Source organism: Mytilus californianus, unplaced genomic scaffold (assembly GCF_021869535.1).
Source record: "Mytilus californianus isolate M0D057914Y unplaced genomic scaffold, xbMytCali1.0.p SCAF_2, whole genome shotgun sequence".
Lineage (NCBI taxonomy): Eukaryota > Metazoa > Mollusca > Bivalvia > Mytilida > Mytilidae > Mytilus > Mytilus californianus.
The window spans coordinates 22,181,022-22,253,110 of NW_026262668.1; the positions used below are offsets into that span (position 1 = coordinate 22,181,022).

Here is a 72,089-nt window from a genome sequence, read left to right on the forward strand (position 1 = left end):
ATTATTTCTACAGCAAGAACAAAAAGTAGAGAAGATAACGGACAGCCTTGTTTAATTCCACGAAATGCTTTAAAACGACTTGAAACCCAGCCGTTATTAGATATACATCCTTTATTGTCTAATACATTAGTTAAATCCATTTTAGAAAACTTTCTTTAAAACCAAATGTTTTAAGTGTTTCAAACTTAAAGATCCACCCAAGAGAGTCAAAAGCTTTGCTAAAATCTAAAAATAAAACAGCTCCATCTATTTTTTAAATTTTCTGAGTAGTCAGTAGCATCCTGTATCTGTCTAATATTGAAACCAATGAACCTATTTTTTTATATATCCTTTTTAATCAGAGTGTACAAGTTTATGAAGTAAAGGTTTGAGTATTTGCGCCAGTGCATATGCCAGAGGTTTCACATCATAATTCAAAAGTGTTATAGGTCGATAGTGGTCAAGCGACAAAGGGTCATTTTTTTATAAATTAATGATATAACACCTATTTTTTGTGTGTTTGACACTTGTCTTCTAGTATAGCAATAATTAAATGTAGATACTATTAAAGTTTTTAATTCCTCCTAAAACTTTCTGTAAAATTCAACATTTAGTCCATCTAATCCTGGTGCACGGTCTATTTCATTTTAAAGATAGCTTCTGTGCATTCTTTTACAGTTATTTCTCCTTTGCAAGCGTCACTTTCACTTTCACTTAATTTTTTATGTTTTTTAATATCATTTGAATAATTTTGTGTTTCTTCTAAGTTTGGATTTCTTGACGTGTATAAATCTTTATAATATTTTACTTCAAGGTTTAATATTTTTTCTTGATCCCTAGTTATCATCCCTTTTTCATCATATAATTGTGTTATGGTTTTTTTGCTTTGCCTAGATTTCTCAATGCCTAGAAAATAAGCTGAATTTTTTCCACCCTCTTCCACCCATTTTGCTCTAGCTCTAATTTGGTTACCCTTTATTTTTTCAAAGTATAGCTTTCCTAATTCTTCTTCTGTATTTTCTATTGTTTGTAATAATGTTTTTTTAGTCATATTAATGTTTATAGTATCAGCTAGGATATTAAGTCTTTGTAAGTCTTTTTCTAAAATGTCTATTTAACCTCTTTTCTCTCTAGCTTTGGATTTGCAATAGTTAATTGAAATATCTCTTACCTCTGTTTCAAAATTATCCCATAGTATGTCGAGATCGGGATAGTTTGTACTTCTATTTTTATAATTGGTTATCAAATTAGAAATTGTTTTCACATAGTCGTCATTTTCTAATATACTGCTGATCAATTCCAGTACCCCCTGCCTTTGGGATCTCTATTTATATCTATTTTTTGATGAAACACAATTATGGTCAGTATATTGCAGAACTATAGGCCTTATATCGCATGAAGTGGAGTTTTTATAAACTTCAGGTCCTATTAGAAAATTGTCAATTCTTGCTGCTTCAGATCTATCTTTTCTACACCAAGTGAACTGTGTTCTATGGTTGTTTTTCTCTTTCCAATCATCTTTAACTTTTAATGCTTTTATCAATTTGTTAAGGTTGCAAACTGGTTTTTTATTTTTTTTTTTTTAGTTCTATTTTTTTGAATCTATTTGAGCTAATTTGTCGTTAAAATCACCTCCCATGATTAGTTGCCTAATGCTATGTTTATCGACTAATAATTAAATGTTTTTGAAAAAAGTTATTTCTAGTGTGTGGGTTAGTATGGCGCATATAAATTAACTATAGTTAATATGCTGTCATTTACTTCAATGTTTACAAGTAAAAATCTACCTTCTTCGTCTTTATAACTGTCAATTAATTTTAAATTTGATGGGTGTTTTAGCCAAATTGCAACACCTCGCGATTTACTTGTTCCATTACATAGTATAATTTGACCCTCAAATTCATCTTTTAATTGGATTGACATATTATTTACGAAGTGAGTTTCTTGCATTAAGATGATATCACATTTTTGTTGTTTTGACCATTCTATCAATCTTTTTCTTTTTTCAGTTTTTTGTAATCCTTTGCAGTTAATAGAACAGATGTGAAGATTCTTCCCGATAGTCATACAATAGGTAAGTTTGATTTAGTTTATTTTCTGAAAGTTGGGGAGTTTCAACTTTAAAATAAGTATGACCTGTTTCTGACCTAGACCGATATCGATCACGTGACATTTATATCTATAGTCTACAACGTGGATGTAACAACAGATGTCGGAAATATTCTTATTTATGTATATAAAAATGGTAAGCCTTTTAGAGATGAATTTTCTATTTAAACATCCGTTTAGTAAAAAAAAACATTTAAACAATTCATTTAGTAAAAAAGCATATAAACAATTCATTAATTGCACAACATACTCTAATGATACAATATAATGTATACATTTTTTCAAGGGTCAATATATGGGTCATCTGGGTGACTGTTTACAAACTTTGACATGCAATACAATGTACATTCAAAGTTTGAAAGATAAAATTTACAGTAATAAAAATTTATAGAGATGGAAATGTACAACGAACAAAAATTATATAGAATAAATATACAGGTATATACAATAACATAAGTCAACAGTTTAATTGAAAATAAAGCTGTATTTGAATTTGATTTTTTTGGGAGGCAGCTCAGGTCCAAATTTTGTACTGTATTACAAGTGTGAATAATATTTATTTTCCAATATATTATATTTATGAGCTGACAATGAATAACATAAATACTGTAGATTCTATATGAGTCAGAAGTATTATCATTTAAAATAGACTCAATTTGTTTTGCTTTTAAACTGTTTATGAAAAAGAATTTATTTCTCTCTTTTAGGTTTGGTGTTATTTGATGTTGAATGGTGTAACCATTCCAGTTACCAACATTTGAATTATTTGAAACATTTATATTTATGGACGAAAAAAAACAGTATGAGAAGATGCTTTTGAAATTTACACATAGACTTATGTGAAAACTAAAAATAGATATGTACAAATTCGTCAGTTTTTTTGTTTTTTTGTTTTGTTTTTTAAATTTTATAATAAAAAGAATAAGTTTGTTTAGTATTCATGGTCTTTATTCCCTGGTAAAACGCAATGTCTAGGAAGCAGTTTTGGATCTTTTGTTTGCATTATTACGTGTTCTTTCGTGTAGTTGCTTTGTTGGTGTCATTGGTGATTTTTCAATGTCACGTCCAGATGTTGATTTTGCTGGCGTATTGAATTGTGTATTTTCATGTTTCCTTGTTGGACGCGATTCCTGATTTGTGACATGCATAAACTGCGTCATTTGTGATTGGCCCGTATTCCTGGTTTGTTTAGCGGGAACAGGATAAGTTTATTTGTTTGTTGGGCCTGTTTTACGTGCTGGAAAAACTTTAGGTATAGCTGCTGGTGGATCAGTTTTTCTGTAACGCAACATTTGTTTCGTCTGCAGTGGTCAAAATTGACTGCGATTGGTCTGTAGTGCAGTTTGACAAGTCATCGAATTTATTATTATACTGCTTCCATTTGAGAACTAAGGGAAAAAATGGCCGGACCGAATGGTTTGGGGATATCCCGTTTATGTCCGAAATATTGTTATTTTTTTATTACTTTTTTTTCTTATCTTTGTCTTCCGTTCCCCTTTTTCATGGGAAAACTCCGAACAACAACTCGAACTTTAATTTGAACTTTATTTCGTTGGATAATGACACTCATCCGAAGCACATTAAACAAACGACATATGGAAATCGGTTAAAAATAGAACTATTTTTTTCCAAAATGGTCACGTGGTTTTACCTCATCAAGTAATGTGATAACAATGAGACCAACTATCCACCAGAGATCAAGTAAATGGTATATTAAATACTATAGGTCAACGAACGGCCTTCAACAATGAGACCAACGATCCACCAGAGACCAACTAAAGGAATATGAATGTTCCTCACCTTAGCAGCAATATACCAACTTTACCCGCGTATTGAATATACATTTCTCAACTCATACGATATTCAAGAGGTTGCAGCTGCTACTCAGACTTTGTAAAATGTTATTGGTGTCTGAGCATCCCGCTATCAGGTTTTTGTCTTTGGGCGTTCCTGGTGCAGTTAGGTCCTATGGTGCGATTCAGAGCAAGAGATTTATACGGTTTTGTTTCCTTTTTGTTTACCCTTGTATTTATATTTAACTATTCATAATTCCAAAATGGAAATCGTCTCATTTGTTATAGAGTCTGGTACTGAGATGAGAGCTGCCGTCAAATTTGAGGTAACTGTATATAAATGAGGCGTTTGAAGTTTGACCGTTTGTCTTTTTTGTTAGTACTAACTTAACCAAATTTCATTGCACAGATATGCATTTCTACAATAAATTAATCCCCAATGATGATTGAGTCCAAAATATTTGTAAGTCCAATACTTCAACAACTATATTGAAGAGCTTATAAACGAAAACGGACAAAAGATTATTCAAACCTGGGCAAGGAGTCAGAGATATGCATGTGGGAGATATATTTCTCAATTTAAAAAAAAAACTTACCAAAATTTAGTTACATGAAATTTTAATAACAGATATATCCGAATGTTCTTGTTAGTACCGAAGTACATGTTTAACTTGACGCCTTTTTACTTCGTCGTTTTCAAACAGTCTCAGTACACTTCCATTGTTGTTCTTTCACTATAAACATATTGTTTATCCAATATTGGTAAATTCATCTTATTCTCGTTAAAATCATTTGGGGCATTTATGTTTTTGTATTCGTGCGCAATTTTCTTTTTATAAAATATAGTTCGGGTGATGATTTATAACTACATTTGTAAAAAGTTAAATCACAAAAATTACTGAACTCCGAGGAAATTCTAAACGGAAAGTCCCTAATCAAATGGCAAAATCAAAAGCACAAACACATCAAACGAATGTAATTTATCTTGGGCTACAGGTTATTTATGACGGGCTCCTTTGTCCTTTCATCAATGTTTTCGGGCTTATGGCTTCACTAATACGTCTCCTTGCTGCACAAATAGGCTCAATGCTATAATGGTAGGAATGCCAGCTCCGTCGGCAGGGATCCGAGCAAAAGTAGCATGGACTCCTGGATCATGAGAAACTGTGGAGTGTGTTATTACCCCATAATATTGAAAAAAAAGCGCTTTCCCTTGTGATAGCCGTAGCATTAGTCCTAATGAAATATGTTGCGAAGTCATGTCATAACCGACAATAAGCATCATACAGAAACGGACTGGTAAGATGTCTCTGACCCAGAGAAATTACAAAACCGTCGGCTATATAGGTTGAATAAGCCTTATTCTTCACCGAATTTGAAATATTGAGATGAAATACATTTTTCCGGACAATAGACGAAGGAGCCATTAAATTAAAGCACCTCACACATTGAAAATGAACATCTAAAAACTTGAACCACATTAAAACACTAGGGGTGGACTTTGTGTTCTGGGAGGTTGAACAATTTCCGTTCCAGTGGTGGCAGCCGTCGTGTCTCTCCTGTCATGTCAAATTACGGTGATTAATCGTATTATGTGACGGTTACTTACTAGTAGAGGCCAACGGAATTAGGCAACATCTAATGACAAGTGTCCATCTGGGATACAGATATTTGAAAGTGTCAACCAAATAATGATTGAGTTCGTACAATTTTTGAAGAGAAGACTTCACTAATTTAATCCGGGATTCAAAGACTTCATTATAAGAAGCAACCTTCCATCACCGTAATCCACATACAAAACGCTGTCCCTAGAATATCGTCACAATTGGCAAATATAAAAATCAAGATGTAGATAATGTTGCAACAAGTGGAATGTCACTACATCAAATGAAATGGTCACAACCAGGAAATTGTTGTCATCTCTTTTCTTCTATACTTCTCAAATAATTTTCAAGTTCTAATGCAAGTAAAGATATGAATCATTAAATTTTTCGTTTCGGATTTCGCAGCTTTTAAGTTAAGGAATGTTCTGATATTTGGTCTGAAAATTTATTATGATGAGTTGTTCCACTGCTGGAAAAGGATCTGCATATCCTTCAAGATTTATTGATATTACCCGGTTTAAGTGGGTTTCGCATTGCTGAGTCTTTTAAACTCTTTGTAATGTTTTGCAATAATTCGTCTTTTTGGCGTTTTTTGCTATAATTTTGTCGGTTATTTTCGACCTATGATATTTAATGTCTCTACGGTATTTTTTGTGTTCATATTCATTTTCTAACATGTAGAAGATTTTCATATCTAAGGGGTAGTCACTTACTGTTTGATGATACTTTGATTTTGTTTCTGCCAACCATAGGATGGACTTGTTCGTCAATGTCTAATAACCAGTGCAAATAAATTTACACCACATCAAGTTTGATGGGATATATGCAACAAAAAAGTAATGAAAGTTTGAAACCTTAATTGTTAGGATACCTACAAGTACTTATTAAGTAAAAAACAATCATCTAATCAATATAGTTTAATGAACAGCTTTTTAAAAATTACAACAAGGAAAAACCATATCAAACAATAGTATTTGGTAATCGTTAAGAAAACACATTTAATGTTTACAAAGGGGTAAGGATTAGAAGTTTCACTATTCACTGAGGGTCACCAGAGGATGCAACGAATTCATTTTATATGGAAACATTTTCTAGTCAACTATTATTGGGGACAGTCGGTTTTTCAACGTTGTAAATTACAGTCTTACAGACGAAAATATTTGCTCTGACGGTACCGATGAAACGGAATGGCTAAGACATGTTTAGTTTAAAGTGTTAGCCTGGGTATAGCCCACGTATTTTCGGAGGCACTTTGAATGACAATTTAGCACAAGATTTCGAAACAAAATGTATTTAATTGACTAGTATGATTAATCAGTGATGCCTATTTAATTTTCATAAAGAGGTTCCCAAGAAGATCAAATTTATATAAAAAAGACACAATATTCTAACAGGAAACCGATTAATTGAGTATCGTTTTGACATTCGATACTCGGTACAACCGAGCGATACTCGAATACTCGAGTACTCGTTGACATCCCTATTTAAAATAAATGAAACTTTCTGAAGTAATTCATCAAGCTAATCGGGGGGCAAACGGAGAGTAATGTCAGAAGTGTCAATTTCTACACCTAAGAATGTAAGCCGTGTCGAGGGAGAAATTGTTTTCTCATCCGCTAATGAAACTCCCAGGTCATTGCAGATAACCTTGAAAGTACGAAGCACTGGTTCCAATCCTTTCCAAAAATCAGAAGTCGTCAAAGTAATGTACTGTACAATAGCACCCCCGCATTGTCCTACAGTAATAACCCAATGAAGAAAGGAGGCAAACTCGTTGAATAAAACACAGCTAATTGAAGCTCCAAATTGGGGAGATTTACCGAAAGAAAAATCTTAATTTTAAAATCGAGAAGATCAAAATCATTCGGAGAGATAGGGAGTAATTTTAAAGCTGATCAAATGTCGGACTTGCTAGCTATTGTTTTATTTACGTACAGTTTAATACCCTCAACCGAGTCATCAATATTCGAGTAAACGACTAAATATTTCTTTGTATCAATCAAATCATTTACGGATATATTTTCAGCATGAGATAAATGATGAATTACCCTAAATTGACAGTCCTCCTTCCCCTTTGGAACTAAACCCAATGGGGACACTCGTAAAGTTGGGATTCGCCTATACCGGTATTTAAAAGGAGCTCTCATTGACGCTTTTTAAGTTTTTGAAATCTGTAAGTAACCGAGGACCTGAGTAATGCACAAAAAAAATTAAAACCAGACAACAAATACGATGCACTTGTTAAAATTAAATATATTTCAAAATTTTCCACATTTACTGGAGAAAATCCAAGTGAAAATGTGTCACTATGTTTTGACATTTTAATGTCGCTTGCAAAAGTAAGCTGGGTGTTGACCTCCACATGCTGAGCATGCATGTTTGAATCTGCAAGGGTTAACATTGCTTCCCTTTTGTGTTGTACGCATTTCATGTCCTTGCTGGCTGAAAATTTTGCTGACTTAATGACTGACTGAGGAATGAAGAGTCTCACTTTGGGTTTTTAGACCCGCCCGCTTTATCATCATCATTTTGACCTTGAACTCGCATAGCTGTTGTAATGTGAAACGACCATGAGTCTTGTTTTATGACAGCCAAAGATGATTGGGATCTTTGTGCTTTGCAGAGACTGAATTTTCCAGCATAAGTTCCCCAACCATGGGATTTGTTTGCTTCAAAACGATATATATATCTAATGTACTGCAGCAGATCTCAAGCAACGGAACTCGGTTCTATTTTTCAATTAAAACGATCGTTTATATCATGAAACAGTAAAATAACAAAAATACCGAGGAAAATAAAAAACGGATAATCCCTTATCAAATAGCACAATCAAGAGCTCAAACACATCAAACGAATAGAAAACAACTGTCATATTCCTGACTTGGTACAGGTATTTCGTTATGTAGAAAATGGTGTATTAAACCTGGTTTCATAGCTAGCTAAACCTCTCACTTGTGTGGCAATGTCATAAAATTCCATTATATTGACAACAATGTGTGAACAAAACAAACAGACATAATAGGTAAAAATGTTAAAATAATTGAGGTACAGCAGTCAACGTTGTGTTATAATCTTAATCACTATGAAAACAAACAACTATGTCAACAAAGAAAAACAAAATGGCATATAGACACTCTATAGACGAAGCACATAAGCAAAAATGAAAGACAAGAAAACAAAAATTGACCATAGCAAAATAACACAAGGGTAGGATGTATAAATACCGAGCCACGCCAAAAGGACTTAACCATAAATGGACTGAACAGCAAAGGTTAATAATATACAAAAACAAATAAAAAGAACACTATAACTTGTTATTAAGATAATAAACTACGTCAGTACCAATAACATATACTTTCAGACCATCATGTATTATTTGTGAAGTTGATACGAAATATTTATCAACAAGGTCTTGGTATCTTCCGATGACAATTTTTTTTAGAAAAAGTACGAGACATTCTTTGACAAAACCCTGGTTCATCCATTTTCTGCTAAGACACTGGTGACGTTTTATAAAGTCTGAGTAGCAGCTGCAAGTTTCTATATATCGAATGAGTTGGGAAATGTATATCCTATATTCAGGTGAAGTTGGTAAATTGATGCTAAGTTTGGAGAAATTGATAATTTCAAAATCAAAATCGTCTCGTTTGTCATTGGTTCTGGTACTGAGATGACCACTTATGTCAAATTCGAGGTATAAGTCTGAAAATAAGGCGGAGGAAGCCGTGTCTGTTGTTTCTTTAACCTATCTCTGGAGGATATATTAGGTTTAGCTAGCTTTACAACCAGGTTTAATCCACCAGTTTTTACATAAGGAAATGCCTGTACCACATCAGGAATATGATAGTTGTTTTCCATTCATTTGATGTGTTTGAGCTTTTGATTTTGCCAATTGTTAAGGGATTTTCCGTTTTGAATTTTCCTTAGAGTCCGGTAGTTTGTTGTTTTACTTTTTAATGGAACCCAACTAGAAAGTTTGGATTGTTAATTGAAAGAACATCATCAATATACGGTATCTGAAAGATAATTTTTTTTTTTAACGATAACAAATATTTTTATTTAATCATTAACCATAAAATATAAATAGATAGATTATGACGATTTTTCTATGTCTATTTGACTTGATTTAAAAAAAAAGTAAATTATCGTTTTACCTATACATGAATGATTTTTTTTGTGGGACGAATTATCAAATGAAATGTTTTTTTTTCTGATGGCTCCTTTGTTTCACTTTTCAATGTTGACATTCTTTTCTAAATAGTAACTGAACACAGTTTCATCATACATAAGCCGGGGTCAAATTAAAGGTTGCATTAATATGGATTCAAATGAGTTGAATTATTGATTTGCAAGGCAATAAAACATTTACAATGTGGTTTTTTTTTAAACTTATTTTGACAAAATTGAATCAAACTGACTGCTAATAGAGAAATATTGTTTCGATATTCAGCGTTTATAAATATTTGAAGCAAACAAATTATTTATTTTTTTTTATTTTTTAGTCTAAGTCGGAGTTAATGCCCCTTCACATAACAATGTACAAAATGGGAAAAAGAGACGAAAATTTAAAAATTCCTTCTGTAAACTTTGTTTATTCCCGATTCTTATTTGCACGTCAAAGCTTTTATGCAGTAAATAAGAAATGTATCGTAAAACAAGCTGATATTCTAGTGAAAGTATATCTTACTTTTTAATAAGAAGTAGAACTAACAAGAATGTGTCTATAGTACACGGATGCCCTACTCGCACTATCATTTTCTATGTTCAGTGGACCGTGCAATTGGGGTCAAAACTCAAATTTGGCATTAAAATTAGAAAGATCATATCATAGAGAACATGTGTACTAAGTTTCAAGTTGATTGGACTTCAACTTCATCAAAAACTACCTTGACCAAAAACTTTAACCTGAAGCGGGACAGACGGACGGACGGACGGACGAACGAACGAACGGACGCACAGACCGAAAAACATTATGCCCCTAGGTGGGGCATAAAAATAACAATACAAGTGATTGATGGTTTTTGCTACAGAATTTAGGCGAAGATCACATAAAAAAAATCCTTTTAAAACTTTTCTCCTTGGTGTCTTTTCATATGAAAAGAAATTTTAAAATATGAGCCCTGTAAAACGTAAAAATAGTCGATAACTTTCATCAAGTTGTTAAATTCTTTAAATGATTATGATATTACATAAATGTTGTGGCTCCGAATGGCTTTTCTGGATTTATCTTAATCAGGAACGCTCAAATCCATATTGTTCTTTTTGAAATTGATCCCTATATTTCTATTGGAGATAGACCATGGATTTTTTTAACTGTGTAATGTCTCTAATTATTATGGACTGCTGGATTTACTAAGAATTGCTCATAGACGGAATCAAATCATGCAAACAAGTAAGGCATACAGTACTACTAAGTTAATTTTGATAACAATTATTTTACAGCAAATATACCTGAAAAATAGTTGAGATACAACGCTATAAAAATATTTTTCTCTGAACTAACCAGATGAATAAGCTAGTATAACCCAATGGGGGTGTGGAGATAGAACAGTGTTGTTTTGCAAAAACTCGTAGAGTGTAGACATCGCGTATTATAGTTGTATAGTGAGAAAAAACATTTCACTTGGATATAAAGTATATAGCTATCTCCATTTCTATCAAAAGTTGACATATAACTCTATAAGATTCACACGACGAAATGTCACAATTTGCCTAAATATTTTCGAAAAATGATTTAGTTTCTAAAGTCTGTTTATCCAATACACCACTATTGTCGCTTTGGGGGGAAAAACACAATAGCATTTTGCAATTTCAAATACAACCAATATCGCCCATTTAATATATGTTTATACATATGTCTTTAAAAAGGATAATATACGAAAGTAAAGTATAACTTTTACATTTTCTCCAGGAGTTGAATAAGAAATGACGTGAGGATATAATTTAACGTTAGGCAAATCGAGTTGTCGTTCTTTTGACAGATAATTGCTTGATTCACAACTAGACCTTTTCAACAACTCTCGACACCGACTATTGACACCTAAAGTTTACAGGAAAAATAGAGGGGTCGTATCAAAGATAAAAATCATTCAGGTATAACATACATGTAACATATACGTACACATTTGATTTGAACGGTATTATTTTGAAATAGGACGGATATTAAGCAAATATAGCAATTGCGGATTTTCTGTGTTTTTTTCCCTTTCTTTCATATAAAACTTCTAATATGTAAGCATTTATTTATAAACCCTTTCTCTTTCAATTCTATATTTGACTCTACATTTTATCATGCCCATAGTAACTAAGTTACGGAGAGGACATTGTAACGGGACTTTCTGTCTGTCCGTTACGCGTCCAAAACACACTTGTGGACATCGTAGAGGTTGTGTTTCTCAACAGATCTTCACTATACTCCTGTACATATTAAATATAATTGACTGTTATAAGTTGTCCCTTTGTTATTGATACATTTTCTCCGTTACCGGGCATAACATTTACGAGAAACACGTCTAGTGTCTTGTCAGAAGCTAGTACTACATAGCCTGTCGAAGCACTTGCGTTTAAGCGTCACGCCGTGTCAGTTTTTACTCATATAACTTTGGTTTTCTATGAGAAAATTTCCCTTTTCTCTTGTCCCAGGATTTGTTTTTGTTTCTTGATTTTCCCTTTTGTTGATCTACGCTTCGGTTTTCTACTCTTATCTTGTTTCACTATGCTTCCCAATTGTCTTTTTTATTTCACCTCTGACCAAACATAGGGGATCCAATTATATAAGTAAAACCCCCGCCGAATATGTTATGCGACGGTTCCAAGCCCGGAATATGTTGGTCAATGGTATATTCTTTTCTCGGAAGAATTTTTATTTCACAATATAATGCTGCGGCATTGGATTTGATCTCTTTTTTTGTCGGGGCCGATCAGATCTCGCTGCTTGGTAATGATTACCCAACAGTATTGAAGATCACGCGGTAACTCTAAATGTCTGTTTTAAGTGTTGCATTGTGAGGTTTTATGCTTTATTCGTGTCGTGTCCATAACCCGTGTCTGCCTTTTCCCATTATTGTCAAAGTCTGTTTTGTGCTTTTGGAATTGAAAACAAAATATAACCAAAATATGAAATAGGACATTCGCTTTATCTAAATGTTCTGTACAACTTGTCACTGAATACAAATTTAAATTGAGCATAGTATGAGTGAATCAAAAAAAAAACCTGCTAAGTATAATGTACATTACGAAGGAATCTTGAGTCCAAAAATAACGGACTTTGTATAGAAATGTGCCGCCCATGTCAATATACATAAAACAATTGTCTGTTTAAATATTTACACTACTTTTATTTTTTTTCATTTTCCTAGTTTAAAGTAGCTTTAATTGCATCTTCTAAAAATGTTGCATAGAATATTAAAGATCTCCCTTTTATTCATTCATGGGGTCTGGATGGGGTCCCTCAATTCTTACTTTTTAAGCCATTTTCTATTTTTATTTATTTTGCCCATTATTCTCTATTCTTTATAATTAAGCACCCCATTGTTCTCTATTCTTTATTTTTTTCGCCTATTTTTCTCTATTCTTTTATTTTGCCCCACGATTCTGTAGTATTGGTCCATTTATGTCTATTCTGTAAACCCCATCAAGACCCTCATTCATACTAAATTCAAAAATAAAATTAAAGAATTTAAATCAGTAAATGGTTTACAACCAAAAAAAAAAAAAAAAAGAAAAAATATCGTTGTGGTAAGTACATATAGGCAACAAATAAATCCTTTCAATTCAGTTACTGGTAACCATTATATACAACCATTACTACTTTGAGACGACCACTTACATCTTACCTGTCGTAGTCGTTGTCAACTCTAGGTGTAGACAATTGTTGAAAAGGTCTACTGTAACGTATAACATCACGAACATGATATATCAACAATTCTGTATTAAGTATGCGCCTTTAATGATAAATTCAAGATTTTATAATGTTTAATTAATTGTGTGAATTTTGGAGTACTTATATTGTAATTTTAATGTACGTTTTAATGTATACATTTTTTTGACGGAAAATGATTTGTTTTCATTAATTAGTTTATTTTATCTTTTTATGTGTAAAAGAGAAGCTATTCTAATAGCTCATCATTCATAATGATCTTTTACCTGCTATTTGCATGGTTAATTTGTTTCTTTTTGACGTTTCGATTTGAGAAAATGAAACATTACAAGGATAACAGTATGAAAGTGAAAGAATGAATTATGCTACTAAAAATACATTACAAATCTGGTATTTTAGAATTTTATGCAAACAATCCTTGATGTCCAACCTACACTACAACCGTTAAAAGCCAGACTACATTGGCAAAAGTTGGTGTTGAACTTGGATGAGTTATACCTCAACTTGAGAATATCCCAAATCAATTCGAAAACAAAACCTTTTGAGCAGACGCGGAAATTTAGACTCGATGGAACAAATCTTGCAACCTTTCTACTACAGTGAGATCATTAAGATATCATTGATAAAGCCGCTTATATTGACAAACATGAACTTTATACAAAATGGAAAGTTGTGATTTAAGACTTTTGTTGAACTGAATCATTTTGAACAGAGATGATCTTTTTCAAATATGATAAAATGCAAAACGGGAGAGTAAATGCAGTGATCACAAAGCAATATATAAACATATTGGTAATGAAACATTGAAACGTCAACAGATCTTTTATATATGCTAACACATTTAGGCATGGTTGTTGACACAGCTCTGGTAGCTTTTTTGAAGGTAGCTGTCATTAATTAGAATATTATGGCTAAAGTCCTTGTTTTTTTTTGGGCAGTGAAAGAAATAAAACAACTAACAAAATATATTGCTTGCTCACCATTAAAGTAATTCACAATGTATTAGTAAATAGAGATCGTCATATATGTTTTCCGTTTAATGTTTTCAACATAAATCCGGTTGTTGGTTTTTTTTTTTCCATTTAAACTGCTTTTACATTTGTTCATTTCCTGACTATTTATAGATTACATCTGTGATGACCTTTGAAATCTTCCTTAATTTAGACTCTGGTGGATAGTTGTTTCATTGGCAATCATACCAGATCTTCCCTATTTTTAATTTGTAAAACACAATTTCAATAGAAATCTGAAAAAACGATGATTTGGAATAAAAAGGCCTTTACAGTTATCGATTGGCGGTCAACGTGGTGACTGACAACGTCTGGATTATCATGCTTTCTCATCACTAGTTTGTTTATCATTATCGTTGATTTCAAATTGAATTCAAATTGTGACAACTTGAAGAATTAATTATAACAAGGAAACAGCCGGACAGCAAATCTCATAATTACGTCGATTTTATAATTCTGGTCACGTGATTTTTGACTCAAAAAATTAAAGAGTAATGTGTGCAGTCAAAGATAATGATAAATTCATATTACCCAAATTAATGCATTTGAGCGTTACGGATAAAAATCTACTTTGAAGTTGGCATGCATTTTGCAGAAATATTAAAATAAAATCTCGACTTTTATTCACACACGTTAATTACCTCCGGTTTTTGGTGGGGTTCGTGTTGCTCAGTCTTTCGTTATTTATGTTGTGTTTTGTATATTGTTGTTTGTCTTTTTGTCTTTTTCTTATTTTTCTGCCGTGGCGTTGTCAGTTTATTTTCGTCTTATGAGTTTGAAGGTCCCTTTGTTATCTTTCGCCTCTCTTTTAACATAGCTTAATTTTTCTGGAAAAATTGTGTGGAAACATTATTTTTTTCCTTGTTTGTGTTACCGTTGTAGTATTATTCTTTGTAAGCATTTTTGTCTTATGAGATTGATATCAATAGTAAACTCTCGTACACAATGGACTTGACTATTTCAACACCAAACATTCACTGAGAATGAACTTGAGTTGTTTCCTAATAGACATTTTCGAAAAGTCATCTACACGGACACTTATACCGACACCGATACCTACACTGACTAAAAAAATAGAGGGACCGTATCAAAATGTCAAAATACACTAAATGAATTTAATTTAACATTTATAACTATATTAACGAGGTAAATTATATTTAAGAATAAACGCATATATTTTTAATATGGCGACCCTGCAAATAGGATGGATATCCCATAGAAGAAAAAGACTCCCCTCGTAAAACTTTGTGTGACTCAGCAGAGGTAGAAAAAAAAATATAAATTCATTATTCGTTAGTTGGTTTTCTATAATTTTTAATTCAAAATCTGAGCTAGAAACAAAGTGCTTTCATCAGTTTTTGGAATTCTTTTAAGTGATGATTTGTGATATTCCAACTGTTTTCTTCTAATTGTCGAGTTATACTGATTGATCTTTTTCAAGCAGTAAATTACATTTCATGTAGTTTTTGGGGTAAAATAACTAAAATGGGTATTCATCTTATCAAAAATGAAAATCGGGTACACCTTTTTACGTTCAAGCGTGTTTGAGTTGACTGTTTTGTCCTGAATTCGTATAAAGCAAAAATATTGATACATCAGTCTCGCTTCAGATCCATTATTTTTTTTATATATTTAGGCACCATTTTGATATAATAACATTACACATTCACAGTACCAAAACAGGAAATATATGGGTCAAGTGAAATACCTTTCTAATGTGTCATAACAACAGAGTAGGTGTGTTTGAATAAAATAAGAAAAGCTTCGTGCTATTTCAAATGTTTAAACTGGAAGTATATTTCTTAGTTGTATTTTGTTTTACTTTCGTTCACTCATTTTTTAATGAAAATTTTAGGCATATTAATTATTTTATTTATGAAATGTATAAAAAAAAAAGTGGGACAAATGTTGTTCACTAACTCCTCCTTGGATTTATACAAAAAGTTCATGACTTTATAAGTGGATCTAAAAAAATGCATAACTGAAAAAAAAACATTTTTGTGTTTGTAATCTTGGTTAATTATTCTTCAACCTCTGCAAATGTTTAGTCTGCCCTTCCACATAATACTTTAATAGATTTTTTTTAATGTTTTTATCAACTTCCAAAATTCACCCCTGACAACTAACCAGACAATAGTTTTTAGCTGACAAAAGGCCTAAAAGTACATGAGATGCTTTATAGCTAGTAGATACATTGTTTTTTAAAACACAACTGTCACGTAAGGATCGTAATTATGCCAAGTGGATAAATTTATCGGTTTTCAAGAGCGAAGTTGACAACGCGGGTCATCCCTACAATAGCTTCCATTTTCACGATTGAAAAAATTAATCGGCGTTATTGAGAGATGATTTTGTTGTGCGAAGTAGAATCCTGACTTTCTGTGGAAAGTTCTACTAATTTACACAAAGCCTTCCCCCTTTTTTAAAAATTATAATATGAAGATCGGTCAATTCTCAGCTTCTAAGCAGAGCCAATAAATCAACAAATCATTGAATATATTTTTTTATGCAGTATTTAAAGTGTAAATTATATATATATTTTTTTATAAATGCCTGTGCTCATTGTACACCTTGAGATGACCCCACCTAAAAAGGTTACCTGTCGTCCTAGACATAGGTGTAAGCGTCAGTGTCGATAAGTTTTCGAAAATGTCTATTAAGAACAATTCGTGTCGTGATCCTAATTATTTAAAAGCTGGTTTTTCTTTGGATAACGGTTAAAAAACGGAAAAAAAATTCGCTCAATGAATGAAAAGATCACGCTTCACATACATTGTATATCATCATGATAATTTGTACCACTGTTTGCGAGGGGGAGGTTTTCACGCATTTAAAGTGTTCTCGAATTAAGCAAAAATATCCCCCTAGCAAAATTTTCAATGTTTACAGTTAATAAAAAATCACAAACGATACTAGACTTATAATTGTAAACGCCAGACTTGAGTTTCGTCTACATACATGTACGACTAATCAGTAACGCATAAATCGAAACATTTTGAAGGCCATATCAAATATGAAGTTGATCATAAAAAACACAATATCTATTTGCCCAAAATTTTTTCCAAGATCACCTCAAGTAGTTGGAGATTTATTAAGAAAAAAGCCAATACCTCCAATAATACCGGTAAACTGGAACCCTGTTGTGTTCACTTATCGCTACACTAACAACAGGTACGACCTAAATCCCGTGGTCAACTTTCTGACTACGTGATTTAATAATTTAGACGAGACTAGTGCATCATGGGATCTGTTTATTGATCTTTATTATGTATTATATTGATAGAAACTCAAATGCGAAATTAACACATATATATCCCTACTGAGTTCTTAAGGAAATGAAAGATACCGGCTCAGTTTGTCAAGGATATGATAATTTATCTGCGCTGCCACCATGGGGGTTAATTAACAGATTCTTATTTATTTTGCGGCATCTCGGTATTAACATTTGAGGTCAAGTTGTCAAAAGTTCCTGTCAATATAATTGGTCAATTTCGTAGCGAATCGTTAAATTTGTAAGACTCGTCCAATTGATGCCGAGGTGACAATGGCTCCAACCCGTTCCTTCGGTGGGAAGCTTTAGATGGAATGGCAGACCAGTTTATAATACCGGGCGGGCTCGAATGGACATATTGGATCAATCAATGGAAGACTAAATACATCTTTTTGTTGACATTGACACATTGCATGCATAGCAGCAGACGCTAACATAACATTGTCGAAGCTTCCGATATGCTCCTTTTGGAGTTCATGCGATTCCTTCATTTTTTTTAACCTTGATTTGTATTATTATTTTATCTATTTTTGAGACTGGAACATCGATGAACTAATATTGTCACGAATTGAGTAGGAGGATAGTTGAACGATCGACCGATCTGAAAGAGCGAACGAAGAACTCATAAAATGACCATTTCAATTGATCAATTTTATTAAGTTTTAAATTATCTTGTTTTAATCTTTTTAAAATTATGAGTAAACATCAAAAATTTTTCAAGAAAGGAAGCTGATTATTGAAAATATGATTTCATTACATAATTATATAAGTCATACATCATTTTAGAGTGCTTGTCATCCCAATGTAGGTGTAAAACGTGGTTGGCATGTCTTTTGGTAGACCCTAGTTGTAAGGCTTAGTTGACATCCATTTTGATAGATCATTAGAGTTGTGATCAGATTGAACGACAAATATAAGCTCTGAATCTAAAGATAAACCCCAAATTGGGATATACATTTGTAAATAACCTGAAGGAGTTAATTTGTGTATTTTTACATAAAGGATTGCTACACTCACTTAAGAAACTCTTCAAGATAGAAATAAGGAGATGTGATATGCCTGCTAATGAGACAACCATCTTCCAAGGTCCAAAAGCAATTTTACAACTGCAGCAGTAGGCACCCTTTTAACACCAGTTTAAAGTGTTTATTTAAATTATAATTTTTGACAGTAGGTGTGAAGAGCCTAGAAGTGTCAAGGGAAGGGATTTTAATTTCTTACATACATGTCATTAGTTCTAAGAATCCATACATGAATCATTTGAAAAAGGATAATAAAAAAGTATTTTGAAAAGACAAATCGTTTGAGATTCCTGAATTTTATTTAAAGTTTTTTTTCAAATCGTCAGTAATTTATGGCATTTAAGGCAAATTTGGTCTATTTAACAGATGTTTATTCTTTCAATTTACGCTTTACTTAAAAGCAGTCGGTCAAATGTAAATACTTATTGATGTGCCGGATGGAATGCTTTTGGATTAATCATCCAAAGAAAAGACGTATTTGGTTGATACTATTATGATCATGCCATACTGAGGTCATGAAATTTAAACATTGAGTATTTTCATAATTTACGTTCGTGTTGCTAAGTCTACGCTTATTTTTTTATGCATATTGCCTATCTAGACCATATGTCGTCAAGGTTAAATAAAGAACAGTTTGTCATAGACTTTTGTTGTTCCTTTCGTTGTTTTCTGTCTTTTACCATGGTTTTGTCGTCGATTTGTTATTGTCCCTCTGGTATATTCCTCCTCTTTTAAAAACAAATTGACGGTTTAACCGTTTAGACATGAAAATGTACAGTATTTTGCTACGAAACAACATTTGAAATTAATTAAAATGTCAACAATGCATCATGCTGCTCTAATTTAAAGAAATCCATAAAAAACAAACAATTTAACATTACAATTCAATTTTCAAATAGATGAAGCATTGAAATATTGTTGTTTGTTTTTTGGTCACATTTCATTAAACATGCATGGCATCGTAAGTTTTTCCAATGATGAGTGTAAATATTCATTTTGTATCGTTCGCTTCTCTTTCACAGCTGTTGGTTTAATACTGCCGCTAAAGAACAAAATTCAGATATACACTCCTAATAGGTTTCATGATTTCTAAAATGAAAACTTATATTAATGAAGTAAAACCGACAGAATTTGTGAAAGGTTATAAATGGTATAAAGTCGTTCGGCCACTAGAAAAAATAACATTTTGTACTGAATAAGTAAGTATATTACGCCCTTGCTGTAAAAGATGGAAATATCAATAATTCAGTTTAGTTAAAGTCGACCATGTTTTTGTTACATTCCTTTTTTTTTTATTCTGAGTGGATAGATCCTACTTTAATTTGTAGGTGTAATGAGTGGTTGGAATCCCTTTGAGTAGATTGAAGGTGTTATGATAAGTTAAACGACAAATACAGTTTCCCATTTATAGATCAACTTCATGTGGAGACATCAATCTATGAATAACCCCGAATGAGTAAATGCAGTAAGCGTAAGTGAGAAAACTCACCAAAACCCCTTCATAACAACAGAAAGATCCATCGTTAATAACACTAGTATAAACAGTTTGTTTAACTGCTAAATTTTCACAAGAGATGTTATTTGTTTTCACCTAGAGGTGTCAAAGGAAGGATTTTCTCACATATATGTCTAGGAAACCACTTACCATAAACGAGGATATTTTTGCGAGTTGTTATATTCGCGATTTCAATGTTTAAACTTTTCGTGCGGAGGTTAAGTTCTCGTATGAGTGAGCCTTTCACATTGATATTGTTGTACAAACCTTTTGTACGAATGGTTTTTTCGCGATTTTTACATGATTGCGAAATTAGCTAAAATAACCCAACCCGCGCGCGAAAGTTTCCACGTTTACAACTTATGGCTTCTCGAGATTGCGACGGTATATGATGACCAACACTTTAAGAATGACTGGCAATATCAACTTATAGAAAATGAACTTCTTTATAAAAAAAGCGTTTTACATTTCTGAATCTGGATAAAAAAAATGAAATATCCATCTTGAGACAACAATCTGTAAATAACCCCAAAGAAGTTATTCAAAAGCTCAAATGACAATGCCACCGGAACACAAGGATTTTTAAATGTCCTTAGCAACCAATATGTTTTAAAACAATATGCAGTGTAATTATTTGATTTTATGTTGTCTCTCATATAATATGAGTAAAAACCCACTATCAATATCCATTTAAAATGAGTCGCTGTTTGCTTTATTGAATTGTCAATAGTTGCTTCATTTTCTCAATTTTTCAGTTTTAAAAAAAGGGGGAGACATTTGATTGGAAATATTTTTGTTAATATTCAAATGCAAAGCAAAAGATTTTATCTGGTTATAAGTTAGACTTAAATGATTGTGAAAAAAACAAAACAAAAGAAATAAAAATGTTCATATGAAAATTGAAAAATTAAGGTGGCGCCCCCTTTCGCCAAGATATATAAATCAGACCGATAGTTTATATGTTTTTACAATAGATGTGGTATGGTTAACCTACAAACAAGATTTCATGAAGATTGTCAAATGTTGCTTCCGGACTGTTTAGCAAGGTTTTCTCATGGACAGGGTCTTAAATAAGAAAACTCATCAAAAACCACCCACAAAATCGGCACAGTGCGTATCACTAAAACACAAGTGTAAATACTATTAGTTATCTTGGTGTGATCAGGGGTGTACAGAATTTTACACCTTTGTTGAAAAATCATACATCCTGAGGCGCAACCAAGATAACGAATTTATTTCTTATGAACAATTCCTTTACTCATTTTTAAACCAGGATGTAAAATTGAAAAAATGGTAATGAAAAATTTCCAGTGTAACATTTTTCCAACGTCGATGTTGCTGTGCATTGTCAAATACCTTTTTTCTTTTTTTTGGGAAATTCAAAAAAATTTTGTGTTCTTTTGAATTTTTGGGGAAAACAAATTTATAAATATTTTTTTTATTTTTTTTTCATTTTTGTCCTCAAATTAATTTATTTTCTATTTTTTATTTTTTTTTTTTTTACATTTAATTATTTTTTTCTTTATTTTTGCAAAAAATTTTTTTTTTATTTTTTGGCAAAATTTATTTTTCCCGGGGTGAACAAGGGTGGGGTGTTATTTACACCGGGGGTAATTAACCAATCAGATTGCAGTATTTTTGCTGCATAAGAAATAATATTTTTTTACACACGAGGTGAAATTTACTTATAAGGGAGTCAACCAGGAAGCGAGAGCGATGGTTCTCAAAGATTACATTTGAGCCTTTAATTGGTTCTTATAATTATCAGTTAAGTTACAAATATTGAGACGCGGAAAATCGAATAATTGTGAAGGAAAAACAAATGAAAATTATTAAAAAAAAAACTCATTGACTACAACTTTTACAAGTAGTTTTTTTATTCGAAGAAACAAGTATAATGATAATGCTCTTAACTTGATTGAAACCTGCAGCATATTATTATATACTATGGTAATAAGTTATTTTGAAAGAGTGATAACTGGTGTGCAAGCTCGGTCAGCTCATTTACAAACTGAATAAAGTCCAATATTAATGGAATGAATGTCAAGTTTGTGAGTGATTGGACGAGTTTACATATCAATAAAAATAGCGCTAAAAGTTATAATTCCAATAGAATGCACAAACAGTAATGTCTAGACTTCAATAACACTTAAAGAACTAGTTTTCCTGTTTTGGAATTCATTCTTGCGAGTTTTATACCAGTATATATTTTTTTTGCCATGAGCCTCAACAATGAACAGGACTTAACATACAACATTGACATTAGATACACTAGACGTGTTAGGAAAGGGATATAAATACTGCGCTGATGTTATTGTCAAAATCGTATTGACTTTCCTAACACGTCTAATAAGATTAGTAGAATCTGCATTAGTTTAATTCATTCAGGACTTTAAATTAATCAGTTTTTTACTATACATATATGGTATAAGAATAGCCATTCTGTCGGGATTTTAACATCAATGAAACGGTTCAGAAACTAAACTTCTACATAAATTTCGTTGCGCAATCTCATCCGGTAAATGTAAGGGACGTCAAGTCTAATCAAACCGACAGAAACAGCGACATTTCCATAACTCAAAATCGCTTGTGAATTCCTCAATTGATGTTCTATGGCACTGTTCAGATATATTAGATAAAATCAAAATTGAATTATTTACGCGAAAATTATTTGTTTTTCAAGCAAAACTATCATCAAATTGGTTCAGTGACGATACTAGGCCTAGCTTGATAACACTGTCACTGTTTCAGGATTTAGTAATATTTTCCTCTAATTGTGTATGCGATTTAAAGATATGATGTTCAAAGAGAAGGTCGTATTTAAACGCTTTGTATGAATCTACATAATTATTTCATGTAAATTTTTAATTCTCAATGTCCTTTTTAGAATGATTGGAACAATGTTTGTCTTAAACATCGGTAACTAAAAATGACAAAATATGTTATCAAATTTATCATGTGTAGGCTAATTATAAGGATTTGATCTTAAAGACAAAGAATCAAACGATGAAATAAAAAAAGAAACTATAAAATAGATTTTATTTTATGGAAAATTTTAAAGACCAACTACCATACAGAATTGGTTCACAAATATACGCAGTGTAATAGGGATAGGTATGGATAGAAAGGGGTGGTTGAAAAGCGGGCAGTTGACACACCAGGCGTCTTATCAATCAAATTTGGTATAGGTGTAAGCATCTATGCTGCCATTTTTTTGTAATTAAAACTTGAATACCTTTAACATAATTTCATCTTATTCGGATATAACCTTGACATTTTATTGAAACAGCTGAGTGACACATTTTATTTTGTGAAAATATAGTGTAAATAAAGAAATTAAAAAACTATTTACAGGACGGGTTTTTTACTTAATAAGTTATAAAGAATTTATACAAAAGTGTCACAAGAAAAGCCATTAATCATGTTTAGATAAACTGATAACTTGTAAGTCTTATGATATTCAGCTTTCGGTTTCCATGTAAATAAATATATTATATTTAATATGAATATGATCACATGTTTTTTGTCAATTTTTTATTTTCAATAATGTTGTGTCCATGTTAACAAACGAACTAGGTCATCTACCACAATTCTTTAAGAAAATCATGAATTTATCATCTAACACAAGATAAATAGCAATTGCTCTTTTTAGTGATTTTCAAAATTTTACATTGATTTTTTGTCAGTTTTTTTTGTTTTTTTTTTTTATGAACGGCGGTGGTAAAGTTTAATAGGGTAATCAGCAATTATAATGTGTAAATAGATTCAGAATCATAAATGTTTCATAACTACAGTTTCGTTGCAATAGTGGATTTTTGCGATATTGACGGTTTATATGAAAACGTGACAGTTTTCTAAGCATCTGCCCAGTCTTTCTCACAGGCGTATTATGTAAATGAAAAGATTTTCAGAAATGTGAATATTTTACCTCTTATTCTACCCCCAGGTGACAAGACACATATTAAAATATTTGGATGAAGAAAACTTTAATTTGGTTGTTTAACAAAACGTTTTAATGTACTAGTAATCACGTGATCGGTGTGTGTGTAAAATGATTCGGATCCGTAAAAACTAACTCTTTCAAAAGCACCGAAAAGATCCCTAATAAGCTTGTGTTCCACACATATGAGGATTCACAATTGTGGAATATGCTCATCATACTCATTATACTTGATTACCATGGAGATGTAACATTATTATCAAAATTCAACTGATAAATGAGTGTATATGTTATAGAAGACTATTTCGAAGTTTTATCCTCAACTAATTTTGTCCAAAAGAATACAGTTCTTGGTTTTATTTGTATTTCAAGTATGTCAAGAGAAAACATTCCAAGTTTGGAATACGTTTTTTTTTCAAATGTTCTAAGGTACCATTCTTTTTTATGTTTTTTTTTTCTTTAATTTTTAGAAACATGAGGCTTACCTTTTAATTAGTTTCCAATTTTCGCAATACTTTGAGAATATATTTAACTGGTTTTACAGGTCAAAATGGTTTTCAACCATAATAAGAGTATCGTCTGCTTCAATGGCAAATAATTGAATATAAATTTCCAACTTTTCTCCAAATTCTGCACTTATTCAATTCAAGCTGTTTACATTACAGCTTTTTATAAAAATATCAAGATCATTTATGTAAATCGCAAAAAGGAAAGATGATAGATTTTCTCCTTGTCCTACTCCATTTTAACATGGACAATATTCTGATACTTAATTTTTGTTGTTATTTACAATTCGTTATTTGTATCTTTGTATAAAGTATATTGACTATTACCTTGTACATTGTTCCCACTAGTATTATTTTACTAAAAGCTTGTACAAGCACCGTCTAGCTAGACAGTGTCAAAGCCTTTTCTCGAAGTCTAGAAAAGTAATTTAAGGTGTTATGGGACAATAAACAAAGAATGATAGAATTTTTTTCATACTTTTTCAAAATGTAGTATAATATTGTGATAGGTTAAAAAATTTAACAAATGTGCTAGGTCACCGAGCTTGTTTTCAAACTACAGATGATGAAAATATGAAACATTTTGTATGGATCATACAGAGAAAAAGCATCATTATGTGAATAGAAGAAAAACTGAATAATAGAATTTTGAAATAAAATGTGAGATAGCTCTTGTGATATGCTTTCAGAGTATCACTGTACGTTTTTTCCTGCTATGACATAAAATCAAAAAAATCCTGAAGATTTCTCGTATTAAGATACGTAAAATGTAAAAAAAATCAAATTCAGGCAAAACTATTCTATTTTTGAAAAAAAATGATTCATTATAACTTAAAATTACATACATTTGTTCATTTAAATGAAAATACTTATTATTAGATTACACATCTGCATTGAAATTTTCTGGCTTAATTTAAAATCTTGACTAGACAAATTGCGATTTTACAATCCAAGATGTATGAAGACACAAATTGTAAGTAACACCTTGATGTGGAATACTACTAGTGAATCCTCTTTCATCTTTTATTGGATACATTTTATGTTAGGTGTAGCACGGCTTTCAATTTACAAAACTACACAAGTAAAAGTATTTGAAAATAAACATATTGATTGCACAAGACTTTTTAAATATACACTTCAAAAGTACACGGAATATGAGCATTTTTTTTTTAATACAATGAAAATCAGCTTAGATCTGTTTGAGAAATACTTTTTATATAAAAACCCTGTTTTACAATATAATGGTTAACAAATTAAAATATTATTTTGAGAAACTTTAACAATATGCTGATGAACATTTTATTGTTATGATAATAAGGGTAACTCTTAATTCTCAGTTTTGGTGTGTGTAAAGAATGCATGTTATATTAGAACTAATTACGACATCAATTTACTGAAACTGTATTTTACTATTTTATCCACAAAAAATTGATATGAACAATCATGTTTATCATGTTAAGTGAATATGGGTTTTATCCTATTCATTTTTTGTCAATACATATTTGTAAATAAAATTTTATCAAATGAAAAAAAAACTACTTGTGAATCCTCATTGGTTTTCACTAAGAAAATCATCTGAGGTCTGGTCAGTCTATCACCGAGGACTTCAGTGAATAATAGTCTTATTATATATAAACTATTAAGAATAGTTATTCTACTATAATTTTTGGGATCTTGAAAAAAATAATTCTTCTACCTTTGTTTTGAGCCTTTTTATTTTGAAGTCTTTTCAATGCAACCTAAAATTCTGTCTTTTTCTACTTTCCTATATACAGTTTCATTGATATCGGCCAAATTCATCTGATCAATGGGGAGTGAGTGTTCATATCACGTGGTTCATATCCTTCATCTTCGTTATCTGTAGCCGTGTTCACACTATGAAAAAAGTTTAGGCATTGGAATTGAAGGCTGTTTGTCTCCTTTCCCGTGTTTAAATAATTTCCAATACTCCATTGAATGTTTGAATGTTTGGATTCTTTTGTTCTTTTTCTTCTTCTCCAGACATTTTCAAGTGTCAATAAGGTCGGTTACATGTTGTCATTTTAAAGTAAAATGCCGACTTTACGGTCAGATTATTCAATTGACTGATTGATTGATTGAAAGACAGATTGAATGATTGATTGGTTGGTTGATTGATTAAATAACTGATTATTTGATTGATTAATTGATTATTTGAATAAATATTTGAATGAACATTCAGTTGATCTCTATTTGAGAAGAAAAGTTTTGCACGCGCGCTGTTTTTTGTTAATTTCATTTAAGTTAACTAAGATAGTACGTCTTTTAAACAAGTTAATAATATGTTTTATGAAAAACTCCGAGTATACACAGTATTCCAAATATTTTTCCGGACAATCGTATGTGACAATTAAAAGATAACTCGTAGTTTAAAATAAAATGTATCCATCTCATCAGAACCGGTACAAATATACACAAGTATTTTTTTATTTTGCACATTAACTCAATATTCCAAATACTTTCTGTGGGTTCTTGATAAAGAGGGTCTGGATGGGGTTTACGGAATAGAGAATAAAGGACAAAAGCGCAGAAAAAGAGTAAACAATTAAAGACTGGAGAAAAAAGGCCGAAAAGAAAGTAAAGAATGGAGAATGATGGGGTGCTAAAAAAAATAAAGAAAAGAGAACAATGGTCAGAATAAATAAATAAAAATGAAACATGATAATTTTTTTTTTAATTTAATAAATGAAGGACCCGAACACCCGCCCCCCATCCAGACCCTCATAAATTATCTATAAATTGCAATGTCCTTTCAACAAAAGATAAATACTTATTAAGTTATTTCGTGTCAGTACTGCAAGTTGACCTACAGGGAAGTATTATCTCGTCAGTTAGGTGTTAGCATATAGAAGATTAAGTTTACAGGGTAAATTTACAACTATTCAACTTAAATAAGATAGAGGATAATATGTCATTCCTCTCGGGTACATAATTCTGGTACATACTATTTATTATTGTATATGATATCGAATATACAAAACTGACACTATACGTAAATGGTGAATCTAATAATGTAATACCTATGACATACAATTAGTTTCTATGTCCTGATTCAATTATTTGTCTCGTAAATAAAAACAACACAAATTTAGAATTGGCGAATTTGTCATGACTTTAATTTTACAACAACATCATAACAACAATCAGATTTTCAAGAGGCCAAAGAATAAATCATTCAATGACACTATAATTATGTTTTTCATTGATTCAGTAAAGGGCAACCAGCACTGAAGAGGTGGTAACTGGGATTCCCGTACCTAAATAAGATAAATTCCGCCATACACATTGATTGTTCATATATGTTAGATCACAGCACCATCCATTAAATGTCATAATCAAAATATAATTCTTCAAAGCCATGACGATTTGGTAAAGACTGCATACAAAATTCTGTAATTATAAAAAATATCAGCAGCAAACAAATAATTTTTGGGGTAGGGTGTGTAGGGTTAAATTGCTCTTGCACTCCGTCTAAAGTTTGTTAAACAATAAAACAACATGTCCGAAACAACTGGTTTTATTATTGTTTAAATTCCTGCCTTTTTTATTCGAGCGTCACTGATGAGTCTTTTGTAGACGAAATGCACGTCTGGCGTACTAAAATTCAATCCTGGTATCTATGATGAGTTTATTTATCATCAATTGTTTCTGTTTCATAAAATTCAGCTTGGATAATTTTCATTCGATAATTCCTCGATTTTAAGAAAGTTCTTTTAAGTTTTATTCGTCTGTTAGTTATTTAAGAACTTACAATTATACATATATTTTTTAATATTAAGCATTAAATTAATTATCCTAAAAAGAGGCGAAAGATACCAAAGGGATATTCAAACTCATAACTCGAAAACAAACTGACAACGCCATGGTAAAAAAAAAAGAAAAACGATAAAAAGACAAACAACAGTATACAATACACAACATAGAAAACTAAAACCTGAGCAACACAAATCCCACCAAAAAATCCACGGATGATTGCAGGCGCTCCGGAAGGGGCAAGCAGATCTTGCTCCGAAGGTGTTTTGTGTGCATTTATTTTACTTCCATAAACATTAATCTTCGACAATGATGTCATATATTTGAATTATTAATCGTATTAAATTGTCCAAGTAAAATAGTCATCATAATATTATTTTCTAACTAACCTTATGATATCTGGCATTCGGTTATTACATTTTAAGGATCGGATGCGTTGCGGCATGTTATTTTATATAAAAAAAAACTTTGATATAAACTGAAATTAAAAAAGGGAAAAAAGGACAACAAAAGGAATCACAGCCAACAAATGTTGTCCTTTTTTCCTTTTTGTTTTTGATTTTGACTGAAATAGAATTTTCATTTACATTCGAAAAACAGAACCATCAAACACTTTTGGCCAAAAAGGGTCAAAGAGACCGTTTACTAAAACAGAAACAAATCATTTTTTCGTCGTATTCTTTAAAGCCGACCAGTCTTTGCTCTTACTCTTTAATGCCGCGTGCTTAGCGGAGAAGCAGCAAATACTAATTTCGAAGTCTTTGGATGGTCCCACCGGGGTTGGAACCCACGACCTCCCGCACTCGAGGCGAACACGCTACCACCCAGGCGGTTAAAGACAGATTGAAAAGGAAACCGTATACCTCAATTTTTCATTATTTTTAGGCTATACAAATATAAATTATAGAAACAAAGAAATTATAACCCCTGACTACTAAGTTACTCTGATCGCAACTTGAATAATGTTTTCTACAGAACATTATTTTTTTTCTTTGAAGCAGTATTTGAAAAAATCTCATAAAAATGGCGTATGAAATAGAGACAGTTCTAAAAAAAAAATCCCTTTTAAGCTGTCTTTCAGTGCAATCTGCATGAACAACTGTAACTCTTGTATTACCAACTATATTCATTCTTTGGATTTATTCTTTAAATCCAGTAAACATCGGTCAATTTAAAACAATAATAGAATCCAATTGCATGTGTTTACAAGAATGCACACCTGCCTGGATCTGCCCAATATTGGCCATTCTAAAGAAAACTTAAGTTATTATTGGCTTTGAACTTGCTTTAAGAAACTACGAGTTGTCATAGATTGATATTTTGAGTCTTTTGGATTGATATAAGTTGCTTTTTGTGCCTCGTGCATGCCTATTTGATGAATCCATTCATTTCCAAGTGATTTTTACAGTTAGTTGTAATGTTGTGTTTTATCCCGCTACTAGTATCCTAAGTTAGGGTGAGGGTTTATTGAACTAGTAAACATATTTAACCCCTCCACATTCTTCATGTAGGCTATCCACAATCAGAAGTCTGTTATTCAGTTGATGTCATAGATTGCTGTCTGTCATATTTGTTATACGTTATTGTTTTTGTAAAAATCGGGCCGATGAGTTTCTCGTTTTAGTTGTTTCACATTTTTTTTATGTCGGGTCTTCAGACTATACGGTATATGTTTAGCTCATTGTTGAAGGCTGTACGCCACGGTGACCTATAATAGTTGCTTATGTAAGAGATTAATTATTCCTAGTAAAATATGAAGGGGCGGACACAAATTCATGCTTAAAAAGTCCATGGTGACATAATTTACTAGTTTAATATAAAAATAAGGAGATGAGGTATGTTTGCCAATGAGACAACTATCCACCAAAGTTCAAATGAAGTGGATGTGAGCAATTATAGGCAACCGTACGGCCTTCAACAATGAGATAAACACATACCATATGGTCGGCTATAAAAGGTCCCGACATGTAAAATATGAAACAATTCAATTGAGAAAACAAAAGGACTAATTTATAACAAAACAATTTACGAAAAACAATTATGACAGACATGAACCAACGACAACCACTGAACTACAGGCTCCTCAAGTCCGTTGACAGTAATTAATGTCCTCGGATAATGTCCCAGTCTTTTATTTTGCAAGGATTTTTTTTTTATTGAAAGAAATCATTTACATGTAAGACAATGGAATGTTTAATTGTTATGTTTCAATATATTGTTTTAAACAGTTGTACATTCATATTTCATTATCTAATTAAAATATGGGTGGCTTGTTTAAAAATATAAGACCGGAATTTTACAAAAAAAATATGATATCACAGAATTTTAGCATGTTTATAAAAATATTTGCTTTTTTTTTCTTCTTCTATTTTTCTATTTGAAATTAATATTAAGGAGTGCCTTAAGAATTGAAATTTCAGTTTTTGTTGAATTACATTCCACCCTTTTATCTTACGGTAATCTGTATCGCCTTGCGACAGCCTATGTGCATTTTCATTGTTTTCATTTTGCTGTGAACATATTGAGTAACAAATAATTGTCAAGTCATCTCTTCTAAAATTTTTGCTACTCTTATGTTTCAATTCGTGTGCATTTCTCGATCAAACATAACCAGAGTGAAAATTTATAACTACAAAGATAATAGTATTACACTTGATTTGTTTTCCGGGTTGAATGACAAAAAAAATACATTTTAAACGAAAAATATTTTTCATCAGAATTTAAAATTTACCTGATTACATCCAACTAATACGATTTCATTCATAATGATTATTTCCCATCATCCCTAACTTTAAAGGAATTTCACTGAGAGAGAGACGTTGTATACTTATGACTTTAATTTTACAACATTCAATATCAAACGTAGTATAAGCTTTTGTAGTTTAGGTCTGAATTGGGACAATATTTAAAAAATGTAAAATTTGAATGTTCGTCATTTTATGGACCAAATTGATACATTTGTACGACTTGTCCCTATGTGGTACGAAAATTCTTAGACGACCGATTTTGTCTTCCTGATCATTTTTGCTTTGAAAAGTTTCTGTTATAGCATTCAAGATAATAGGCAAATACGCTCAAATAAAATGGGGAACAAATCGTCAATAAAGGGTAATGACTTCAAAAATGAGTCGACTGACGATTTCGGCCATTTGAATCATTTGTAGATCTTGTCTTGCTGATCATTGTTGCTTGTGAAAGTTTCTGTCTATTTAATATAGTTTTCAATATAATCCACAAAAATGAAAAAAAAAGGTAAAATTCGTCAGTTTATAACTCATATAAAAAATCTTCTGAGACAGTTTTGATGTAAACGTCCAGATGTCCTAAATTCTCTACATACAGCGGTTTTCAAGATAATTGTTACTCTTTTATCCTCTTTTTGTCCAGTAGTTTCGAAGAGGAAGATTTTTGTAAAAGTTAACGGACGACGACGATGACAACGGACGCCAGACGACGATGACAACGGACGCCAGACGACGGACACCAAGCAATGGGAAAAGCTCATATTGGCCCAAGTCCAGGTGATCTAATAAAATTAATTCATTCCGGAGAAATTACTTTATTTATTCACTTTGTCCAACCAAATGAAATTACATAGTATGTATTTTAATTCTTTTAATAGCTTTCCATTTCCCACGTGATATAAGATTTACCGTAAGAGCGACGAATACATGTTTTGCGATATCAATGATTCTTAATTCATAAGATTTCTGTCTTTGATTACTGAATACCATAGTCTTTCAATATCAAGGCGATGACTGCTGGTAAAAAGTGTCAGAAATTTGCATTTTTGAAATGAGGAGGCATAACAGCTTATCCATTGTCCTTCGTCCCCAATCATATATTTCTTGTTATCTAAGAATTGAAATTTGACGCCGTTTTTATAATTTTTGATTTTTGCAGGCAGAACACCAAATAGATAATAATCCTCGACAGGAAAAAAATCTGACGATATAGCAGCCATGTAAAAACTAGGGATCAGAGTTGTTGGTAAAAACACAGCATATCCGCTTAAATAAGGCAAAGGATATATCTGTTTCCCTTTAAGATATGTATCTGGAACATACCATCTACTTGATTTAGATCGAATAATTTTACTGGATTGCATGTACGCTCCCATTATATAGGCGTCGTCTATAATATGACTATAGTATTGTTCAAAAAACAGAAACAAGTTTATAAAAGCATTATCATCAGTTTTTATAACGACGTCAGCATTCAAGCAGTATTCATTCACCCATCTTATTCCCATGAATCCTTTATATGTTGAATTACGAAACGTATCAATAAAATTTCCCTGTATAATATCAGCATACTGTCGATTCTCTTTCACCAGTTTCTTTGTGAGGGTTTCATCATTAACAGTGCCAACTAAATAAACCACTTTGACAACTTTCCCTTTGTAAAACGTCGAATTCAACCAAGTATTCCTGAGTTCTAAACGTCGATTGAAATGTGTTACTTCCGAATGGACAAGAACAATGCATGATACCACATGGTGTTGTTTACAGATGTTTTTATTATTTATCGAATACTTGATATCCCCTGGTTCCAACATCTTCTCAGCGTTGTTGTATTGAATATAGTTTTTGGAGTCTTTCCTTTCAACGATTAGAGTGTTTCCGAAAGTCATGGTGTAGGTAAATATTAAAACACTTATGATAAAGAAAACTGCTACTGCCCTTTTCCTAGCTATTCGCATTGTCCTCATTTTATCCTATAAATGCATGGAACAATATGTTAACAGTGTAAACGTCACTTCCGTTATTTCCACTTTCTATGCAAAGACGATTCAAAAGAAAAAAAGAAGCAAGGTGAGGAACATTTATTTATGACAGAAAGAACATGTTTGTGTGGCCAGATAAGAGACCGAAACAGTTTCAGGTAGACGGGGGTCTTAATTGAAAACAACAGAATTCTTTTAAATTATACTTTGTCAAAATGTAGTCTATATCGTACTTTTTTCAAAAATATCATTACATGTATGGGTCACTGAGCTTTTTTTCAAAGCTTCAAGTTCATAAGATTTCTGTTTTTGATTACTGCATACAATATCAGTCTTTCAATATCAAGGCAATGACTGCTGGTAAAAAGTGTCAGAAATTTTTCCTTTTTTAAATGGGAAGGCATAGCAGCTTATGCGTTGTTCTTCGTTCCCAATCATATATATATATATATAATTATATATTGGTCCCAGATAATTGCATAGAATTTAAAAAAATTGAAATCATTTAATACGGATAAAAACCGATAGAAAATCAAAAATGTGTATTCTTTTGTTTTTGGTGAAGGTCCCATGTCTCTACGACTTCCGGTTTTCGAAATATACTTTTTCAAAAATTGTGTTTAATATTTCAAGGGAAATAACTCTTATAAGGGTTGATAACAAAATAATTGTTTATGTTTATTAACATTGCCATCTGTTCCTGTACATGTTGCCATTTTTTAGATCGATTATATCTGTAACAATTTTTCAGCTATATGCAAATAATATGTCGACATGACAATCCAATGAACAGAATGCTTCCTAAAGAGAAAACAAGTGACACCGGCTTATATTATAAATAGAATATGTTTTCTAATCAGCCATTTGACGAAGAGTGCTATTCTGTTTCTTTACAAAAGTTCATGGTTAAAATTATGAAAGTGAACGCCCTACTCAGTCATGCATGCGACTTGCTAGCATTTCATCGCTTTCATTATTTGTTCTTACGTTGTAAATATATCTATAGTTAATAAATTTCAAGTTCATCTCTCTTTCAATTTTGTTAAAAGGCAATACAAAACATTAGAAAAAGAGAGTTATACGAATATTAAGACAAAAATAATTAAGTGTATTAAACAATAATATGACAGCACATCACCTCCTACCAAAAAAGTTAGGGAAAAAATTAAATTGATTACAATTCTAATAAATATCGAATATTATTTAATTCTATTTTTAGAGAGCAATGCATTGTATTTTCCTACTTTTTAAACAGTCACATTACTTGCTTTGATACGATATATAATATAAATTATGGAGATGTAGTATAATTGCCAATGAGAAAACTATCCACCACAGTTGAAATTACGAAGATAAAAGAAATTATAGGTCACCACAAGGCCTTAACAATGAGAAAAACCCATACCGTATAGTCGGCTATAAAAGGCCCCCACATAAAAAAATGTGAAACTATTCAAACGAGAAAGCTAAAGGCCTTATTTATACGATGTAATATACCAAAAGTAAATATGACAAACATTAACCAACGACAACCACTGAATTACAAACTCCTGACTTGGTATAGGCATATAAATAATGTGGCGGTGTTAAACATGTTTGTTAGCGCCCAACCCTCTCCCTAACCTGGGATACAGCACAACATTAGAACAAACTATAAACATCAGTTGCACATGGCTTAACTCAATGGATCGTTATAAAGCACACAAAAAAAAAAAAACTTAACGAAATTAAAAACAAAAAACAAAAATCACAAAGCACAGACATTAGAGTACTCGCAGTTACCGAAAGCTAGTTCAAAGCAAATAACAAGTAATAAATAAATCATGTTTTCTAGACTTAACAATTACAAATCTATATAACAAATACATTTTCAACCTCCGTCTTCATATAATTGGTCATTTGATATACGACTTTTGTTAATTTTACAAAGTCAAACGTGAATATATTTTCAATTTAACGTTTGAAATTAAAAAAAAAACTATCAGGCTTTACATCAATTAATTTCAAGAAAATTCAAAAGTGTAGACAATAAAAAAAATAGATACTATGCAATTAGAATAATTATGAAATAAATCACAGATAGCTCATTTTCACTATTTGATAATTTTATCGAAGTGAATATGAAGAATAAAAAAAACATTTCAAAATAAAATAAATAAATAAATAAATGAACAAATATTAATAATAAAAAATAAAATAAATAAATGAATAAATATAAATAATAAAAAATAAAATACGTAATTACCTTTTTGAACGAATATTCTCACACGACACCTCCGTCAAAGTCGGTCACAATTAACTGAACAGGTTTTAAAACTACACAACGTAAAGGGGATATTAACTTTTCTTAAATATTTTTCAAGCATGCAGAAACTTTAACAAAACAGTTTACACGACTCACTTGAATAGTAAACGATACTATTACAAAACTACTTACATGAACATACATTCAAATGTTTTTGAAGTACGAAATTGATTACATCTCTTGACCGGAGATATGTTTTTTAACGTATTGGGTTTTCTTTCATTGATTCATATCAACCTAACAAGGAGCTCATGTGTTTAAGTCCATAAAACATCATACAATCAAATAAAAATTAAGCACAGGTCATAATACGGTTTTTCATGATGATTGGTCAAAATATGAATTCACTATTAAATGTCTTTATTCGATACGTTACTATATTTTGTTCATATTTTCAAAGCTTATTTATATTGATTGAGTATAGATAGGTTTCGAATGTCATAATTTGAGTTTGAGTTATTTCCCTAAGCCGCCATTTTGGGGGATACACATTGGAAAAAAAGGGGGAGGGGTATCTGCGGTCACTGGAAAATGGTAATACGAATACGAACTCTCTATTAAACCGATGATCGGCCAATAAAGTGCGTGCTATATATAATGATAATATGAAGTTAACTATAGCGGTAGTTTTCTTATTTTAAAACATTTATAAAAAATAATAGCCACCACAGTGCTGCATATGCTTTCATGTTCACAGTAAGAAGTCAAATACTTAGATATAAGAAGATGTGGTATGAGTGCCAATGAGACAACTCTCCATCCAATAGATATAAGAAGATGTGGTATGAGTGCCAATGAGACAACTCTCCATCCATAGATATAAGAAGATGTGGTATGAGTGCCAATGAGACAACTCTCCATCCAATAGATATAAGAAGATGTGGTATGAGTGCCAATGAGACAACTCTCCATCCATAGATATAAGAAGATGTGGTATGAGTGCCAATGAGACAACTCTCCATCCATAGATATAAGAAGATGTGGTATGAGTGCCAATGAGACAACTCTCCATCCAATAGATATAAGAAGATGTGGTATGAGTGCCAATGAGACAACTCTCAATCCATTAGATATAAGAAGATGTGGTATGAGTGCCAATGAGATAACTCTCCATCCAAGTCAAAATTTATAAAAGTAAACCATTATAGGTATAAATCTGTTTTCTGTATCAAGATTTTCTAATAAATATTAATCTTTATAGGAAAATATAACATAACTTGTCGTTGTTGATCGACTACTGGGCATTCCACACAACAATGCATTCGAGTCGTTTTCTAATGAATTCAAAGAACCTTTTATCTCTACCAATCTTTTTATATCGACCCTGCTCAATAGCTAATTTATCAAACGAAGTTGTCAATAAATATAAAAGAGACGGTCAAGATATGCCATCAACACTAAATAGCCCAACAAAGAAAAAATGGAAGACAGGCCACAAACAAGTAAACGAACACTACGCAAAGACAAAAACAAAACAAACTACTAATGAGTTGCATGGTAACAGGATTTCATCATGATTTTGCCTTACATGCTGTAGATATTGATAAGCTTAATGTTAATGAAATTAAAGATTTTTAATTATAAGGTATATATGCAATATTGGAAAGATAATCTTTTACAGAATGCTAAAGGGAAAAGTAGTTAAATACGAACTTATTTCAAATTCAAGGATATTTCCAAAAGGGTGACTTATCTAACTGTTTTGAAGAATTTCAATACTAAAGAACACCTCACACAATTGATAATTAGTGCTCATGAATTAGCTTTTAAACAGGGTCGATATAAAAAGATGCATAGAGATAAAAGAATTTGACAAATTGTAAATGTTGTTCTTTAAATTCATTAGAATCTAGAGCTTCGTATATTGTACGGACAATTGTCTTTTGGTGTAACCCGTATGTTGACCTTTAGATGTCTTTGATTTTGTCCAAGTGACCTAATATATAAATCACCTCTCTTACCATTCAATTTAAAGTCGACTTTGTGGATCAGATCCATAGATATACGAATGATTAAGGTAAATCCAACATTTTCCCGCGTTTTTCAAAATTAATCACCGCTAACTAATGTCTTTCCTGGTGGTTGAAATTCTCGTGTGTGCCATTTTTATTCCTAAGTTCAAACAAAGGGTGTATATATTGCCTTTTTCGTGAGATCCTTGGATGTTCGATGAACAAAAAAAAAAAACTCATAAAGATACCAAGCTCATAATTTTGTACGCCAGACGCGCGTTTCGTCTATACAAAAGACTCATCAGTGACGCTCGAATAAAAAAAAGTTAAAAGTACAAAGTCGAAGAACATTGAAGGCCAACAATTTTGGAAGGACGGAATAAACATGAGTAGTCATGTTTGTATATCCCAGCTACATAAATAAGTACAATAAATAAATATTCAAAGTTGTTCCAAAAAATAAGTCAAATATATACATAATGTATACAACATATATTAAGATAAAAGTACATTAGATACGTACATGTGCATTCACATATTATTATGTATAGCAAATACGTCAATAAACAAAATATTCAAAGACTACACGTTTAAAAAGTAGTTATATCATTTATTTTCTAACTGTTTCAACGATTAACAATCTTTAACTATTAAAGGCATATTATTCCATATTTGTACACCAGCGTATTTACATGTTTTCTTCATAAAATTGCTCCTTGGCTTTGGCAGGTATAAAGTGTTATTGTAAATGGAACGTGACTGACAACTGAAACATTGAACACATTGGAAATTTTCTTCTGAATAAGGAGGTGCGAATCCATATAAAGATTTGAATAACAGAATAGCTTTCTGGTATTGAATTGTATTCTCGATATAAATATATTGTAATTTATTTAATAGTTATGATGATAGTGTCTTTATATCAGCTTTTAAAAAAGCACTTGCTGACCTCCTAAATAATTTGTTTAATTTATCTATACCTGGGAACAGTATATCTAACGTCAATATATATGTTCCTGTCTATACATAATAAATCACAAAATGGTACAACAATAATCACATATTGGTAGAATATATATGCATTAACATAAACAATTCGTGCGTGCATAAGAAGGTACTTAGCTTAAACAATATTTTTTCTTCAAAAGTCCACAAATAACAAATATACAACAGAAATATAGGAATTCGGCAACAAGAAAACTTGCATAAATCCGTCTCCCTTGCGAATCTTTATTAACATATTAAATCCATTTGATATTTATGCACCTGACATTTTAATAAATTTGCTCTGTCCAGTTTAAATTGACTAAATCGCGGTACAATTGGGCAAGTGTTGAAACAAAGAGTGTCAAGGGTGCCTGTTTTTACACATAAAAAGGGGGGAGGATCACTTCGACACGATCAACGCCCATTTCATTTTTGGAAAGTTCTGCACGTGAGTAAAAAGGGTGGATGTCGTTTAATTTTGCAAAATGATGCACTTACAATACAATACAGGATCCTTATAGGCCTAACTGTCCTATTTTCTATCCTTTCGTCTTACATTCACTTTACCCGAATAATTCAGTCGTTATATTCCACTGCTCTACGATGGCTACATTAACGCGAGTGGGAGAGTCGATCACGGGGAGGGACTGAATAGAGCCGCCTTTAATCAAAACAAAATAGATGTTGTCTGTATGCTATGCAACTGTAGTGAAGAGACGCTTGCTCATTTTCTGCTAGGCTGTACCCGGCTAGAATATATACGTAGAGATATTCTTGAAAAGATCACCAACACCTGTAGCTTGCTATTTGCTAAATATAGTCTGTCTGTAGAAATAGATCTTCTCACTGTTGTAGTGAATCCTTATGCCTACTGTATCACCTCGGCACATATAGAGCTTACTAATGACATTAACATTCATTTAGAACCACTGTGTAGACATCTTATATATAGATTGCACCATAAGCGGTACGAATTACTGAACATTATGCCTAAGAAGAAGAATAGAAAACGCGGCATTAAACATAAGTAATTTCCATAGTGTAGTCAGATCACCTCTATGCAATATATAAATATCTAAAATGAAATTTTACAATATCAATTTTAGATTTTAAGATCGAACACAAATATTTTATGTGTGGATAAAGAACTTTTATCAGTGTAAATAATTCTTACGGATTTACTGTTAATATTGGTGGAGGATATTCAGTGTATATATCTAACATTTCTTACATACCGTACTCCGGGTTCCAGGAGGTGTGCCTTGATTGGCAGATGATATTTACAGATAGATAGATAGATAGATAGATAGATGGCTACATTAACGCGAGTGGGAGAGTCGATCACGGGGAGGGACTGAATTATTCGGGTTAACATTCACTTGGATTTCGCGGGCAGTACGTCAACTGAGCATGTGCGAAAGCGTATAAGACACGGATCGATAACGGTCTCCGAATTTGGATATTTTCTCAAAAATTGGCGTTTTCTGTGGAAAAAAGATTGTTTCAAAGACAAATTTAGGAAGTACAAAACACTACATTTATACGTCATATCACAAATATTTCCGACTTTGTATGGTTTCAGAGGAGTTGCGGCTCAATGAAATCGGTCTCTTCCTTTAGTAGTATAGATATCTAAAGTAATACCAAGATTTTTTCACTTGTAACATTTTCTATCTTGTTCATCAAAAAGATATATAATACCTTCAAATTATCAAAAGAATAATAATAAGTTTTTGTCGTGATATACATTTCCGTGGATTTAATTTCCTGCACATTTCTGGGTTAAATGGTCAAATAAACTTTTAAATTAGAAACAGATTAAGTTAGGCTCTAAAACATACACGTAATTCAAAATCAATACTAAGTAAATATAGTTGACCAATATATTAAAAAAGACTATATGTTTACCAAGTTTAATGACATTTGTTTTTACCAAAACGATTTCCTTCATTATGTTTGTTCACCACGGTGTTCTTCTGATATTATCATTTTAAGGGCCCCATAAATTAAAACTTCTAAAAGCTTTTTAAATAATATCAATTATCATCTTCCACGTGAACAGTCAGATATTTATCTAAACGAATTGTTTTTTTAAAAGTCTTCATAATGTATTTTGTCGATGGACGTTTAGAAATAATCCATCCTCATTGTGCCTTGTATGTAATGTTATTGGACGTTGCCCATAAGTATGGTACATTCTTTTGTTTACATAGAATGGTAACCTAACTGTATCTTTCAATGATTGTATTAAACTCTGCACTCTTAAGCATGTGTTCTATTTTTAGTATATTTTGTCTTTGGCAATTCATAATTTTACAATGTTTTTATTGGATCATTTGTTAAGATAATTTCGACTTTATAAAACATAAATGAAAAGGGAAAACAAACTGCATACTATATAAGTATTATCAAATTTAATTTGATGTTTCATATGCGTATTTGGAATTTTTCTCTTATGATATGTGATCCAAACTATTTTTGTTTAATCCGGAGGTGTCATAATGGTAAACTATTAAGTCAGGGATTTCGTTACCATACGCTTCTGAAAGCCTTTACTAAATTCCTAGTAAACTTATTACAAACGGGATATCACATCCTAATTTTTACAATGATGTTGTTTGTATAGACCGTCAATTTAAATACAATTCATGTAAACTTATCGATCCTTTGAATGAACTAATTCTAAATGATTATCAATTTAAAACTGTAATAAGATCTTTGAATATTGTTCTAACATTAGTTTTATTATCTATAACTTAAAACTAACTAAACATGTACTGTTATACAGTTATTAACACAACGTTCCATCATCCTGTCGGTTCGTACATTTGAGTATTCCACAAGGTATTTTTAAGACAGTTTTTGACGTCTTTACACTAAACCTATTGAATGTGTACTTATTGATATTTAGCCGTCAATATATGTCAAAATTTCAATAGCATTTAACCATGTTTCCACATAAAGGAAATCAAAAGTAGCGAAGGAACACCTGTGCATCCGTAAGATAACCTTTATTTGAAGTTAGAATTTAACATATTAAATAAACGTCTATCAACTGAAAAATTGTCAAGTGTAAACAAATTCATGGAAATCGCCCAATGTTATATCGATTAAAAAAGAAATTCATGAATTTTAAGATTTGATAATTTTTTTCTACATGTTTGACACACTGATTTTGTTGTTCCCCGCAGCTGGTTGTAGATGTTTTGTACACATCTCTCTTTCTTACTGGATTGCAGGTCATTAGTTTGTATAGAAGATGATCTGAGTGGGGTTTACAGAATTGAGAATGATTGGCCATATCTACAGAAAAGGTTGTCCAAAAAATAAAAAAAAGAGAAAAAAAGACTAAAAATATAAAGAATGGACAGTAACAGGCAAAACTTATAAAGAGTAGGGAAAATAACCTAAAAATAAAAAAATACAGAAATGGAAGACCCCACATTCAGACCCTCATAGAAAGCATGCATTTGGACGAATAAATTGGAAACTAGTACGCATCATAATTACACTTTCCTACCAAATACTGGTGTAGTATAAACTTTGATTAAAAGAAAAGTAATACTCTTGCAATTTTGTCTACAAAATTGTCACAGCAAAGTTTTGCCGTCATCCCTTCTTCATGAAAGCAACGTAACACAGTTTATGTTTCCATCGCATCTACCTTTACACATTCACGATATATACCTCTATGTTAAATGTTTCATAACAAAACAATGTTTCATGATAATTACGACATGCACTTTTTGTTCTAGCAAATACATGTAACAACAAAGCAAGCAACATACAAAAAGTCATCTCCTCGACTTTAATGTTCACTTGATACATTATTATCTTTAAGGGATCAAACTACTACATGTACCCCCTTCTCCCGGTTTAAATTTGAGCACGCTATAATTTAATTTTGAATGTAACACGTCTTCTGATTGGCTGAAAGTTTTTTTGTCTATCAGCTCATAGACATTATTTTGTCATACGACCGTGACGTCATCAACGTTTTTTCATGATTTACTCCTTAAAAATGAATCTAGAATTAAATTATAAGGAATGACTGTAATATTTTTTCTGTCCATTCGAAATAACCTCAAAAATGTGTTACACACTTTTAAATAACTCGCTACGCGGGTTATTCAGTGTACACCACATTTTTTTTATGTTATTTCTTCATAAAATATACAATAGAGACAGCGTAAAATGTTGTCATTTTACTAGATTAGGGTCTGGATGGGGTTCCTTCATTTCTGTATTCTTTATTTTTTGGGGGCATTTTTCTCTATACTTTATATTTTTTGCCCTTTATTCTCTATTCTTTATATTTTAGCACCCCGTTATTCTCTATTCTTTATTTGTTGAGTCCATTTTTCTCTATTCTTTATTTTTTTCGCCCATAATTCTCTATTCTGTAAATCCCCATTCAGACCCTCCTAGATACTCAAACAATTCAACATATGTTATTAACACAAAAGGAGACGGAGGTACAAATGTATATCCCCAAAAAAGACAGAAATCCAACAACATCATTACACATAAGAAGAAAATCAGAGGTCAACATATATACAGATCTCTAATGATAGAGATATGTCAGCAATTTTTATAGTATCTTTCCGAAATTATTGTTGAATATCAAGGTAAGGAATAGATATTAACACCGCATTCCTAGTTTAAAATGTCAAGGAACAAAACACGACTTAATAAAGAAAGGGAATTTACAATAACACTATAATATTTGTTAGAAAAAAAAGGATCATGAACTGTCTATTAACATGTACTTGAAAATTTTCCCACCTGCCATATCAACTAAACTGCTTAGTTTTATATGTAATGTACATGCGATAATTTGAAACGATATGTAATTGGATGAATTAATTCATCATTATGACATAATCTCAAATATAAAAGAAAGATAAACAAATGTTGACACTTAAGAAAGTCACCCTTATGCCCATCGAAAAACAATTTGCATAAATGAAAGTATTACCCTTTTAACTGATCGATTGATATTTTTCTCATATTTAAAAAAAAAAAGAAAAAGAACCAACCCTAAACCACCCTCGATCCCCATGATGGAAATAAGAAAACATTGTTCTAGATCATTCCGCATAACGGGTAAGGACAAGTTTGATTTTAATCTACAACTTGGTACCGATGGAAAAATCCATTTCAAGTAGTTTTTTTTTAAAGATTAGAATAAAAATGTGAAAAAAAAACCAAAAAGTATAATGCCCAACAATTAAGTACCAGTATTGTATGTTTTTGTCTTTGCAATAACTAAATATGAATGATGAAAAGGTAAGCACTATTTATGTGAAGTTATTGAAACTATCACCAGCAACTCTTTTCACAAAAAATCTTATGATTAAAATTGATCGTAAGTTTTACTGAAATGTGTATGATATTTTTACTCTTAAGATTTTGTGTGAAAAGAGTCGCAGACCTGTACGTAACGTTTTTAAATTTTCGACTCTCAGACTGAATTAATCTATATGAGCGGCTGTTATCCTTCTTTTATTAAAATGGTTTTCCGCATTATGAAAATATTTTTGGTAAAGCATTTGGATTATTTAAAGGGCAAACATTATATGTTTTGTCCTCTTGAATAAAACGAAAAATGACAGATGAGTTAGCGAAATTTGATGGATGAACAGACACACCGAACAACAGTTTTATGGAATAGAATTGGTGCATTAACTCTATGCATGGTATCCATAATATCTTAGTTTAATAATTTCTTTTCATAAATCTTAAGTTTTTTTCTTTCCCAAATCACATTACTTTCGTCTTTGTGACCTTTGTTTTATCTTGGAACAGTCTAAGGTGGTCTCGAGGAAGCGTGCTCGCCTGAAGTTCGGAAGGTTTATGGGTTCAATCCCCGATCGGGTTTAACCAGGGACTCGAAAATATTTGTTGCTTCTCCGCCTATCATGCGTCATTTAGGAGTAAGGGCAAAGATCGGTCGACTCTTAGTTAGAATAGCGCATCCAGGTAAGGTAACATATGTCTTCGTGCGGAACCGGTGCGTTGCATTTGCGCCAATTGTCATATCATTTGTGCCAAAAAAATTATTTCCATTCAATTTATATTATTAAATTGTATTAATATCTTCCATTCTCCAGCATTATATGTTACATCCATCTACTTAGACAGTTATAATAATTTTTCTTTGCATCTATAAGACGTGCCTCTATTCTTCAATACATATTCAAGGATAGTACTATACAAAATATCGTATTTGAAATACAACTTACATTGAAACTTAATCGTAATTTTTATTACCTGAAAAATGGCGCAAACTTAGTATTCATTATTTGGCGCAAATGAAATATAACATTGTGGCGCAAATGCAATATTACATTGTGGTGTGAATGAAATATAACCTTGTGGAGCAAATGAAATATAACATTGTCGCGCAAATGAAATACAGTATTTTTCACAAATTGGCACAAATGCAATGCGCCCTGCGGAACTAGCCAACTATCCGCCTTATCGTGTCGGTCAAAGCACCGTTCATATTCATATTGAAATATATCATAAATTGCAACTTCAACTAGTGTCAAACTATCCAACAATTCCCATCCTGCAATTCTCTTTATGAAAAGCTGTCATGCAATTGCTTTTGGAAAACTATTTGAGCGACAATTTTTTTTCCAAAATGATGGTTTTTGACTTTTTTGTTCGAAAAAAATACTTATACAGAAAACCAAAGATTTTTATATCCCATTAACAACATTTATAACTTTTGTTTACAGATTTCTAACTCATATTTACGGTTTTGTAACTAGCATTTACAAAAGAAAAATAACGACGACGATTCAAACCATTAACGCTTATTTAACCCACATTTGCGATTTTTAAACTCATATTAACGACTTATAAAATAAAGAGTTTCGATGTAAAATTCGCATGTAATACACGACGATACAACTTCTATTTAAAACTGTATAACTCATAATTGCAATTTCGCAACTCATATTTACGATTTTGAAATCAGCAATTTCAATAGAAAAATCGTGATGCCTTTTTATCCTACATTTGCAATTTCGCAACTCATATTTACGATTTTGAAATCAGCAATTTCAATAGAAAAATCGTTATGCCTTTTTATCCTACATTTGCAATTTTTTTACTCATATTAACAACCCGAAAATTTTCGTCCCAAACATTGAAAAAAGCCATATTCTGTGAAATTGGGATTTGGGGTACCCACTTTCCAACCGATTGTCTCTGCAGATCTTTATGCCTAGGGACTATAGACTCTGCTTTTAATGGGTTGGAAAGTGGGTACCCTCAATGCCCATTTTATGGAATGTGACTTTTTTCAATGTTTCGGACGAGATTTCGGCCTTTAAGAATGCTTATTCCAGAAATTCGATACTATCCCACTGTAGTACTATACAATAGCTATTTATCAAAGCAGAGTATTTAATCCCTAGGCATAAAGACCTGCAGAGACAATGGGTTTGAAAGTGGGTACCCCATATGCCTTTTTTTTTATTTTATAGAATATGGCTTTTTTCAATGTTTCGAACGAAATTTTTCAGCCTTTAAGAATGTTTACCTCAGATATTCGATACTGTCATAATATATCATGAATGAATAGATATTGTTAATGTTATATACCGGTTATATGAATTTCAAAGTTGCAAGTATTTGTTTCGACTTAATAATATGAGTTTTTATGTCGTTAATAAGTTTTAAAAGGTCGAATTTAGGAGTTTTGATGTTGTAAACAGAAGTTTCATTATCGGTAGTAGATAATAAGATAAGTTTAATATCGATGAAATACATTTTAAGTCGTAAATATGGGTTAAAAAATGGCAAATGTTAGTTAACAAGTTATAAGTAGAAGTTGTGTTTTCGTTGTAAGATGTTACGATGAATTTGAAATTTAAATTTTACATTTTTCCTTAGTAAATATGAGTTAAAAATCGCAAATATGAGTTCTGAAGTTAAAGATAGAAGTTATATTGTTAGTATTACATGTGAAAATGTTTTTACGTCGAATTTCTACATTTTTAAGTCATTAATTTGAGTAAGAAAATCGCATATGTGGGTAAAATAGGAGAATATACGAATGATATCATGAACTAAATAAATCGCAATTTATTGAAATCGCCATCATGATTTTCATATTTAAAATACTAGTTTTAAAACCGTAAATATGAGTTACAAAATTGCAATTGTCAGTGAGGAAGTAGATGCCGTATTTCTGGTTTCAGATGTGAATTCAAAATTAAAATTCTACATTTTCAGTCGTTAAAATGAGTTAAGAAATCGCAAATGTGAGTTAAACAGTGGTAAATACGAATAATATCATAGATAGCACTTTGATTGAATCGTCATCAGGATTTTTCTATAGTTAATTCTTGTAACAAAACCGTAAATATGAGTAAGAAATCTGTAAACAAAAGTTATAAATTTCGTTAATGGGATATACAAATTTTGTTTTCTAACAAGTATTTTTTTCCAACATAGAAGTTAAAAACCATCATTTTGAAAAGAAGAAAAAAAATGTTGCTCAAGTAGTTTTCCAAACGCAATTGCAGGATGACGAATTGCAGGATAGCTTTTTATAAAGAGAACTGCTGGATAGCTTGACACTAGTTCAACTTCATCATTTATCGTAACGATTAATACAAGTTATCACAAAAATAACTGCTGAACATTCCAACCATTAAACAATCTGGTTGAAAAAAGTTGACCTTAAATATATTTAAAACTAAAATATTTTTAACATATTCAGCATTGATACTGTGTTGAACTCTTGTCACATAAAGCAGTCATTCATTTAAAACAAAACAAAAATCCATTAAACAAAATATCAATATAATAGACTTATTTGTTTACAGAATTTAATGATGTATGTCTAACTAAGACGATATATGTTCTTATCATTGCTTACCCATGTATCGAAAATATCTATTCAAATTTAATCCTTTATCTAGATCTAATCATCAAAGATTACTCATGCAAAAGAAGTGAATAGATCTGAACATCTATTCCGAATAGTTTGAAATCTTTTTATGCGTCTTCAATCCCAACTGTTTTAAAGAATAAACTGTGGTTTTAAATTAGACATTTTACATTCAATTTTGAAATAAATAAATTGTTTGATGATCAGTCAGGGTCAAAGGTACGATCGATGCATTTACAGAATTATGAAGCTGAAGAAAATTTATTGTATTTTGTTTTTGTTAATTGTTCGATTGTACAAATTTTGGATAAAGATAACGAGGTAATTAGTTTTACATTTAACATTAACGATACCAATTTTATTTCACCAGATGCGCATTTCGACAATTAATGTTTCTTCTGTGACGCTCGATGCCAAAATATTTTAAAGTCCAAAACCTAATACAAACGTTGAAGAGCTGATAAAACCACTCATTAAATCTACAATATAGAATAGAGAATGGAGACGGGGAATGTGTCAAAGAGACAACAACCTGACCAAACAGCCCATGGCCACCAATGTGTCTTCAACGCAGCGAGTATGAATATGACAAACAATATTGTTACTTTCTTAAAATGCTGCTATACTTTTCAACAAATGAACGATATTGTTATAGATAAAAAGAATATTCAGTTCGTACTTCCGTGAGGAAAATGCTATATTTGTCACAAAATTTAGCATTATATACACAATAGTTGAACACTCAAAAGGAGCTTAAAAAGAATAACCAAAATCGTCTACTTTGTCTGAGGGATGTTCAACACCACTTTTCTTAAATTTTGAATAATTATTCAACTATATATATATAGCAGTCATAACGTGACTTTGATGACGTAGATCAATTCGCCTTGACAAGCTGTCAGATGTTTCCGAAAGAAGAACGAAAGTCAACATTAAATCAATATTACAGCTTACTAGTATGTTACTGAAATGTTGCATTTACCTAAAGGAAGAAACACATAAGATTGCCCCCCTCTCAGCATGAAAAGTTGTTTAAGCAAAACTTGTTTTGATACATATAAAAATAAGGAGATGTGGTATGATTGCCAATGAGACAACTATCCCCACAGTTGAAATGGAGTTGATGTAAGCATTTATAGGCAACCGTACGGTCCTCAACAATGAGAAAAATCCATACCGTATAGTCAGCTATTAAAGGTCCCGACATGGAAAATATGAAACAATTCAATTGAGAAAACTAACGGCATTATTTATAACAAAACCATTTGCGAAAAACAAATATGACAGGACAAGAACCAACGACAACCACTGAACTACAAATGTACAGGCTCCCGACTTGGGACAGGTGCATAAAAAATGTGGCGGGGTTAAAGATGTTTGAAGGTGCAAACCCCCCCCCCCCCCCCCCCCCCCATAACCTGGGACAGTGGTGTAAAAGTACAAATTAAGAACAAACTATTTCAATCAGTTGAAAAAGGCTCAACTCATCAGATTGACACAAAGCAGAAGACATCTAATGAAAACACGGACCGGACGTGGCAGGGTATTTATAAATCACTTACAACAAAAAAAGACACAAAGTACGGATCTGAGAGTACTCGCAGTTACTGACAGCTAGTTCAAAGCCAATAACAACTAATAAAAAATCATGTATCTTAGACTAAAATATAAATCAGTACACATCCAACAACTTATGGATTTAGTGTAAAGACGTCATTAACAGTCAGAGGAAACATGACCTTGTGCAATGCCAAAATATAGGTATCGACAGATTATAATACCGTGAACATGCATATAGTATATGTGTATAGCAATAATATTTAGTATGGTTTTAATCTACTGATAACAAAATCAATATTTATACCAATATAACCAATATTCAAAGATTTAATTACAGTGTTGAATTGGTAACCTTTTAGAATAAATTTAATTAAATGATTGATAAGTTTATCCTGTTTTCTTCACTGTTTTATCGGGTATTGTTTGATATCTTTTTCATTGACGTATATCTATTCCTTCTTTTATTTATACTTTGTATCACGGTGCTGAGAGTTATATCGCCATTTAGAGTAAGACAATTTGTTATTAAAAAAATAAAGGTGTCCGTTTTATCGTAAACGGTGGTGCGTAATTTATCCCAAGTGAATGTAGTAAAGTGTTTAAACTTTAACCAACCATTCATTTTTGGTTAATCTTTTCGTGTTTTTTGTCAGTAGGGTTCAAACTCTTATAGGTGCCAAAAGAATCATTTATACTAATGTGTCTTTTTCAGCATTCGATCTAAATTTCTCTTGATTTACTTTAAATATCCGAAACTCCAATCGTATATAGTAAATAAGAGGCAAATGTAGATTTCCAAGGGCCATAATTAGCAAACTTACTTTGTCATTCAAATTATTATAACCATGTCAGTTCCTTCTATATATGATGGAAACTTTTAATATGTGACTGTTCATTGTAAGTAGTAATTTAACTTAATTAAAACAATCGTACGGATAATAATGGTAGTCAGCAAAAATATGAAGCTTGAAATCACAAAAAAATGATTTTCTTATTTCGTATTAGTGAAAAGAAGAAATTTTCAATGATGTGAATTTTTGTTTGTTTGTTTATGTTCTTTTAACTCTTCAAGTGATATATATCATAATAGATTGTTCATTATCCAGTGACAAATATATTACATATGTTAGAAACCTAATTAAACAATAAATCAATTTGAAAGTTATAAAAATATCGGAAACAAGAAAAAAAAAATGTTTACTGCAACTGGCCAACGGAGACAAGGTTATACTAATTCACTTTAAAACAAGACAATGATTACACGAGTAACCATGGGTTTCCTCTCCATTATGATGCTTTCTCTTCGAAATAACTGTCAAATCCGAGAGGATGCTGAAGGCGTGATCACCTTTACGACATATACTACTAAATGACATCGTGACTAAACAAAATCTTAGGTACAAAACTTAGATGAACTTACAAATATGTGTTGGCGGCACACCCTTTCATAATCTACATTGGTATTGTTTTGAAGAAAAAAAAAACACACGCACATTCAGTCAATATATTTTATTGTTAGAAAGATCTTCTTTTTGTTTTAAAAGTAGATTATAGGTATAATCATACAATGTGGATCATATGACCTGGTTTTACGTTGTTGAACGATCTTTATCTACTTGTTAAATATTTTAGCAAATAGGTGGGGCAAGCATCCCTTGTACTTATTTTACTGCACTGATTATTTTCAAATTATTTGAATCTTTTCACAAACTCAAAATGTAATTGAAGTTTTACGTGTCTCTCTTTCAGTTCCAGCTACCTGCATCATTTTATAATGTCGAACACTAAGCGAACTATAAATGCTATCAGCTCAAACATAACTGCGATTTTGACAAACTATTTTAACAATCTGTCTATAATTGAATACAAATATAAAAAGGTAAGTATTTCACACCAAAAGGGAAACTTCTATAATAGGTATAGTTATGTTTTGTGTGAGATATACAGTTAATTATTTCCGTATGGTCAGCAATACCATTAAAACGCATTAGTCGAAAACAAATTGACAATGTCATGGCAAAAAACAAAACAAAAAACGATCAAAAGACAAACAACAGTATACAAAAAATAACATAAAAAACTAAAGATTGAGCAACACGAACCCCACCAAAAAACCGGGAATGATCTCAAGTGCTCCGGAAGGGTAAATAGGTTTTAAAAAATAAATCTTATTTCCTTCGGTCACATGTTGAATTTTATTAGTTAAAAAATTACAAAAATAGTTTTCTCAACACTTTTTAGGAAAGTTCCTTAATTGTTTTACAGTTTTCCAAAATAGCAGGATCTATCTTTGATGCATTAGTACTGTTATAATGACAAAATATTATTTGTCAAAACTCACACTTTCAATTTACGGCAATTTTTATTGGTATGAAATGAATTTAGATTTAACCATTCTTAATATATTAAAGTCCTAAATTGATTTGCACATTTCAAGGTCTTATATTATAGGATTACCTGCTCCATAGTTGCAATCATAAATATTTAAAGTCATTATTGAACAAATTTGCAAACAAATTGACACGACGAAAAGACAAATAACAGTGGTAAGTTTGCCGGGTTCGCTTGTTATTCTTGATGATAAATTCAGTATCAAAAACTTAACAATTCCTTTGGTAATCAACTGGGTTCCTCTTCTTGCTTGAAGTTTTATTTTCATTTTCATATTATGCAAAAGTCATACAAAAGCTTATAAAGATTAAAAAAAACAACATCTTTCTAAGTTCTATAATTTCACTTTCAGATATGTCGATGATGTCCTGTCACCCAGTAACACTTATCAGTGAGTACTTTCAGCTCATATATCCCAGTAATCTTGACAATAATGATACTACTGACGCAAGAACGTCTGCTCATGAAACGGACACATATGAATGACATTAAACTAGAAACTATGACACGTGTTACAAGTTCAGTTTTGCTATTGTCAACTTCTCAATATCAGTAGTAACATACCCTGTGCACCATCGCATACATTGATACGGTTGTCTATAATTGCTTACATCCACTTCATTTGAACTTTGGTGGATAGTTGTCTCATTGGCAATCATACCACATCTCCTTATTTTTATATTGAGACAACCGTAGTAAAGTGATGTTCAAATCTTATAAATCGAGTGAGAAGAAAATACACAATTTAGTTTAGTTGTGTTTTTATTTGATAAACATATTAAAACCCTTTTGACGAGATAACAGTGCCAGATTCTTCCACGACTGTCAGTTTATAAAACTCATATTTGTATCTTTATCTAAATGTCTGTCAATGGCTGCCTGACATATTTGTTGTTGTTTGGTTTAATGGTATTTGTTCATATTAAGCCATTAATTTTCTTTAAGACTTGATTCCCATTGTTATCCTGTGCTAATTGTTATAAGCCATACACGGTGACCTGTCGCAGTTAATATGCCCTTTGGACTAGTTACCTCAATAGCAATTAAACCTTATTTCTTTTTTTATATGGCGTCGATTAATTCAAAGTGTATCAATTTATAAATGTGGTCTGATATTCAAAAGCACAAATTCGATAAGCTTTATACTAATAAATACGTTTGTAAATTACATTTGGGAATTTGAACAAATACATTGATGTTGTATTTTAACAGTTTGAATAGTTTGGTTCGATGATATTAACGGTAAGACGTAAACAGTGAACATTGACCTTTTATTTTGACATTTTAATTAACACATGACTTTTCCCTTTTAAACTGAATGCGATGATAGCAATATCATTTGAAGATGAAGCTGCAAAAGGTAAACAACAATTCTGCATTGATGTGGACACAGTTGTGTCTATCAGCCTGCGGAATCGTTCTGAATATACTGTTTCTATGGATAACAGCAAAGACAAAACAGAAAAGAGCTCTGATCGATTCTACTATCATCCTAGCTTGTGCTGCTAAATCTCTCATAGGCATGAACATGTTGGTTGAGATGCTGTCACCTCTTTTTTCCAATAATTTAGACTTGTTCCAGATTTTAGGTAAGTTTTGCGTTCAGCTCACCTGTTTGGTAAAGTCATATATAATACTTTGTTTTATCGTCAGCCATAAACAGGTTGTGAACAAACCCTCTACATGGTGTTTTTACCTTTATAGAGTGATAATCCTTCTATAGAGGGATAAAATTATCCCTCTATAGAGGGGTATTTTTGTTAATACTGGATTTAAAGCTAAATAGGGCAGATTGGCATTTTCTTGTTATATTGGCTATAATCTATAGCATTGTATGCATCAATTGATGTACTTAATTTAATTTGTACATGCCCAGTTTACTGCTAAACTGACTGAATATACAATCTATTGTTCATCATAATTGAAAGCTGTGATGATCAGGTAAATTCTACTCAGTTTTGCCTCATTGAACAGAATTTCTATTGTTAGATTTAACATAAAATTTAAAGGTCAACTGTCCATTTTGTTGTTGATCAGGTGTTCAGATAGCTATACAATAGATTTCAAGTTCTGTTACTTTAGCAAAAAACTGGGCATCCCAATTTTTAATAAAGTGCATTTATTGATGCATACAATGCTATAGCTTATAGTCAATATAAATAGAAAATGCCAATCTGCCCTACTTTGCTTTAAATCCAGTCTAAACAAAAAACCCCTCTATAGAGGGATAATTTTATCCCTCTATAGAAGGATTATCCCTCTATACAGGTAAAAACACCATGTAGATGGTTTGTTCCCAACCTGATAAAAGAAAATGTTATTTTAAATCATTTTGAAAACCAGACAAAATAATGGGTGTCAAATTCAAATGCCACTAAATATGGTGTCACCACCATAACATCAAATCGAGATGCGAGTGTTCTTAACATATTTTTTATATAGACACGTGCCTCTTGTGAGCGACTAAATGATGGCATGTAGATTTTTTTTTGTGTGTCAAATAAAAGAAGTTATGATATAAGAGTATCTAGCTAGTGTAGAAATGGAAATTTTGTATTCATGAATTCATGGACTGATTCCGTACATATAAATAAAAACAAATTAGAAATAAAGAAACTTGCTTTATCAATGAAATAATTTAATTTGACTCAGCTGAACCGACAATGAATTAAATTCACGAGAATGAAATGAATGATAATGTTGTTTTTTTCTCATTTAAGATATCACAGACTTTCTTCTTGATGGTTTTTACCTTATCAACTTGTTGATACTCAACATATTTCGGTATCGAGTATTACGAAGTATGCACACCCCACAAGATCATAAATTACGCTGTCATCAATCGAAAAAGTGCATACTATTTGGGATATTGCTGATAGTTGTATGTACCTTTACCTATGCAGTCGCGATGTGGCTTCCAGAGGATCGGGGAAAGTTGATAAGAATGATTATGATCAAAGTATTGAATACACTTATGAAAAGTATACCTTGGATATTGATTGTAACTCTCAACTTTTCCATGTTGGTAAAAATCTCTTTCCTTCTATACAAACGACGTATAACTGTTAATCCTGAAATGCAAGATATGAGTCGTCAAAATTCTTTTAAATGCAAAACTTTATTGCGACAATTCACGCTGTCATTAATTTTACAGACCGTTCTGTTCATATGTCCTAGTATGCATATTTACCCAGTAGAATTTTTAGCCCTCATCTTTAAGAAATATGGAACAAATTTAAATGACATTTACTCGTCTATGAAAGTTGTCCTGGTTGTATTAAATCCAGCCATGTTCAGTATTATCATACAGTCAAAATATAATATTGTCAAGACATGTCGACTGGAAATGAGACGCGCAAGTACTGCCGTTAGAGATTTGTTGGATGGCACCGTCCTGAAACCTGCCCAGAAAAACGAAACTTTTCAAGATAAAAACCAGCAAATGAAAAGTTATTTGGTAAACAGTACATGCAAAAATCATAAACAACATAAAATTTTTACTGTATTTCCTCCAACTATGGCATCACCAAATACTCCTAACAGTGGAAAACACAAAGTCATAAAAGCTTTGTTTTTGATGATTCATTAGTCGATATAAGATCTGTTAACAGTTTGAAATCGTTTCAAGACAGAGGAGAAGCAGCTTCTTTTTTCTGTCCGAAATGGTTTATGGAAAGATTAGATACAACACCTTCAGTTAATTTAAGCCTACAAAGTATAAAATCAAGCATCTATTCACTGACTGATGACCTGCACAAATCACCCAAAGTAGAGAAGGCCTCAATTCCTCTACCACTGTTCGCGGAGAACAAGTTTGGGTCTTTACCAAACGTTCTACAACATGGACCAACTTTATCTAGTTTCGAACATCAAGTAAATTGCTGTGATAGAAAATTGTCTTTACCCAGAATGAACTCCGACTTAACTCAAGAGAAACTTCTACCAGGAACATTTAAAAACAACCATGCTTACGATAAACCATTATCGGACAATAATGGAGACACATTAAGTGAATACGTCATTGCAGAGGCACTGAAATTATTTTAAGTTGTAAAACCGATTTTCGATGACATATGAATTTTCGAGCATCAGACTTTTAACAGAGAAGTGTTGTCATAACTCTGTATATAGCATCTCTATTTATATGAATAAATCTTAACATACTAGTATACAATGTAAAATGACTTATACTAATTTTTTTTAATACTTTCTTGTTCATCCTTCAAACCCCTTTTGTTGTTGGTCTAGTGAAAACGTATGTCAATTGTTACGTTGAAATAAAATTGTTACCCTGATTCTAACTTTAAAATTTTGAAAGTTGTAGAAGAATATATATATTGTAATCTACAACCTGGAACACACCTAGAATATAGGTCTGGTATTACAGTGAATAGTAGATCATCATTTCCTTGATAGAGGATTGTCACAAAAGGAAACTATTGAATCAATGATTCATATGGTAAAGTTCAAGTCATACATTCCAAAGTTTTACTGACACCATCATGATTTGGTCGACCGTTTTGAAATATCTGTGGAAGATCATAGATATAAGAAGATGAGGTATGAGTGCCAATGAGACAACTCTTCATCCAAGTCACAATGTGTAAAAAAGTAAACAATATTAGGTCAAAGTACGGGATTCAACACAGAGCCTTGGCTCACACCGAACAGCAAGCTATTAAGGGCCCCAAAATGACTAGTGTAAAACAATTCAAACAGGAAAACCAACGGTCTAATCTATATAAAAAATGAGTAACACTTACGAACCACATCATCAAACGACAACCACTGAACAACAGGCTTCTGACTTAGGACAGGTGCAAACAAATACAGCAGGTTTAAACGTTTGAACAGGCGCCAACCTTTACCCTAACCTGAAACAGTTGTGTAACATTACAACATAAAAAGACACGCTATAAAATATCAATAGACCAGTTTCACATAAGCGACTTATCAACGCAGATTTCGAAATCCTATGCGCGTTTAAGTTTAAATTTCGCGATAATTAACGATATCATACGTGATAGGGGGCTATGCGATTGACACTAATATTTAGCAACACATTAATTAATCAACCGATGATACACATCTCGCTCTCGTGGTGTATGCTGGAGGCAGGTAAAGAGATGATACCGGTACACAGTTTTTTTGTCAAAGCGAATGTAGCTATTTGAGAAGTTGTCACTGACATCATAGATATAATAGCTACTGTATCTTTGGCAATTGCTGACATTAAACATTGTATATTAGCAAACGTAACTGTTTTATGATTGGGACGAATAAATTATATAATTTTAAGATATTAATAATCGTTTATTTTATATATTCAAACTAAATAGTATGGCCATTTATACAGAGAATAACATTAATTTTAAATAAGAAGATTGAAAACGAGACAACTATCCACCAGAGACCAAAATGACTGAAGAAAACAACCAAAGGTCACCATACGGCCCTCCACAATGCGAAAATCCATATCAAATAGTAAGCTATAAAAGGTACCGACACAAAACAATTCAAACGAGAAAATAAGTTTTCTTGTTGACGTAAAGAGTTCATAACAGTTGTATTTATGAATGAAATGGGTTTTTTTTTAAGTATAATGTCTTGCAGTTGGTATCTTTTGCTAAATGCGCTACAGTGCTGAATGTCAGTTTGATTTTTCGTGAAAAGAGAAAAATATTTTGTTAAAAAGAAAACAAGCTAACCATCAGAAATACATTAATATCAGTTCCTTTCCAGTATGAATTCGCTCGGAGTGAGTTACCGTAAACAGTTCGCGTTTTTTTCTCAAATATTTACATTTTCTTGTAACATGCAAAGGGTTATGGCCTATAATTGGGTTTAGTACCATAGACTCGAACTTTTAATCTTCTTTTAAACAAAAGCCGGCTACTGTTACGGTGACTTTTGCGTGAAATTTTATGGGTACAAGGACCAGTTACCGGCAGTTAAGAATGTAGTTACTTAATACCCGAAATTTCCAATAATGGTATAGTATGGAAGTATAAACGAAAATTGATAAAATGTTTTCTTACATCCTTTGCCAAAGATGTAGTATACATGTATATTGTGATATGTTAAAAATATAAAAAAAAACACAATGATAGGTCACCGAGTTTGTTTTCAAGCTACCAATTGCAAGGCTGTGGAAATATGATACATTTGTATGGATTATACGGAGAAAAGGCATCATTATATGAATATTTGAAGGAAAACTGAATGATAGAATTTTAAAATAAATTTTCTGAGAAGATAGTTCTTATAAGATTCTTTCAGAATACCAAAAGAAAAAATGGGGTCATCATGCGTTTTATCCTGCTACAGCATACAAGGCATATAACATAAAATAGAACACTTTCCTGTTAATTGTAATATTTTATGCACCTGTCCTAAGTCAGGAGCTCGTTGTTCAGTGGTTGTCGTTTGTTGGTGTGGTTCACAAGTGTTTCTCGTTTTTTAATATAGATTAGACCGTTGGTTTTCCTGTTTGAATTGTTTTACACTTGTCATTTTGGGGCCCTTTTTAGTTTGCTGTTCGGTGTGAGTCAAGAATCCGTGTTGAAGGCCGTACTTTGACCTATAATTGTTAACTTTTTATAGATTTTGACTTGGATTAAGAGTTGTCTCTTTGGCACTCATACCACATATTCTTATTTATATGTACATTATGATTTGTTTCAAATATGTCTGCTTCAGTGATGTTTTTTAGACGGTCATGACAATGAAGTGAGATATAATTAAGGTAGTTTAAAAATACGTACCAATGGTTTACTTTCAATTTTTAACCATCAGACTTTTAAACAATGCATTCAATACCATTTTAATTTCTAGGCTATGTTCATGACCGACTTTGTCTAAGCAGTGATTCAGTGACAACGACCAGAGTAATTTTCTACATAAATCATCCTTTGCATATTCTATATAATGCATATCTTAGCATAATTTGTGTCCTAAATTTTCATAATTTTATAAACAAAAAGATAGATATAATGACATTTCAAATTAATTTAAAAATCTACAAGATATCATTAAAAGTAACTGAATATCCTGTATTTACCACGCTTTATCATAAAATATGACCAAATTGCTGAATGACCCCTCCTAAATAATTAAAATATATCCAGTTGCATTGACCGTACTGGCCATGATATCTCAGCGTAAATTAGGTACCAGGGTTGACATTCATTTTTAACATCTATATTAGGAGATGACCATTTGATTTTCGGGGAGGGGGGTTGTGATGAATATCCTGGTGAAATAAAAGCTGAAAAAAATAATGTTGCCCAAGGCAGGATGAAAAAGAATAATCTGCAATACAAAATGCAGCCGGAAATAATTGTGTACAAAAGTTGAATAAATTTAATTCTAGCTTCCATCAGAAAACAAATGGTCGTCCCCTTTTTAGTAACTGTATGAAGAAAAAGGGTACGTTTTTATCAATTGTCACCTGATGGCCAAGGTGTTAATTAACTTCTTAATTTATGACCTAATACTATGGATATGAAGTGAGCCCCGCTAATTTATCTAATTAATTCTACCCGCTAAGTGAACGAATTCAGTGTGAATCCTAGCACTTCTTCGTGACAATTAAAAGTACAAAGTCAGGCGGCATATCAGATCGTCTGTCATTGCAACCAACAACAACAACCAACAACAGAACAGTAGTCCGTTTTAAAATCTTTTAATGTGTCATTGTTAATAAAGTTGTCTTGTCAATATAATGTTTATATTTTGATTCAAATGATGCTCGTGTTGCATGAACATGTTAACGCAAACACTTAATCAGGTGATTGTTTTTCTAAGTCTACATGGTCACTGCTTATCACCCGTTTGCCACCAGTTGATGAATTCTCGGTAATTATTGCGTGATTTCATAGGTTGGCTTATTAGGTTAGACATGCGCAGTTAAATGTGAAACTGGTGTATTGAAATGGCTTAACTGGATCAAAAAGACATATGTATTCCACTTGTACATGTTGTAGCCATGATTCCTTTCCCTTTACTCAATTGTGACATTATCGAGTGCGACTAATCATTATATGTTTTCCTGCTGAGAACAATACGACGGATGCCATTAGTTGAACAAGGATTGTATACCAATGCAGAACACTTGAGTTTTCCTTGGGTTTTTGGTGAGATTTGATTGAGTTGCTCAGTTTTTTCTTTGTTCATGTTGGTTTATTTATGTTTGAATTTTCGTTGTTTTTCATTTAGTCACGTTGTTGTCTGTTTGACTTATGCTATTTTATTATATCCTCGGTATCTTTCGCCCCTCTTTTTGCAAGACGCAATGAACTTCAATTGTAGTGATCATAACAATGAAAATAAGAAATGTCCATATAATATCGATAAACAGATTTTTTTTAGCAGTTAATTATATACAAATTATCAATTTAGTATTCTCAAGTATTACAATGAATTAAAATGTTAACTCCTTACTTTTTTATGCTGGTGGTATCAAAATTGTCCCTGAAAACGAAAGGCGAAAGATACCAAAGAGAGATTCAAACTAATTTACCGAAAACAAACAGACAATACCATGGCAAAAACGAAAAGGATCAATAGACAAACAACAGTTAACGAAACACATCAAAGAAAACTAGACTGAACAACACGAACCCCACCAGAAACCAGGGATTATTTCATGTGATCCGGAAGTGTAAGCAGATCCAGCTACACACGTGGCACCCGTCGTGTTACTCGTTTTAATGTCTTAACGTACATAATCATTTTGATACGATTTCTAGATGACAAAGGACAAACAAATTGATATAGTGCACAAAACATTACTCAGAAAATTTTGGATTAACCAACAAGAACCCCACTAAAATCGAAAGTCAATTATGATTTGCAGGTCATTGAATTTCATTGGAATCTCATCCAAACTAGCAGAAGTATTCAAAAAAGGTAAAAGATCGATTAGACGAGTACGGACTTCTGTGAAAGATTTTCAACAGAGGAGGACCAATGTTCAAATCTCATAAATCCATCGAGAGATACAAATAAAAAAAAAAACAACTATGGAAACCGCACAATTACTAACAACCATTAAATAGTTTTGTAACATGTATGTTCCTCTTGTTACACGTCTGTATTGTGTCTGAGTGATCTGATAAAAGTTGAGTTGTAAAGGAGCTGATAAAAAAAACTGATAGTTTTAGCAGCTTTACAACATAAGCTATCCCTTTCCACATTGTTTGTAGCAACCTGGAATAGGTTGTTTGTTAATATAGCTGTTGCTAAATTGTTAGAGATGTTGTTGGTCTTCTGAAGGACGTGACTGCTGGTGAGGAAAATACATTTTCAAATTGGAGTCACTATTCATAATTCTTTCGAACAATGGATGACATGTTTTTTAAATCAGGATGGCAAGTCATTACAAGAGGTGTTCTGTTTTCTCTTTCATTCTTATCCATGTACTCCAGAAGTTCTGTCGGTCAATACTGTTTGCGTTTTCGAAAGCTAAGTCTGTACTGTTGTTATTGTATCCCCGAGCAATTAGATGTTAACGTAGTTGTATGAGTCTAGCATTTTGCTTATTTTGAGTTGAGCATATTCTCTCGATTCGCAATGCCTGAAAGTGATACCACGTGATCAGTAATTGGGATGACAACTTTTTGGAGAGGGAACTTGGTGTTTGTCTATTGTCTTCGTATAGAGATCCGTTATCATGTTTCGTTCTGGATGTAACTCGTAGTATCAAGGAAATTAATGTTTACCATTGATGTTTCGTGTGTAAATTTAATTGAATGATGGAAAGAGTTGCAGTGTTCAAGAAACAATTCATGTGGTCTTGTGAAATATCCCTTTGATATTAATATCATCAATAAATAGAAACCATGATAATGACTGGTATGGAGTACTAGCCAAGAGACGTTTTTTCAAGTTGGCTGATAAATACGTTGGTATATGACGTGGCCAATTATGTGTCCATACTTGTGCTGTCTATATACAGTGTTTGTCATTGAATTAAAAGTTGTTGTTCTCCAGCAGTCGTTTCAGAAGTGTAACAAGGCACCCAGTTTGAGGATGTTTATATCTCCGACTGTTCCATATCTCTTAACAAACTGCTATTCCTTCGTCTCGTAGAATATTTGTATACAAAGGAGACACGTCCATGGATGCGAGTAATGCATTGTTTGGTAAAAGATTTAGGCTTTCCATTGTCTTTAAATAATAAACAGTATCTTGAATATAAGAGTGGAGTTATTTAACATGAGGTCTGAAGTGATATCTCTATTGATTCAGGTGTCGTTTCTGTTTTGATGATCATTTTTGTGTATTTTCTGCAACAAATAGAATCTTCAGTTTTGGCTTCGTTTTCAAGAGGTCGAATATAATCAGAGGTGTCATATGCTTTTTGTCGTACAACTCGTGAATAGCATGTGTTGTTGGATCTGTGGTTAATTACTTTTAAAAACAACAGTTTGACACCATTGTAATATGATTAGTTCATAACAACCACAGCACCCCTTTATGGGCGGGTTTTATTAAAACATTCTCTTGTTTTTTTTACGTTTTCAAACCGAAGCCTTCATATCTATAGATGAATTATCATTTCTCTTATTTGTCATACAGGATTTTTCAGTTTTGTTAATCCGGCTTTATCAAGATTATTCGATAAAAAACAAATAATCTAAACAAAGGGAAAAAATTTCAAAAAAGATAAAGTTCATATTGTTTTGACAAATCAATGTGTTAATGATGTACAACCCTTGAAGTCCTTAGAAAAAAGAACGAGTTTTTCTACAAAAGACGCAAGAAAAATCTTGAGAAAACCGGATAAGAAGATTCAAATACTTAGGACAACGTTTTGGAGAGGGAAACCTTGAAATAATTTAAAACAAAAGTTTGTAATCATTTAATTTGTTAAATTTATTCCATAACTAACCTAAACGTTTGATAACGTTCAACTGTTGTAACGAAAAGGATCAATAGACAAACAACAGTTAACGAAACACATCAAAGAAGTTAATGATGTAAAACCCTTGAAGTCCTTACAAAAAAGAACGAGTTTTTCCACAAAAGACGCAAGAAAAATCTTGAGGAAACCGGATAAGAAGATTCAAATACTTAGGACAACGTTTTGGAGAGGGAAACCTTGAAATAATTTAAAACAAAAGTTTGTAATCATTTAATTTGTTAAATTTATTCCATAACTAACCTAAGCGCTTGATAACGTTCAACTGTTGTAACGCCTTCCTACCTATTTTGTAGAAATAGAAAAACTGAGCAAAAGACCAAAATCAGGTAGGGGTGAGGGTAAAAGGTTTGCCATTACTTTAATGTTATAGACTGTAGAAATTAAGTAATAGCCTAATTACATTCATTGGTAGATCAGAAAACATGAAGTTATTATATGGCCAGGTCTTAATGTCGAATGAGGTTATTGATTGATTTATCTTATGGTTGTGGCCTGTTATCTACATTTTGCATGAAGAGATATTTCTCATTTTACAATGCACTGAGTGTGATACGAAAAAGTTAAACGAAAACTGCGTAAATTTGATTGGCTTATCCAGCATCAAGAAACGATATTACACCGTTTTCATTGGATATTCGGTAGGTCATATTACTTTGACGATGTGCATTTTGTCCATTGCAACAGATATATCTGATTTCTTCAATAATGTACAAAGTAAATTAACAAAAATACCAAACTCCAATGAAAATCCGTTATCAAATGACAAAATCAAAAACCTCAAACCCATCAAACGAATGGAAAACAACTGGCATAATCCTGACTTGGAACAGGCATTTTTTTATGTAGAAAATGGTGGTTTACACCTTGTTTTATAACTAGCTAAGCCTCTCACTTGTATGACAGTCGAATAGAACTTCATTGTAATGAAATAAATGTGTGAGCCAAACAAACAGACATAATAGGTAAAAAAAAAAAAAAATGGGTAACGACAGTCAACACTGTGTTATAATCAATAATAAAAAAAAAAAACAACGAGGTCGACAAAAAAAAAGTAAAAGATGGCATATAGACTATCACACTTTTCATCTGAAAATCTTCGTCTTGCCAAATCATATTCCAATCTGAAGTGTACAATTTTTTTCGAAATGTCTGATGTTATAGTTTGACACCGGAACAGGACATATGACGTCATACTGTTAAAAGACTAGATCAACGATAAGCTGAATTGTTAATTTAACACAATGAGAGTGTTGACCATAAGAGAAATAGGTTTAACAACTCGTGAGAATTGAATATTGCTTGTTATTGAATCTAAATAATAATGATAAACTCTCTGAAGGCTTGTTTATTATTATATTGAAATTAGATAACTCGAGTTGATATCAAGCGATATCCAATTCCCACGCGTTATAAAACCTATAATTATATATCTGCTATGAAAACACACACAAAAACTCCATGAACTTACTCATACAGTATAAAAAACTATAAACCAAGTAAAAATACTGTGAAGTGAAATGATTTATTTACTCTAAAACTAGACATTAATACGCATGATAATTTGATTGTAACACAATAAAATATCACACAACAAGACAATGTGAATAAACGTGATAACTGTTTAAATGATATAGCATTGTCAATTCTCTATATAATCCATACGTTGGTTATCACTTCGCAGTCAGTGTGATTACCAAATGTGACTCCCTTTGAGCCCCTTGTTAACAACAATTTTACGCTATTTATTTCTTGTTTTTTGGGATTTCCGCGAAGAAAATAACGTTAATTCTAGTTTACAGAACTTTAAGTTATAAGTAAAAACAGTTTTACTATATAGCATACAAAGCTGTTTTGAGAATGTCATTGTGATATAATTTTCAAAAAAATAAGGTCCAACCATGTTTAGGCTATACTTCTAAGTGGCAACTAGTGTTTTTTCTTTATAAATCAGGCCTAATTAGAGTTGTCGCAGCACTTGTTTTGTTATACTTATCATTCTATGCAACAAGACGAAACTGCACTCTTGCTAAATCTTTGTCACCTAACATCTGACAAGCTATTCCAAGAGAAATTAAATAATGGTGAAACACTCCTCTCCTTGATAGATCAATGTCATTTATTGTTTCTGACAACTGTTTTTTTCAATACGAACATGATTGGAAGTCCTTGAGGTGGTAACAACACAGAAAACGGAGAAAATGTGCAAATGGTATGAAGTTTATACCAAATCCAACTTTCATTAGATCAAACTTCAGTTGCATTTTGATGAGTGATGGTTGAAATTCAAATATGACATATTTAACTGGTAATGTCTTCAACAGTAATGTAAGCTTCAATTCCTCTGTATGTTTCAATGTAATCTTTGACAATGATGATTCATCTAAACATTTTGACAAAGAGTAATTTATTATATCTATTGATGTTAAATAATGTTTGTGGGAATAGAAGAAAGATGCCAATATTAGACACTCTGATACAGCATCCGAGTGTACACCTACCAAAATATGACTGAGATCATGTGTGTAGTTTTTGTATTGTTCTTTATTGTTTGGGTTATTTATATGTTGTAGTGCAAGAGGTATTCTTTGAAAGGCATTTGCAACACACAGTACAGTGATAAGGTAAATCTCGAAAGTTCTGTTTTGCAATGATGCCGCAAAGTTTTAAGAATGCCCAAGATGTATATAGCAGGTGCCTCTAATGAATAACAATGATGTTCTATTAGAGTTTTAGTTTATGTAGTAATTTTATTCATTGATCTTGTAATTTCACATGGAAAACCAATGTAATCTTAAAAAGTCTGAGACGATGAGAACATCTGCATTCCATTTTGGTAAGATTCCTTAAGGTTGTTGAGTAATGTTTTCCTATGGTTACTGGTAAATCTTAAATAGGACAAGTTATTACTAGCAATGAAATAATGCAATGCGATTGAATATCCTAAACAGTTTATTAACCTTTGTAAACAGGTCCTAAACATGGAATAATGTTGTCTGGTTTCCAGACTGATGTTTCAATTTCTTCTGAAATCTAAAACCTAATGTTTTTTTTTAAAGTATGAACACAATAAACCTTCATAATCTTCCTTTCTATCGACACTTTCTTTCAGTAATATTTTCAAGAAAGCATAGTATAGTAACTGGGCATGACTGAAAGAATATTTAAAAATTAAGAACAAAATCAAAAGGTCTTCCCACGGAAAAGTTGAAAGACCTTATAATCATTACAACTGCATATGTATGAATATAGTTACCCATAAAACCAAAATATATTTTATACTGTATTGGACATGTATTACAACATGTCGTTGTTAATCATCTAGATTGACTACTAAAAGAGTTTGATTATCGTTTGGTTTTATCGTTCACTTTGTGTATTGTAGGTAATATTTGACATTATAATAATATTAACTTGTCTTCTACTTTCTACTATGTATAATTTATAAATTATACCACTTTTAAGGTATCTATTCGGAAAAAAACCCATTCTTCACCGAAGAAAAAGTGATCAATACGATGGAGTTTCTCATTGACAAAATATTTGTTGAATTTGTAGGTAGAATTTTCCAGCAGGTTATAAACATTCCTGTGGGAACCACATTTGAACCTCCCCTAGCCGACCTCTCTGTCTTATTTATAAACATTTACTTTGAATTTGACAACAGTGGTCATCTCAATATCAGAATCTATGACAAATGAAACGATCTAAATTTTTAGATTATATATCTTCCTCACCTTAGCAGCAATGTACCAACTTCACCCGTTTATGGAGTATACATTTATTAACTCATACTATGTTCAAGAACTTTCAGTTCCTACTGAGACTTCGTAATACGTCTTGGGTGTCTTAGTAAAACATTAATGAGCTACAGTTTTGTCAAAGCACGACTCGTCCCTTTTCTCAAAAATTTCATCGGAAAGTACCAAGACCTTATAGATAAATATTCAATGTCTATTTCACAAGCAATACAAAATGGTCTTGAGTGAAAGATTCCAGGTGTTGAAGATGTATATATTTTTATTTACTTTCCAGATTTACCTTTATTTGTGTTGTGCTATTATGTTTCTTTTGGTTGTTCGACTTTTGACGTGACTCGGTATTTATGCATCCTGCTATTTGGTTATTGACTTTGGACATTCTTGATTCATGTGGGTCCTCAATTGAAATTCAGACGGAGAGGTTTTTGCATTGTTGTTTCTATTCTATGTATCCTTGCATTTATATTTTACGTTATTTGTACTTAATTGAGAAAGTATATACTACATACGGTATGTACTATCAACTACACAACTTTTTTTTATCTTAGTCTTTGTCAATTGAATATCACTTACAAACTCTTTTTTTTTTGTTGGCGTTTTTGTTAGATTTCTTTGTTTTTTTTTTATTTCTAAGTCATTTGTGTTGTATGTTTGTGATGTTTGTTTACACACTTTTGGCTGCTGGGTCCAAAGAATCGTCACATTTACCTATTATGTCTGTTTGGGTTCCTTATCCAACTTTTTCAAAATAACAGAACTATAAAAAAAAACTATCATCAGAGTGGGAGGTTTAACCCACTTTTTTTGTCGGAAAACGAACGACCAAGTCAGGAATATAACAGTCGTTCTGTTAGTTGATAACATTTGATTTTGTCAGTTTTTTAGGAATTCACCTTTTTGAATTTGCCGTGGAGTTCGGCAATTTTGTTATACTACTTTTAGTATGTCTAATGAATTTTCCATGAAAAATAATAAGTTGTTTTGTAAATTGCATCTCTTTATGATGTTGACAAACTTGGTGTTTAGATTTTCTCATATGTATGATAATCAGATGGTTCTTTAAGAAGACTGTTATACGGATTCAGATAACTTGAACGATCATCGTCATCATCTGTTGAGCTGTAAACATCTTCATTTAGTCCCAGCGTTGAATTGTTCACTGTCTGAATACGCACAGTATGTAGTTTACTTTCATCAATTGTTTCATACAAACTTTCATCCATTTCTATGACATCGGATTTTGTATGATTTGTTCCTGTTGGAATTATGTTGCTAATGACTTTCTCCGGTTGAGATCTTATGTCTTTTATTTGTCTGTTGCAACAGTAAAATACTCCAAATACTCCAAGTAAAACAAATATACATGATAAAGCTCCAATGTATACCTTCCGTATTTCTGTCTTTGGTAAATCTAAAATATGAAAATAGAAATGATTTTTGTAACCGTCTATATTTTTAAACTGTTGATTTGAGGAATATCTCCGAATTAACAGTTCAACATTAGTATTAGTGCTGGTATTGGAGCACTGACTACTAGGTCGAAAGATTACTCGATGGTTCATATTCAACAAGAAGGGCAACTGACTCAATTTAGTTAGAAAAACATATGGGACCAAATTTGCGCCTGGATACAACTGGTATTTTGAAAAAATTTGTTTAGTATACAAAGTTATATTGTCCTTCTAATTCTGAGTTTGTTTAAGCAAAATAACGAGACAACGAGTACATAATTAAACAAATGTTGTAGCGTCGTGATAACAGATATATATCTTCATTGTAGGAACATATCAAATGTACAAAAAGTCATGAATCTGTACTCGTAACGAAAAAAAGTTCGGCGAGGGTCCCTTGTCTCTCTGTTAATAAAACTTGTGATATAGAAAGCTAATGTTTTCCAACAGTATCTTTTGTCTCTCTTTTACAATCATTTGATATTCATTTTTTGCAAAATTTCTATTTAATTACTTCGCTTATTCATGATATGAAACTACCTTTTAGTAATGGGATATATGTATATTTAAACAAGTTCTTAAATGAGTTGTGTATTGTAAATATTTATAAAAGTTTTGATATAATTGTTCTTAATGCTATATTTTGACAGAAAAGGGTTTTGAGAGAAAGCGTAAGTGAGTTTTGTTTAAAATGTGACTGGATAGTACTTACAATCATATATTTATGAATGATTTAAGTCTTTGGTGGTTGGGGAGAGAAAAGGGGCTATCAATACAATTTTAAAGTAGAACAATGATCACAATTGTCTGAATATAATGAAAGGTAATTTAGAGAAATTGATTTAGAATGGATGTTTTATGATGTGGTTAAAAAACACAATAAGAAAACAAAACAAAAACCGAAGCAAACAAACTTGTTGGTAGATCTGAAGTTAATTTGTTTGATGATTTCATACAGAGTATTATATTACGGATTACAAATGTGTGGATAACAACAGCGAGAGATGTAAGTATTTATTCAGGAAACTGCCAGGGTATATACGACGTATTTTATCCAAATTGGAACCTCAACAACGTCATCATAATGAACCTACTATGTGACGTAAGCTTCAACTATACAGAACACTTATAGAATGTCAGAGGCTAACAGAGGGGAACATAATGAGGTGTATCTGTCAAAAAAACGTTTTAAATCTAACATCACACGATTTACGCATCAAATACTTAATTAATATATCTTAAAGTGTTATTAAAAATTATAGCATACACAATAAAAATTATTTTCAAAACAAATTACAAAATCATTCACGTATGTGGAAAATATAAGGTTGGATTATTCAATATTTTTGTTGTCACAAAAAGTCATAATACATAAAAAGTCTCAATTAAACATACAAACAGTTTACATGAAATCTTAAAAATATCTTTAATGTAAAGAAATATTTGTCAAGACGAAAAACTTGCATTTAAATGAATTACTTAAACTATAACGCTATACTAAATATTTGATACGGGTTATGTTCTTCTCATATGTTAAATGATGGTATGATACTTAATCCCTAACGGGTGGAATTTTGCTTGATTTTCATATGATGAAGACATAATCTTTCAATCAGTTTAATTGAGGTCTGGAGCTGGCATGTCAGTAACTGCAAGTAGTACCTTGTAAATTTATGTATCATTGTTATTTTGCTTAGTTTCTTCTATTTATTCTGACATCGGACTAGGACTTCTTTTAAACTGAGTTTTACTGTGCGTATTGCTGTGTGTTTGTTTATTCTACATTGGCTAGAGGTATAGGCGGAGGGTTGAGATCTCACAAAACATGTTTAACCTCGCAGCATTTTTGCGCCTATCCCAAGTCAGGAGCCTCTAGCCTTTGTATGTTTTTTTAATTTTTGTTCATTTATATGTTTTGGAGTTTGGTGTGACGTCCATTTTCATGAAACTAGCACACATTTTGATTAGGGGCAAGCTGAAGCCCGCCTCCGGGTGCGGCATTTTCTCGCTGTTTTGAAGACCCATTGGTGGCTTTCGGCTGTTTTCTACTCTTTGATCGGGTTGTTGTCTCTTTGACACATTCCCCATTTCCATTCTCAATTTTACTGCATGATACCTTGTTCTAGAAAAAAACATTAAGGCAGGGGTAGACCCTAATATATGTGTAATTCTAGTTTCAGACAGCTATATAATGTGACATTCCCGGCTGAAGGTTTGTTTAAATGTATCCCTTTGCCTTCGGCTCAGGAAATTTAAACTCTAAGCCGGGAATTTCACATTTTATACCCTGTTTGAGACCTGAAAAACATATAATATACTTGGTTTGATTTGAAATGAACTCGCTTATTTCCTCAACTTTCGAAAGAAATTCATTGTTTTTAAATTATTTTATTTTTAATAAAAATTCGGATAGAATTCATCATTGAGTTGATTAAAATATGCATCGTGAATCTTATGAATCTTATGTTTAATCGTCAAAATTATGCTAGGGTTAGATACTTCTTGCAGATTGGTTAGCCTTTTAGATAACAGTATAAAAAAGATATTATTCAAATATAAATGTTAGGTACATTTGATCGTTCAATGTTATTTTTTTTAACAATTTAGTGCGATATCATCATAGTAGTGAGAATATTGAGTTGGACAAATTATTAACAACAGTATGTAATCAATATCGATTCTACTGTAAAATAGTAAACCAGACATACCTTTAATTTGTTTTTCGGTTTTGCTTTTAAATATAACTTCTTCAATTCTGTCTGGCAAATCATTTCTACAAAATATATATAATTCGATAAACAAATGTTTATATCAAGTTTTAAAACAAACGACGTTGTAATCATTCGTTCTTCTACGTAAAAGAGAGGCGGAAGATACTAGAGGGATAGTCAAACTTATATATCGAAAACGGACTGACAATGCCATGGCAAATACGAAAAACGATCACTTCACAAAAAATAGTTTAAACAACGTCATACAAAACTTAATACTGAGCAAGACGAATCCCACTAAAAATCTGAGGTGATATCTGGTGCTCCGGAAGGGAAGCAGATCCTGCACCACATTTGACACCCATCGTATTACTTGTGTAAGTACGAACTTGGTAAAAAGTCTAATTCAGTAGGTCACATACAATGAAAGGGGAACAGAATTGTGGTTACGACAACAATTGGAACATATCCATCGTCATCTGTGAAACAGATACTTACAGGTTTCATAACGAGTGAGAATTGAATATCTCTTGATACCAACTCGAGTAATCTAATTTCATTATAATGATAAACAAGCCTTTGGCGAGTGTATTATTTCTATTTAAATTAGATAACAGAATCACGAATTTTTAAACCCATTTCTTATGGTGAACATTCTCTTTGTTTTAGGAAAAAGGTCCGCGACTCGTTGATCTAGTCTTTTGCACACGTCATATGTCCTGTTCCGGCGTCAAACATTAACACCAGACATTTTAAATTTTTTTTGTACGTATCAGAATGTAATATTAAATTAGACACAAATAAGATTGTCAGGTAAAAAGGTAGAGTGTTTTGTATATATAATTGAAGAAATCAAATATATCCGTTGTCATGGAGGAAATTTTCATCGTTTTGACCTTTGAAAGTCATCATTGACCCAACGAATAGCCAATGGTAATTTCCCAATATCGTTTCATGATGATTGATAAGCCAATCTAATTAATGCATTTTCGTGCAGTGTGATACGAGAAATATTATTCATCTTATTCATGCGAGAAATAGATAACAGGCCACAATCATAACAGAAACTGTATTCCATGATAGTAAACCTACTCGTGATGGCGTCTGTAAAATTTGAAGCCTCAATGTAAGCAGAAACCCACTATCAAGGAAATCTTGATAGGAAATGCAAGCTCTGGAATATCGTATCAACTGGGAGATATATTCTTCATACGCAGGCGCTGCTGCAATGTTGCTACATAGGTATGGAAAGCTCACAATTAGGAAGATGAAATGATATATATAGCGGAACGTAACTGTCTGCAAATGCGAACGTAATTTCAGTTTTAACTCATATCAATAATGAATAAATGAATAAAAATTTCGTAGATCATGATCATTTATGTGTATTTAGTAATCAATTTTAGTTGTGAGATTTTGTGAGAAAATAGCTAATGCAACCCGAAAATTTATTAAATCTCTCAACATAAAACTTAGCTTTTATTGTATTTCGACTGAAACATTAAAACAAATGATAACGACATTCTTTTGACAATTTGATTGATTGATTGATTGTATGCTTGTTTTACGATCAGTATCAAATACGTGATACTCAATAAGGAAGAGGACAAAAGGAAAAAAAATACATCATTAAGTTTGTTCTGCAATATTTGTAGACGGCATGAAGAGTTTGTATGACCATGATCTTGAGAACATGACGGAACTTATTCTAACAAATATTTAGCTCTAAACGATATGTATTCAGATGTTTTTAGGTTGTTATGCTCACTTAGCCACGCCAAGATTCTCGACAGGTCGCTATCCTTTTTGTCAAGCTCAATCTGAGGGAAATGATCGAGCCATTACGACCCAACAATCCAGCTACAGTTTGTATTTACATTCTGTTTCAAAGTAGTATTGAATTTTCTTAGTATATTCTGAATATCATGACATTTTCACATATAAAATATATGTTTAACGTCTCTATGTTGTGCTTATCTTTCGTTTTTTTAAAGAAGAAAGGTTTTGGTTTTATGTTGAAGATCACTCTGT

The 72,089-nt window shown here is 31.8% G+C and overlaps 2 protein-coding genes across 2 annotated transcripts in view; both read right to left on the reverse strand.

The window, feature by feature from the left end:
* Positions 1-31,922: 31,922 nt before the first annotated feature.
* LOC127729491 (beta-1,3-galactosyltransferase 1-like) lies at positions 31,923-35,615 on the reverse strand. The gene is made up of 2 exons (XM_052237331.1): positions 35,351-35,615; positions 31,923-33,096 (listed from the first exon to the last, which is right to left on the reverse strand). The coding sequence occupies exon 2, from the start codon at positions 33,088-33,090 to the stop codon at positions 32,074-32,076; it is 1,017 nt and encodes a 338-aa protein (XP_052093291.1). The 5' UTR covers positions 33,091-33,096; positions 35,351-35,615; the 3' UTR covers positions 31,923-32,073.
* A 31,051-nt stretch (positions 35,616-66,666) lies between these two features.
* LOC127729497 (uncharacterized) overlaps positions 66,667-72,089 on the reverse strand; it is a 15,138-nt gene continuing 9,715 nt past the window's right edge. Inside the window, exons 3-4 of the mRNA XM_052237338.1 lie at positions 70,056-70,120; positions 66,667-67,307 (exon numbers count right to left, since the gene is read on the reverse strand). Of these exons, the coding sequence (XP_052093298.1) occupies positions 66,919-67,307; positions 70,056-70,120 (454 nt within the window). The 3' untranslated portion in view covers positions 66,667-66,918. The remainder of the gene's footprint in view (positions 67,308-70,055; positions 70,121-72,089) is intronic.

Excerpts from the sequence above, each read along its gene's own strand:
- LOC127729491 (XM_052237331.1), bottom strand. The coding sequence starts at position 33,090 with ATGAGGACAATGCGAATAGCTAGGAAAAGGGCAGTAGCAGTTTTCTTT.